The 71,347-nt window shown below is 50.1% G+C and overlaps 2 protein-coding genes across 3 annotated transcripts in view; both read right to left on the bottom strand.

The window, feature by feature from the left end:
- Window positions 1–12,374: 12,374 nt before the first annotated feature.
- On the bottom strand, window positions 12,375–42,517 carry SLC27A5 (solute carrier family 27 member 5). 2 transcript variants are annotated; one of them, XM_027829569.3, is made up of 10 exons: window positions 41,954–42,512; window positions 33,941–34,150; window positions 31,268–31,426; window positions 28,070–28,194; window positions 25,262–25,456; window positions 24,557–24,647; window positions 17,717–17,915; window positions 16,084–16,181; window positions 14,551–14,681; window positions 12,375–13,746 (listed from the first exon to the last, which is right to left on the bottom strand). In XM_027829569.3, the coding sequence occupies exons 1-10, from the start codon at window positions 42,429–42,431 to the stop codon at window positions 13,570–13,572; spliced, it is 1,863 nt and encodes a 620-aa protein (XP_027685370.2). In that variant the 5' UTR covers window positions 42,432–42,512; the 3' UTR covers window positions 12,375–13,569. The 2 variants fall into 2 exon arrangements, with proteins under 2 accessions (XP_027685370.2, XP_043390381.1); XM_043534446.1 differs by lacking the exon at window positions 12,375–13,746 and having other exon boundaries at window positions 14,626–14,683; window positions 16,014–16,181; window positions 41,954–42,517.
- A 27,905-nt stretch (window positions 42,518–70,422) lies between these two features.
- Window positions 70,423–71,347, bottom strand: part of LOC122463616 — a 16,430-nt gene continuing 15,505 nt past the window's right edge. The window contains exon 4 of the mRNA XM_043534452.1: window positions 70,423–71,347. This exon is cut by the window's right edge and continues 614 nt beyond it. Coding sequence (XP_043390387.1) covers window positions 71,280–71,347 — 68 coding nt within the window. The 3' untranslated portion in view covers window positions 70,423–71,279.

Here is a 71,347-nt window from a genome sequence, read left to right as displayed (position 1 = left end):
GGTCCTTTCTGGCCTTGGAATCTATGAATAACTGTGGGGCATCTGGCTCCTCTGCTTTGTACTTTGTATGATCATTTGCACTCGTGTAAAATGCCACCCCTTTGCACACATGTAAAGACTACAGAAAGTGAAAAGCAGGAAAAAAATGCAGTCCCTTAATTCCTTTTTTCCCCTTCTAAATTATGAGATTCATTTTACATGGTGTTAAATATCTGGACTGGACTGATGCTAATAATATACAGCTCTTTCATCCACAGATCTCAAAGCGCTTGACCAAGGAGGTGAGTATCATATTGCCCTTTATACAGATGGGAAACTGAGGCACAACTAGGGGAAGTGACTGTCCCAACAGCACCAGAATAGACCCCAGGTCTGCTGCGTCCCACTTCAGTACATTATCCACTAGTCCACACTGCTTCCCTGGACACTAACTCATCTGCATAGCTGACTTCAGTGCAGGGTGAACAGCCCTGGCCTGCTTTATGTGGGTTAGTGTGCGGGAGGCACGTAGTAGTGAGGGCCCAAACCAAGGGTTCTGGGTTTAAGTCACTGCTCTGACACAGACTTCGTGTATGACCGGTCACTTAAGGCTGGATTCACCAAAGGATTTAGGCACCTAGCTACCCACTTGAAACACCTAAATCCCAGACTCAGGCCCCAATGTAATTCACAAAGTCCCCCGCACAGTAGCCACTGAACTTCGCAGGTGCTAAAGCTTTCCTGCCACCAAAATTCTTGAAGTCAGACCTCCCTGCCCCTGCCTTCGAGCCTACGCATGGCAGCCCCATGCCAGGTGTCCAGCTGCCTGGGCCCCAGAGCGATTCACAAACTGGGGGCAGACGGGCATTCCTCCTCCTAACACACTGGAGGGGCACAACCCTGTAAGTGTGCGCTGAGCTCGCCTACTGGATCAGGTCCCCATGGGCGAGCCTACACAAAATGCAGGGCTGGGGAGGGGAGTCCCTGCCTCATAACTTGCAGCCCAGTGGTTAGGGCTGGCTCAAGTCCCCACTCCACCTGAGGAGAGAAGAAAGGGTTTGAATGCAAGGGGCTGGACTAGAGGACCTCTCGAGGTCCCTTCAAATCCTACACTTCTGTGATTCTGTGAAATGCCCTTTTATAACACTGTTGCATGGGCACCAGCTATATAGCACCCATGGGAAAAAAATAGTGGGTGCTCAGCATCCACCGGCAGCCAGCTCCCCGTCTTCCCACCCCAGCTCCTCCCATCTGCCAGCAGCCCTGCCAATCAGCTCCTCCCCGTCCCTCCCAGCGCCTCCCGCCTGCCGCGATCAGCTGTTCCCTGGCCTGCAGGAGGCGCGGGGGGGGGGGGGCAGGGAGAGGAGTGGGGACGCTCGGGGGACGGGGCAGAAATGGGCAGGAAGAGGTGGGGCAGGGGTGGGGGTTTGGGAGAAGCAGGGGTCTGGGGCCAAGATGGGGTGGGAAGAGGCGGGGGGAGCTTGGGGGAAGGGGGTGGGTGGGGAACAGGAAAATAGGATCTGGGGAAGGCAGAGGATAAGGTTCATTAATCATTATTGATAAATAAGCCAGTCACCTACCATCTAACACACACAAACTCCTCCCATCCCAGCTTCCTCCCCATCGCTTTCCTGAGGCAGATGGTATGCTGACGCTGCGTGTCCTGAGATGGTGTGTTGTGGTGCCAGCCGGCTTAAACAAAAGTCTCCTTGTCACGGATCCACAGGATTCAGGTTACCTCCCAGCTTTTCCAAAGTTCCTTCAGTGGGCCAGCCCCAATAGGGGTCCCACTCTTCCTTCAGGGCAGGACTCGTGGCCTCAAGGCCTCCGAGACTGAGCCCCATGGCTCCTACCCTCCAGCTCAGCAAATCCTCCTGAGATAGACGGCTGGTCAGAGACTTGTTCCCTCTTCAGGGCTCGTTGCACCTCCATAGGGTGACCAGATGTCCCAATTTTATAGGGACAGTCCTGATTTTGGCGTCTTTTTCTTATATAGGCTCCTATTACCTTCCACCCCCTGACCGGATTTTTCACATTTGCTGTCTGGTCACCCTACTCCATGAGTATTTGCAGAGACACCAGGCAGCTCTGCCAAGCAGAGCGGGCTTTGTTACTCCGCCAGGATCCAGCACTGGGAAGTCCGTAATTTAGCACAGAGGAGCTTAAGCTATCATCCATATCAGCCAAGGCAGGGCTCCCTTGAGCCGTGCCACTGATGAAACTGTCTTGGCTTCCTCCCTTTGTCGCCCAATCCCAGGGGAGCTCCCCAGTCTCTACAAAAGCCAGGTCTTATTCTAGCCTCCTGTCACCCTTTGGTCCATTGTCCTCCGCCTGCAGACCCCTGCTGAGTTCACACGCTCCGCCTGCATGGAGCATCCCATCGCTAGGTGTCAATTGTGCAGTCACTGGGGCTTCCATTGTCTTCATCGGACTTTTAGCCAGTCCTTTAATGACCCGCTCATTCCACCCCAGACAGTCTTGTGACCTGCACATCCTCAAACCTCCCACTCTGCCCCATGAGCGGCTCTTTAATCCTTTAGCACCCCATTTTGTAGCAATTCCTAGTCAAGTCCATCCCTGCCATGCATATCGCGCATTAAAATACTACAGAAAATTCCCACTTCCTCACCCGCCTTTCTTTATCTTCACCCTGGGGTGAGGTCCTCTTCTGACTCCAGCCAGGCTCACTGGTTCCCCCAATCTGGACTCCTCCTGGGGTCTCAGTGGGCTCTCAGTAGACGGTGCCGGTCGGATGCTGGATGCTGGTGACGGCGGTGCTGGAGCTGCCGGATCTGTGCATCTAGAATCTCAGAGCAGGGCAACCTCACTTCGGGGAGAAGGGGGAATTCAGCAGGGACTCGCCGAGCTGTGCTGTCACTCTCCCAGCATCCACACTCAACCCTTCGTGCTGGGAACTGGAATGAGTTGGGAAGGGGGGGCATCTGAATTGTCGTCCTTTTTTGGTGGGACCTCTTAGAAGCCCAGACCAGGGAAAGAGCAATGAGAGCTGAGACAGTGGAGACCTTGTTTGCTGACTATAGGGTCCCTGGGCTGGAACATAAAAGCAGCCAGACTGGGTCAGATCAATGGTCCCTCCAGCCCAGTTTCCTGTCTTCCGACAGTGGCCACTGTCAGGTGCTTCAGAGGGAATGAACAGAACAGGGCGACTATCGAGTGATCTATCCCCTGTCGTCCAGTCCCAGCCTCTGGCAGTCAGAGATTTAGGGACACCCAGAGCATGGGGTTGGTCCTAGATCATCTTGGCTAATATCTATTGATGGACCTATCCTCCAGGAACTTATCTCGTTCTTTTCTGAACCCAGTTATAGTTTTGGCCTTCCCATCGTCCCCTCGCAAGGAGTTCCACAGGTTGATTGGAACCTGGGGTAGTGGGAGGACCTGGGTTTCCCTACCAGCCGTTGGGAAGTGCTGCAGGACTCATGAAAGTCACCCAGAAAGCTGGTCCAGTGAGACTTTGATATTCCAGAAAGGGAAAACTACATAGTGACCAGGCCGGAGGGCTAAGTCACAAAGAGAGAACACCCTGAGTCCCAGAGAGCAAGAGGAGCCATGGGGGGGAGTGAGCAAAGGCAGGGGGTGCTAGACCAGGCAAGAGCTGATCCCCAGACCCAGCCACAAGGGGGCATCCCCAATGGTGAGTGAGTGAACCCTGTTACTGGTGGTCACAAGACATGTGGGCCCCGCCCCTGCTGCCTGCCACCACCTCACTGCACAGCATCTGCCATGCAGCGCTGTGACCTGTCAGCACGTTCTCACCACAGTACAGGAGAAAGGGGGCTGACCCAAGCCAAAACCAGCCCATGTACTCAGGTCCCACTGGGCTGCAGGGCTGTAGTACCCCCGGGGGTTGTGTGAACAGAGGTGAGCACAGCATGAAGGCATTTGGGAGCCGCTGGTTTACAAAAGAGGAAGTTCTTTGCCCTGGGGGCTGCAGAGAAAACCATGAAACTGTGACCTAAGCGAGCACCTGAAACTCAGAAACCAGGAAGGTGAAGAAATCTATTTATTTATTTATTTATTAATCTCACGATGGTTTTAGCCAGTCTTGTGGGGTTTTTTTGCCCGCCTCACACATTGTTGAGCTTACGCTCAAATAAATTGGTTAGTCTCTAAGGTGCCACAAGTCCTCCTTTTCACATTGTTTTTGAACATTCAGAGTTGGCAGTACTAGGGAGAGGGGAGACAGTGCAGCCTAGTGGCGAGCACAGCATCCCGGGACTCAGCAGACCTGGGACCTAGTCCCAGCTCTGCCTCTCAGTGCAAGTCAAGGCACTGCTCTGTGCCTCAGTTTACCCATCTGTAAAATGCGGCTAATGATACTGACCTCCTTGTTTGGGCTCTTCTGACAAAAAGTGGAGTTAGCGGTATTATCGTACCCCAGGGCAATGAACTTGGCTGGGGGTGCTCCTGCACTATAAATAACATCATCCAATCTAAGACGTGTGCAGCCAATTATTTCAGTCCCTAATAGGTTTTAAGTATACTTATGTTTTAAGTTACATTTGTATTGAATTATAATGTTAGCTGCGTATTAATGTATAATTAGTATGTGATGGGGGGTTCTTAATTTTCAATAGTGTTCACCCCATCAAAGCCAATAATTTCATTTAGTGGATTTATTGTTTTGGTTAGGTATAATCAATTAATGAGTGATGATATTAAGTATATAAACCAAGTAATGTTGTCGTTCAAGGCCTACAGGCTAAGGCCTGTAAGATTTCAGCTTAGCCACACTAGGCCTCAGGCCTACGGCGGGTTGACATAAGTAGGTGACCCAGGAATAACCCTGTATGAGTAAAGTTACAAAATGGCTGTAAAGAATGTGCCAATAGGTGATGTCTGGGAAGGTACGTCACAATGTATCCGTCTAGTCCACAAGACACCTGATTATACCATCATGGGAAATTCCGCTCTCACCGCAGATTACCATGGGGATGTGTGTACATAGATGCTAATGAGACTAAGGGGAACGAAGAGGACAACCTATGAAAAACGGGGCACCCTGAAGCTGATGGGTGTAGAAGTACAGAAGGGGGGGGGGGGTGGAACTGTCATGCATATGTATAAATAGGGCCCTACCAATTTCACAGCCGTGAAAAATGTGTCACAGACCGTGAAATAAGCCCTTCCCCATGAAATCTGATCTCCCCCATATTGCTGGGAGCACCCCAGTCAGGGGCTCCTAGCTGCGAGTCCCTGCCAAGATGGGGAGGGACAGGACTTGTCCTTCCCCTGCATGGTCGCTCTCAGAGGGAGATCAGACCCATCTCCAGGTGCCTCCCCCTGCTGCAGCAAGCTCTGAAGGCAGCACAGAAGTGATGGTGGCAATCCCATGACCCCCAAACAACAGATTTGCGGGGAAAAATCCCCACCCCGTCCCCTTTTGGGTCGGGACCCCCACAGTTACATCACCATGAAATTTCAGATTTAAACATCTGAAAACGTGAAATTTGCCAATTTTCAAATCCTCTGGCAGTGAAATTGACCAGAATGGACTGTGAATTTTGTAGGGCCCTATGTATAAGTATGGTAGAAGTAAAAAGAAAAGGAGTACTTGTGGCACCTTAGAGACTAACCAATTTATTTGAGCATAAGCTTTCGTGAGCTACAGCTCACTTCATCAGATGCATGCGCCGGATGAAGTGAGCTGTAGCTCACGAAAGCTTATGCTCAAATAAATTGGTTAGTCTCTAAGGTGCCACAAGTACTCCTTTTCTTTTTGCGAATACAGACTAATACGGCTGTTACACTGAAACCTATGGTAGGAGTGGGCATAACACAGGATAAAAACATTTCCCTGATCCAGATAGGGTAGGAAGACCCCATCAGGAGACTCACACACACACTTCCACTGATGACAACCTGTTGAGAGATCCACCTGACTCTATAATATCTTTGGGGATGTGAGTATGAATACACTGCTGGCTATTGTATGGGCCCTCTCAGGTTTTGTATATGTGTTTGTGATTGTAACCTGAATTATCTGCACAATGAAGCTTATAATACAGAGAAAATTCCCTAAATTCAATGTAAATAAAGGCCACATGTGAAACCTGTGCTAACAGCCCCAGGCTACTCATGATGGCTTGTTTCCATGGCTAGTAAAATCTCAGGCTCCACTCCTGGTGAAAAATTCTTCCATGCTAACCACACAGTCGGAAAACAGCATCCTTTTGGGTGGAGAGTGACCACCTTTCCTGAACGGAAAGAGGGGAAAGCCACATGAGAAACAAGGGACAATGCTTTATTTGAAGGGATGTCTTAGGGAAACACCGTTTCTCTTGGCATATCATATTTTTTCTCTCACACAGACATTTCTACTGTCCAATGCAATTAGCATAAGCTTCAATTTAATGTTTAAATGGTACTTCATCGTATTTAATACATTTTAATACATCTTATCATAAAGGACAGGTGGTGTCTCTAAGAGACAAATCAATTAAACCAGGGACGGTCCCTTAAAATAAAGGACATGTGGTCACCCTACTTGGGTGCATACTATTACCGGATATCACCGTTGCAGTTCATTTCTTACCATTAGCAAGGATTCATGTATTCCACGCCGAGCGGCATCCCGATTCTGCCGCATAGTCGCATGGCTTCTGTAGCCTGGCCGCCTGGATTCTGCAGCAATCCGGTGTGCCAGGCTGGAAATTTTACATCAGCTTTGCCGTTGTGCTGGAGGGAGCTAGTGGCTATCAATAGGTGGGTCTCCGGTCCAAGAACAATCACAGCCCATCAGAAGGCTCAATCTAGTCCCTTTATGTGGTTAAAAACAGCTGGGGTGGCAGGGGAAAGAGGTGGGTAGTGACCACCCAAGGCACCAGGCCGTATGGCCGGGCGGAGCTAGGTCGTGCAGATGGAGGGCTGTCCCTGCTTGCAGATATGGGGCCTGGGATATGGGGCACAGGCTGTGGGGCTTGGGGGCAGGAAGCCGGGAGGGGGAGTGTGACTCTGAGAGGAAGCAGGGACGGAGCTTCTTGGGGACAGAGCTTGCTGGAGGGGGCAGACATGGGGATTTCGCAGCCAGGAAGCTGCCTGCTGCAGTTTGTTTCTACTCTCTTCAAGGACACCGGACTTTTTTTTTCAGTAAATAGAGATTACACCAAGAATATCCCTGACTCGTCTCATCCATTTCTCTCCCTGATGGAAACAAGGCCTCAAGTTTTGGCTAACCGCTCCGGCCAACTGGGCAGCAATATTTAAATTCTTTTCAGTGGAGGAATGTCGCGAAATAAATAGGAGATTGGCACAGTGGGCTGCCTTATTTATTGTGATGTTCCATTCATTTCACATGGTCTTCACGTTTGCAGTGTTCTGCAGACCCCTGTATTGAGAAGGCATAACTAGAAGGCATGTGGTGGAAGCCGGGGAATGTGGCAGCTGGGCAGGTAACACATATGGCTTTTGTCACCTGGTGAGCAGGGCTGGATTAACTTTTTGTGGGCCTGGCACCAAACATAACTGTGGGCCCCCCAGGGAATGATTGTAAAAGGGGCCGGGGGCAAAAGCACAGCGGGGCGGGAGCTAGGGTTGGTCCCTGGAGCAAGGGAGGGGCCAGGGGTAAACTGCAAGCGCAGCAGGGCTGGGGAGGGGGTAAACAGGATCCCCCACGCGCCCCTGCCCACATAGAGCGGGTACCTACCTGGTTCTAGCCCAATCTCTTCGTCTCTCTCTGCACGGAGCTGCCCCCCTCCCGCAGCAGCAGGACCGGTTCTCTTCCAGTCCTCTGGGGTGGGTGTTGGGAGTGGGAGGAGCGGAGGCTAATGTGGTTACTCCTATAACCGGACTTTTAGTTTCCAGTCAGCGCTGCTAACCGGACACTCAGGTCCCGTTTTCTACTGGAGTTTCCAGTCTAAAACTGGATACCTGGCAACAGGGCTACCAGAAATGCCCGAGGGGGGGTGGGGGGGGAAGGGCAAGCAATCATTTTTAAGCGGCGTGGGGAAGCAAGTGGTGGGTGGGCTGGGGAGTGGAGAGGAGCTAGTGGGCAGGGCCATGTCTGCTGTACTGCCCAGGTAGGTTGGAGACTGTGCAGATCAGCTGACACAGTATCCCCAGCCCAGGTGACGTGACCGCCAGGGGTGGATTTAGAGTTAGTGGGGTCCCCTGGCCCTGAGCTCAGCTTCATCTTTGGGGCCCCTCCATGGGACCCAGCCAAGAAAAAAGAACATTCTCTCTTATCTCCCCCCCACCCCCGTTTTTCATTCTTTTTTTCTTCATCCTCCTCCTATAAGTAATAGCAAGTAAATGAAAATAAAGTCAGGCACCTTGGTTGTTCCTGTAATCTCACTTATTTTTCCACAGACCACTGGAAAATCGCTGGGGGTCTCAACGGACCATTTAATGATCTTTCCACATATTGTTTGTACCATTAGCTAACTACTGTAAAGCGCTTTGGAAGAGCGCTTTAGAAAAAAAATGTAAAAAACATTGGGGTGCGGGGTCTGGCCAGGAGCTAGGGCGAGGGAGGGGGCTCAGGGTTGGGGCAGGAGGTTGGGGTGTGGAGCGCTTACCTGGGGCTGGTGTGAGGGGTGCAGGTGGGAATGGGGTGTGCAGGAGCTCCCGTTTGGTGCTCGGGGGGGGGAGGGTGCAGGAGTCAGGGCATGGAGTGTGGGGGGGGGCTGGGTATGTGTGGGGGCTGCAGGAGTCAGGACAGGGGGCTGGGGAGGTGTGAGGAGGTGCAGGGGTCAGGGCAGGGGGCTGAGGGTGTGGGCTGGGGTCGTGGGGGTGCTCACAGCAAGGTCCCCAAGGTCCCACCCCCGCCTCTTCTCCACCTCCTCCTCCTCCCTGGAGCAGTGAGCATGCTGAGGCTCTGCTCTTCCTCCTCTCTTCTGCCAGCAAACAGCTGATCGGCGGCAGGGAGAGGGGGAGGGGAGGGAACACAGCACGCTAGGAGAAGAGGCGGGGGAGGAGCTTGGCTGCCCGTGGAGTCTGCCCTGCTGCAGCAGGAGCCGGCAGCATCAAGCTTCTGTCCCCACAGGAGAGAGCGGGGGGCAGAGAAGAGCGGGCCAGGCCGGGGCCCCTTTGGACTGTGGGCCCGGCGCCATGGTAAATCCAGTACTGCTGGTGGGACATAGGAGCTGATTGGGATAAGCATAGACACCGGCTGTTTCTTGAAAAGTGATCCGTAATGTCGTAGAACAGCACTGAAATTTAAATAATCATCATTAGGTTTCAGAGTTAACATCCATTTGAACTGCACAGAGACCACTCCTGTTCCTCAGAGTTATGCTTTCAGGCTGTCTGCGGATTCACTGCATTGGTTGTCTTAAAATTACTTTCACCTCCACAAAGGATGGAAATATATATTGATGACAGCTTGGATTCAAAAAGATAGTTTGAAGGCAAGTGGTGAGAGAAAAACAAATTCCACGGAAATTGTGATGAAATCACACAAAACAGAGCTCTGGCATTGTGTTCCCAATATGTCTGGCTAGAGCAGATTCAGAGATAGTAACAGATGCTGGCTTGATTGTCCTGGAAATTAACATGCTTTCATTTTTCAACACACACGATGCTGGGGAACCGTCAGTACTGATGGAAATAAACCTGAGGTTTACATTGCAGAGACACTCTCTAGGTGGGAGAGGTTAGTGCAGAGTGCGTGAAACTCTCCACTGAAACTTTTTGCTGGTGTTTTTGACTAAATGAAACATTTTATTTTGTTGAAAAAAACAAAAATTTTTGGCCACCCCTCCCCTCCAAAAAATGTAATTGGTCGATGAAAAATTGAAATTTTCCTTGCGGAAAAGTATAACCATCTTCTGAGCCACTCTAGTGCAGAGAACAAGGTCATTCTCTACATGTTTCAATTCAGTATTGTAACTCTCTTCCCAGAGATATAGATTTTTAAGGCCAGGAGAGACCTTTAGATGATCCAGTCTGACTGGTTGTACAGCACAGACCAGTGAATTTCACCCAATTACCCTGTATCGAGCCCAGTCACTTGTGTTTCACTGAAATATGTCTTCCCGAAAGGCATCCAGTACTGATCTATTGACATCAAGTAATGGCAAATCCACTTCCAAAGGTTAATCACCCTCACTGAGACAAACATGTACCTAATTTCTAATTTGGATTTGCCATCTTCTGCCCATTGGTTCTTGCTCTGCCTTTCTGCACCAGATTATACAGCCCTTTATTACCCATCGGGGTATGGAAATTGTATGGCGGGCCATGAATGCTCACAAAATTGGGGGTTGAGGGGTGGGAGGGCGCGAGGGCTTCGGCTGGGGGTGCGGGCTCTGGGTTGGGGCAAGAAATGAAGAGTTCAGGGTGCGGGAGGGGGCTCTGGGCTGGGGAAGGGAGTTGGGGCGGGGGGGCGGAGGGCTCTAGCTGGGGAGGCGGAGCTGCGCACGGGGTTGGGGTGTGGGAGGAGGTTGGGGTGCAGGAGGGTGCTCCGGGCTGGAACAAGGGGTTTGGAGGGCAGGAGGGGGATCAGGGCTGGGTCAGGGGGTTGGGGCATGGAAGGGGGTCAGAGATGCAGGCTCTGGGTGGTGCTTACCTCAAGCAGCTCCCAGAAGCAGCGGCATGTCCCCTCTCCGGCTCTTATGTGGAGGCACAGCCAGGCAGCTCTGCACACTGCCCTGTCCGTAGGCGCTATCCCTACAGCTCCCATTGGCTGTGGTTCCCAGCCAATGGGAGCTGTGGGGGCGGCACTTGGAGTGGGAGCAGAATGCAGAGCCTCCAGGCAGCTACTATAGGTAGGACCCAGAGGGGGGACATGCTGCTGCTTCTGGGAGCCATGCGGCGTGGGGCAAACCCACTACCCCACTCCCCAGCTGGAGCGCCAGAGCACCAGAGCGGGCAAAGCCCCAGACCCTCCTCCCCAGCGGGAGCTCAAGGGCCAGATTAAAACATCTGGAGGGCTGGATGTGGCTCCTGGGCCACAGTTTGCCCACCCCTGCCTTAACTCATTACTGTGATCCTTCTCTGCACCCTCTCCAGTTTCCACTAGGGGTCTCTGCTGGCATAGCTATACTGGCCAAGGCTCTGTAGTGTAGACAAGCCCTAAATCCACTTTGGAATGAGAGTGTCCACCCCTGCGGGAGCTTACTGTGCTTTAATTTATGCACATCAACTTCCCCTGTAGTTAATTCATCTTAACAAGCCCTGAGAACGGACTCACGCTCAGAGAAATGTCCCCAGGATCTGGCTCTTTGAAATGAAGTCCTCCATTTACCTACCCAAAGCAGAAAAGCAAATACTTAAGACCTTTTCCCCTTAACCAGGCTTGGGCATCCCTTTTAAAAAAGCCAGGAGCAGAAGCGACGGCTGGTGCGGGCGAAAGTTTTGCACAGAAGGAGACCTGCGGCTGGGCTTAAGAGCAGGTCTGCTGAGCCCCTCAGCCTCTCAGGTAGTCGAGCCCCAAGGCCTGGCTTGACTTGAGAAACTAGATAGGGGCGAGGCCACTTTTCTCAGGAAGCATGACTGGGCAGGTAAAGGGCTCAGCCGGCTGGAGACCGGACGTGTGTATTAGCTAAGAGGAGGGGGACAGTTTACAATGGAGAAGATAACAATGGACCACATACACACGCAACGTAAGGGGAGGTAAAGCGGAAGTAGTGTGTAGACAGAGCACGCTGTACAGGAACCGGCCCCGACAACGTAATGACCTGTGATGTAACGCAATAATTCTCAATCCGGGGTCCAGGGCCCCCTAGCAGGCCTCGAGCAGGTTTCACTGCAGCCTCCGAGGAGGGCCAGCGTTAGACTCGCTGGGGCCCAGGGCAGAAAGCTGAAGCCCACTGCATGGGGCTGAAGCCCGGGGCCCTGAGCCCCTCCACTGGGGGCTGACACTGAAGGCCGAGCACTGTAGCTTTGTGGGGGGACCCGGGGCATGGGGCCCCCAGGCAACCACCCTGCTTGCTGCCCCTTAATGCCGGCCCTGGCTTTTACATGCAGAAAAGACCAGTTACTGTGGCACAGGTGGGCCATGGAGTTTTTATAGCATGTTGGGGGGGGGGGGGGGGGGGGGCTCAGAGAGAAAAAGGTTGAGAGTCCCTGATGTAACATGCGCAATGCAACGTGTGAGCAAATGCATGTAAAGGAAGAAGGTTCCTGCATCACTTTGGATCTGCATCCGCCCACTGAGCGTGAGTCTGATCAACTCCGCACTGCTTTGCTGTAGGCCGCATAAAGGTACGTGAGCAACGACATCCAGAGTCGAACTGAATTTTTGGGAAGCCGAGGAGAAAAAGGGCTTGGAGGGAAGCCCAACAGGGTCAGTCAGGTGCCTAAATTGGCAGCCAGCTGCGCCATTACACTGTGAGGCGGTTAAGCTAGCAGGTAACCAGACTAGCTGTGGGTTCTCACTCCTGCCAGGTGCACAAACCGGAAAATTAAAAATAAACAAAACAAAACTGGGTTTGGTTCAAACTGAAACTGATGGTTTTTTTGGCTCATCGAAACAAACCTCCAAAAACTCCATTCAGGTCAGACAGAACATTTCAAATGAATTCAAAATGACATTAACTATCGATTCCGAATGGAGAGACCAGATGGGTGAGGTAATATCTTTTATGGGACCAGTTTCTGCCGGTGGGAGAGACACGCTTTCGAGCCACACAGAGTGCTTCTTCGGGTCTGGGAAAGGTCCTCCGGGTGGCACAGCTCAAAGTGAACCATTTTAACCGTTCTGAAATTTTGGTTTTCGGGGATTTTTTTTGGCCAAACCTATTCACTGAATTTGTGGACAAATCGGAGAGAGTCCCAAGGAGAGGAACAAAAATGACCAAAGGTTGAGAACACCTGACCTAGGAGGAAAGGTTGAAATAACTGGACATGTTTGGTCTTGAGAAAAGAAGCCTGAAGGGGGGACCTGATAACAGTCTCCAAATTTGCTAAGGACTGTTATAAAGAGGACGGGGATTGGTTGTTCTGCCTGTCCACTGAAGGTAGGATAAGAACTAATGGGCTTAATCTGCAGCAAGGGAGGTTTAGGTTAGTTATTAGGAGAAACTTGCTAACTGAAAGGGTAGTTAAGCTGTGAAACAGGTTGTAGCATCCCTGTCACTGGAGGTTATTAAGAACGGGTTGGACAAACAACTGTCAGGGGTGATCCAGGTTGACTTGATCCTACCTGAGCGTGGAGGGCCGGACCTGATGACCTCTTGGGGTCCTTCCTCCCCTACTTTTCTATGAACTTGACTGGAATTTGCAAATAGTTTCAGTGCCACGAAAAATGCATTGGGGGGGAGGGATTTACTATCCACCCCCCCCCACCCCACCCCCCGCAAATTCTCACTTCTATAATCACAAATCTTTTCCACATCATGGAGTTCGATATGAGCTACAACAGAGGGTGAGAGGTTTCAAGGGTGAAATTCACATGTAAAGAACCTCCCCACGCCAACCCCCCCCCCCTATATTTTCTGCAAGATTCTCAGAGAGCAGAATGATGCACAAAGCCATCATTACAAAATCATGAGATTATCACCAGATTAGAACAGAACTGGAGGCAATTACCCCTCCTTGGATGGATCCTGAGAAACCCAAATTGGGGGCATCCTGGCTTCACTGCTAGGACCGTTAACGCATTAGTTACAGAAGGCAGCAGCAAGACCCTTAGAGTTTCAGTTTCATGTCCAGGATGGAGCTGTAGATCTGAGGGCTCATGGGCACAAAACGCTTCTCTGATTCGTCCAGGAAGAACAGGGCGTCCTTGATGAGAGCTGGATTGAACCCCTCTTTCACCAGCTGCCCTTTGCACTGCTTGAACGTCCCCGTGACCTCCAGAGCGTCCTGTGTAACAAAACACACAAAGTGCTGCAGGAGCCGGCTCACTCTTTGCCACATAAGAGGATAAGAGTCTACTGCAGCTGCCTGCTAGTGGAGTCGCTGCTTTAGCTCAAAGAGGTGGAGGCTGATGCTTTTAGCTCTAGAATTTTAGCTTTGTCCCTGCTCATCCCCCATGGAGGAGGGGAACAGCATTACTCAGAGCACTGGCTGGTTTAGCTATGCCCGCACAGCTCCCAAGTGGAGATGCAACAGAAGAAGTTCTGCAGTGCTGGACCAGGTTACCTAGGTAGAAAGCTGACTGGTTAAATCTAGTCTCACATGACATACACAGCAGTACCTTTTACTTGTAAAGAGGCAGGGTGTACAAAGACAGCCTTACGCGGGTAACTCGGGAACACAATTTCTGTGTAAGGTGAATGTAAGAGGGAATGGATCACGCGATAAATTGCCCTGTTCTGTTCATTCCCTCTGAACCATCTGGCACTGGCCACTGTCGGAAGACAGGATACTGGGCTAGATGCACCATTGGTCCGACCCAGTGTGGCCGTTCTTATGTTTAGGTTCTAACAATGCCGCATGAGATGGTTTTCCGGAGACTGGTATCACACCGAACCTTTTCCTTGTACTGTGGTACTGTTGGCTTATAGCAATAAACCTGACTGACATTGGTTATTTGGCCTCTTGAGTACATTTCATAACGAACCACAGTTAAGCCTTTGGCCACACAATTTACCTACTGAGTCAGGGTCCTTCAGCCCCCCCCCACCTCCCCCCCGGCTTAAAGGGCCAGGCAAAAGGATCTCTTACCTGCAGGCGGACAAAGCGAGGAATGGCGTAGTTTGGCAAGAAATCCTTGGCATGTGTGTAGAGTTTTTCACCATCAAAAACCATCCCCTCCTTCAGTCGTATTGCTGCCATTCCAATCTTGCCTTCGTGTCCTGAAACACACACACAAAGTGTCGGGCTTTGTCCAGACTAGGCGTTTTAAGGCATTATGTGAAGCAGGCATTAGCTGGCCCAGGTTAACTTTGGCTCTGTCTACACTGCACAATTATCCCGGGTCTGAGCACCTGGGTTAGCCTAGCCTGGGTGAGAGCCTCTCTACGGCAAAGCCCTACTGGAGTTACTGTCTCTGCACTCACTCACGTCTGTGTCTGGGGGCACAGCCCACGGTTCTTTGCACTCAGACGCTCTAGGCTTCTTTTGCAGTCTATAGCATCAGTGGCAGGAGAGCTTGTCTGTCCTTCGGGGGGAATTGTGGGAAGGGCACTGGAGGATTTCCACATTCAAGTGATTTAGCCTCACTGTAAAGCAGGCAGGTTCCAGCCTGAGTTAAAGCAGAGCCCGGGCTCTAACCCGACCCTGCAGCTGCGTCAGTGGGCCCAGACTGAAAGCGCTTCCGGACCCAGGCCAGAGATTTGTTCTGTGTGAACTGGAGAGACTTTTGAGCTAAAACCAGGGTGGGAGCCCAGGTTAGCTGGGCAGTGTAGACATACCCTGTGAAGTGCTAACATAACACTTGGGTATCCTAGCCTAGGCGAGGTCGGGTGATCAATTTTAAACTCAGAATGAACATTATGACCATCTAGTCTGATCTCTTGAGAAACCCGGGCCAGAGAATTTTACCCACCATTCCTGCATGAAGTCTACAACTTCTGTTCAAGCTACAGCAGATCCTTTAGAAAGAGACATTTAGACTTCAAGTGATGGAGAATCTACCACGTCCCTAGACCAGTTGCTCCACTGGTAAATTCCCCTCACTCTTAAACACTCGCATCTTATCACCAGCCTGAGTTTGTCTAGCGTCCAGCCGTCGGAGGAGCCTTTTGGTGCTAGATGAAAGAGCCATAGGCTTTGTAGGCTTTGCTCATGGCACCTCATCTCTTGGATAAACTCAGCAGACAGAGTTGTTTTCATCTCTCACTATAAGGCTGGTTTTCCAGACCTCAGATCATTGGGTTTGACCAGAAACAATTTTTTTATTATATTTTTCAGAACTGCCAGTGAACTAAAATCTCCATGATTTGCACAGCTCTAATGACCATATGCTGAGACCTGGGCACAGATTTTTCATGGAAGGATCCGTAGATTTTTCAGGCCACTCTGAGCATCAGGCCTCACCTCCTGAATAACACAGGGATTTCTGCAGTGGAGAGAACTGTTCCTCCAGGCTTTGCATGGCTTTCTTCAATCCCAGGGTCCCTCCCCACCCAAAGAAAGACACAGACCCCGACACAGACACGCTATGCAACGGCTTTTAAAAGCCGTCTCAGGAGGGATGCTCCCGTGGTGAGCCACAGTGTCAAGGTGACATGAGATGTCCTGCTGCTGGGTACGCACCTGGGACCGGCACCCCGTAGACGTTGACTTCCTGAATGAACTGCACTGCCGCCAGCGTCGTCTCCACCTCCGTCGTGGCAACGTTCTCTCCTTTCCAGCTGACGAGAGAGAACAGAGGAATCTATTTTTCCATCCATCCATCCATCCATCCATCCACCCACATGGATTAATAGATTTCAAGGCCAGAAGGGACCACTGTGATCATCTAGGCTAGCCTCCTCTAGGCTTAGAAGGTAAATGATGGTACACAAACCGACGAAAAAATATTTCCATCAATAATAATCTAAATTTACAGATCGGCAAAGTAAGAAAAATGCTGCTCATTAGAATCACAATCCAGGGATGTAGCCTTTTGAAATGGATGCACAATAAAACCAGGTATTTTTTGTTGATTTAAGGATATTTACTTTGTCGATTTTGACATGCGATGTTGATCATTTGTTCTTTAGTGGTTTATAAAGCTTTTAACTTTTTGAACCTCAACATCTACTGACACTAAATAATTGTCAGACCTTCCCCCCTGCAGGATTTTGTGCAGCTGTGAAAATTTAAATGGATAAACATCTAAAAAAAAGTCTTTAAAAGAAACATCGCTATCATCCTTTGAAATAATAAAAAAATTAAGAATCGAATTCTGCCAGGCCCCACTATGGTTTAACGCCTTCTGTCGACATACACTGTGTCTCCAGCAGGGGGCTCTGCTGTCATGGGTATACCAGTAAAGCATGTGTAGTGTATTGTAGACAAGCCCTAGATCGCTTTTCCAAATAATACATAGGGTACGTCTACACAAGCACAAAGAGACCCACAGCAGCAAGTTTTGAAGCCCAGGTTAACTGATTCGGTTTCATGGGGCTAAACATAGCTGTGTAGCTATTTGCGCTTGGCTGGAATGGGGTGAGAGGCGAGGATCTTGGAGCCTGGGTTCCAGCCCGAGCCCGAATCTCTACACTGCTCATTTTAGCCTGGCAGCGTTAGCCCTGCAAGCCCAAACCAGTTGATCTGGGCTCTAAACTCAATGCCACGGGGTATGTATTTTATTTATTTATTCAATTATTTCTTTCTTTATTTTTCCTGTGCAGACATAAGTCCCTCCTAAGTTACTTTAGTGCTTTTGACAGTTTTTCCCATGGGCTTTATTTTATCTTCTATGGCTGATTCTTCCACCTCCTGCTTGCACTTGCCTATAGGGGTCAGGCACACAAGAGCAATCTGAGTTAGGCTCCTGAAAACCCAGCCAGACCCAGACAGTAAATTCTTTGGCTCCTGGACCATCTTTTTGTAGCTGAGGGGAGGCAATGTGGCCTAGCAGATGTAGCACCCTACTGGGACTGAGAAGACCTGGGTTTTGTTCCCAGGTCTGCTGCTGGGTGACATTGGACCTGTCACGCTCCCTCTCTGTGCCTCAGTTTCCCCATCTATAAAATGGAGGCAATGAGCCCTATCGCCCTTGTAAATTTCTCTGTGAGAACTAGTTACTGTTATATCTGTGTGTACAGCACATCACACAATAGGGTCCCAGCCACTTGTAGGGTTTTATAGGTGCTACCAGCATCGGGCTCCCCAGTTCATCCCACCCGTGAGGGGATAGCGGCTGGATCAAAGGAGGTTAATGGCTTGCCGCGGAACCTACCGGAACGTGTCTCCCACCCGGTCCTGGAAATATATGAAGCCCTCATGGTCTACCATGAGGAGGTCTCCGCTGTTGAAATAGAGGTCTCCCTTCTTCATCACATCCCTCAGGACCTTCTTCTCCGATTTCTGGCGGTTGCCCGCGTAGCCGTGGAATGGGGCGCTCTTCGTGATCTTCACCACCAGCAGCCCCGCCTCGCCTGGAAGGGAGAATGAGAATCCCAGTGGATATCCCCCTACGTAGCACAGCCCATCCCGGCCAGCTTTCAGAGTCTTCCAATTGGCATAGGTAATCCACCTCCATGAGAGGAGGTATCTAGCGTGATGGAAGGGTCTACACCGGCTTAACTATGTTGCTCGGGGGAGGGGGGGTGGCTTTTTCACACCACTGACCAATGTAGCTGGGTCAACCTAACTTTTTAGTGTAGGCCCGGACTAAGAAAGGAGGGAGTTTCACTGACTCTGAATAAACGTGAGTCATAATGCCAGTAGAAAGAAACAAAAAGGGGGGGACAGCTTGTGCCTAAGGTTTTTTTATCCAGAAACTGGGGGGCAGCCGAAGCGGGAAGCTGCTCATGAAACACTGGATCCCTTCAGTGATGACGTGGGTATGCTGGGAACCCAGTCAGAGGCAATAGGTAACGTCTGCTAGAAAAGAGAATTTAGCTAATATAGAGGCATAAAGCCTGAAGATGCATCCTGATGTTTATTTTTGGTGTAACTGTTACCCGGGGTCTCCCAGGAGTAACTAAACTGTCTTACTCCAGGAGGTGTCAGGAACAAATGAGTGGGGACACAGCAATTTCCGTCTGATAAATGATTGATACAAGTGAGCATGCTCTTATCTAAAACTACTATTTACTAGCTATTAAGCACACACACACACTCATAGGCAATAGGTATAGGACATCCCAGATATAGTTACCCACAGTCTGAGATGGTTTTGAGTAATCACCAGCCGGACTTCCAAGGGGCTGTCTTTCCCTCCATAGAATCAAAGAATCATAGGAGATTAGGGCTAGAATAGACCACAGGAGGTCATCAAGTCCAACCCCCTGCTCAAAGCAGGACCAACCCCAGCTAAATCATCCCAGCCAGGGCTTTGTCAAGCCGGGACTTAGAAACTTCTAAGGACGGAGATTCCCCCGCTTCCCTAGGTAACCCAGTCCAGTGCTTCACCACCCTCCTAGTGAAACAGTGTTTCCTAATATCCAACCTAGACCTCTCCCACTGCAACTTGAGACCATTACACCTTGTTCTGTCATCTGCCACCACTGAGAACAGCCGAGCTCCATCCTCTTTGGAGCCCCCCTTCAGGTAGTTGAAGGCTTCTATCAAATCCCCCCTCACTCTTCTCTTCTGCAGACTAAACAAGCCCAGTTCCCTCAGCCTCTCCTCATAAGTCATTTGCTCCAGCCCCCTGATCATTTTCAGTGCCCTCCACTGGACTCTCCAATTTGTCCACATCCTTTCTGTAGTGGGAGGCCCAAAACTGGATGCAATACTCCAGATGTGTCCTCACCAGTGCCGAATAGAGGGGAATAATCACTTCCCTTGATCTGCTGGCAATGCTCCTACTAATGCAGCCCAAAATGTCGTTAGCCTTCTTGGCAACAAGGGCACACTGCTGACTCATATCCAGCTTCTCATCCACTGTAATCCCCAGGTCCTTTTCTGCAGAACTGCTGCTTAGCCAGTTGGTCCCCAGCCTGTAGCAGTGCATGGGATACTTCTGTCCTAAGTGCAGGACTCTGCACTTGTCCTTGTTGAACCTTATCAGATTTCTTTTGGCCCAATCCTCCAACAATATGGACTAGGTCACTCTGGTCCATATCCCTACCCTCCAGCATATCTATCTCTCCTCCCAGCTTAGTATCATCCGCAAACTTGCTGAGGGTGCAGTCCATCCCATCATCCAGATCATTAATGAAGATGTTGAACAAAACTGGCCCCAGGACCGACCCCTGGGGCACTCTGCTTGATACCGGCTGCCAACTAGACATCGAGCCACTGATCACTATCCGTTGAGCCCGACAATCTAGCCAGCTTTCTATCTACCTTATAGTCCATTCATTCAATCCATACTTTTTTAACTTGCTGGCAAGAATACTGTGGGAGATCGTCCAGATATATCACGTCCACTGCTTTCCCCATAGCCACAGAGCCAGTTATCTCATCATAGAAGGCAATCAGGTTGGTCAGGCATAACTTGTCCTTGGTGAATCCATGTTGACTGTTCCTGATCATCTTCCTCTCCTCCAAGTGCTTCAAAATGGACTCCTTGAGGACCTGCTCCATGGTTTTTCCAGGGACTGAGGTGAGGCTGACTGGCCTGTAGTTCCCAGGATCCTCCTTCTTCCCTTTTTTAAAGATGAGCACTATATTGGCCTTTTTCCAATCGTCTGGGACCTCCCCTGATCGCCACGAGTTTTCAAAGATAATGGCCAATGGCTCTGTAATCACATCAGCCAACTCCCTCAGCACACTTGGATGCATTAGATCTGGTCCCATGGACTTGTGCATGTCCAGCTTTTCTAAATAGTCCTTAACCTGTTCTTTCACCACTGAGGGCTGCTCACCTCCTCCCCATACTGTGTTGCTCAGGACAGCTGACCTTGTCTGTGAGGACCGAGGCAAAAAAGCATTGAGTACTTCAGCTTTTTTCACATCATCTGTCACCCCCATTCAGTAAGGGTCCCACACTTTCCCTCACCTTTTTCTTGTTGCTACCATACCTGTAGAAACCCTTCCTGTTACCCTTCACATCCCTTGCTAGCTGCAACTCCAGTTGTGTTTTGGCCTTCCTGATTGCACCCCTGCATGCTTGAGCAATATTTTTATTTTCCTCTCTAGTCATCTGACCAAGTTTCCACTTCTTGTAAACTTCATTTTTGTGTTTAAGCTCACCGAAGATTTCTCTGTTAAGCCAAGCTGGTCGCCTGCCATATTTCCTGTTCTTTCTGCACATCGGGATGGTTTGTTCCTGCACCCTCAATAAGGCTTCTTTAAAATACAGTCAGCTTTCCTGGACTCCTTTCCCCCTCATATTAGCCTTCCAGGGGATCCTGCCCCTCAGTTCCTTAAGTGAGTCTAAGTCTGCTTTTCTGAAGTCCAGGGTCTGTATTTTGCTACTTTTCTTTCTTCCTTTTGTGAGGATCCTGAACTCAACCATCTCATGGTCACTGCTGCCCAGGTTGCCACCCACTTCTACTTCCCCTACCAATTCTTCCCTGTATGTTAGCAGCAGGTCAAGAGGAAAACGGCCCCTGGTTGGTTCCTCCAGCACTCGCACCAGGAAGTTGTCCCCAACACTCTCCAAAAACTTTCTGGATTGTCTTGCATTGCTGGATTGCTCCCCCAGCAAATGTCAGGGTGATTGAAGTCCCCCATGAGAACCAGGGCCCGTGTTCTGGAAACTTCAGTTAATTGTCCGAAGAAATACTCATCCTCCTGGTCCGGTGGTCTATAGCAGATGCCCACCACGACATCACCCTTGTTGCTCTCACCTCTAAAATTAACCCAAAATTAACACCCCACACGGTGTCCTGTTTTCCCTTGGGGAAATATGGTCACCCTAATAAGACTTCCCTACCTCACATGGGTTGCGTTTGGATAAATGCATCAAAGCCCATGAGTTGGTCAGATACAAGTAATGGGGACCAAAAGACCTTTGCTAGATGTTCTATCTTGCCCGTTAGCTGGGAAATTTGACTGAGTGGACACAGGCAGAATGAAATCCAATGTCTGGAAACTGAACCCAGACAAATTCAGGCTAGAACCAGGCATAAAATCTGAAGCAAGGTTAATTAGCCACTGGCAGCATAGCAAATATAGGGCAGTGTACCCCTTTCAATAGCATCTGAGTCTGCTAGGGGCACTCATGACAATGTGGTAATTTTCAGTCATGTTTTTATGATGCCCATGTATGCCTCAGTTTCCCCTCTATTTTGCACTGCTCTCTGGAGGGGCAAAAAGGTACTCTGGGGGAAGCGCAGGAGATGTAAGGTGTGTATGACCCCCTCGCTGCCCAGGATGCAATCAACGGGACCATTAAGGAAACCTATTGGCCAGAGGGAGATGGATTCCCACCCCCAGCAGGGAAGCTGAGCAGAAGTCCCAGCTTGAGAGCAAAGGACCAGTGGCAGGCCGGGGAGGAGGAGTCGGCTTTCGGGAGCGGCTGAGCACGGAGCCTGGAATGGAGCCCGTAGAAGCTTCGCTTGGCCAGAGGGACGATGTCTTAAACATTGTCTCCCTGTGCTGAATCAAGGACTGAGTTCCAGTTCGCCAATGAACCCAACGGTTTTGGAAACGCTGCCTGGTGTCACTGCAGATACTTGCTGAGGTGCTTAGACTCCAGCTGAGAGACTTTTCCCCTCTTCGTGCCTCAGTTGGACATGCTGGGCAGCGCTCATGATGTGAAGCAGGAGGGCCGAAGCGCAGAGACTCAGTCTAGAAGAGGGTGAGGCCTGGCCTGATGGAAGGAGCTACCCTGGGGCACTGAGGGGTTCCACCAAGGGACTGTTTAAAAGCGGGGACGCAGCCTTGGTCCTGTGGCTCCAGGACAGCACTCGCTGTGTTCTGTAGCAGTGTGGGAGTAACTAGGCCCAGCATGGTTGTGTACAGCTTGACAACACCATTGTGTGGGAGCTCAACTGTGCCAAGATCCTGTCTTCCTATTGCGTTGTCGTGTAAAGAACAACAGACACAACAGGAGCAACTTGCCATGGGAGGTAAAGTGGATTGTGTGTCACTGGATCAAAGCTAGCCCGGGGGTGTCTACACATACTGCGAACACCCCTGCAGCCTAGATCTTGGAGTCTCTTAATCAAGACTGGGGGTATGTCTACATGGCAACTAGACACCCATGGCTGGCCCGTTCCAGTTGACTCGGGCTGCAGGCTGTTTCATTGTTTTGACTTCTGGGCTCGGCCTGGAGCCTGGGCTCTGGGACCCGCCCTCCTCACAGCAATGAAACCGCCCCGCACCCCGAGCCCCACGAGCCGGAGTCAGCTGCCACGGGTCAGCAGCAGGTGTCTAGTTGCCGTGCAGACATACCCTGGATGATTGTCTATAATGTCACCCTGTAACTCAATCAGACGTTCTGGGCTTGATGAAGGAATTACTTGGTGATGATCTCTGGCCTGTGATATGGAAGAGGTCAGACTAGACTATGTTAATATTGTGTTCTTCTTCTCTATTTAACTCTCGTGATTCTTTGACCAAAAAATTCTGGAATCTTTTCTGTGTTAAACCAAAGTGCTGTCTAAACTCTAGCGTGGCCAGGTGCCTGGTTTTAGTCTGGAAAGTCAGATCTACTGACCGGACACCCAAAGTCTGGTTACTGCAAGCCAGGGAGGCAGGGAAGCACTGGGTCATCATCTGTGCCAGCCCATATTCAGCCAGGGCCGTCTCCTACCTTCATTAGGCAGCTGCAGCTCCCAGCCCCGGCTCCACAGGCAAATCCCTCCTGACCCAGGCAGGGGTAGGGAGTAGGAGGAGAAAAGGGACGAGCGACAGGGGGAGGGAGCAAGAGGAGTGGGCGAGGGTGGGGCCTCAGGAGAAGAAGTGGGGCAGGGGCAGGGCTTTGGGGGGAATAGGTGAGACGGGGGTGGGACCTCACAGGGGAAAAGGCAGGGCAGGGGAGGTTCCAGCACTCCTGCTGGAGTGTCCGGTTTTTAAATATTACCAACTGTAATGCCAAAGACTGTTTTGTTTTAGACTAATGGATGTCTCTAATTTAAAGTAGGACTGTATTTAACCATCTCATCTGCTTTTCCGCTGACCTTGCTGACCTAGTCCACATGCCTGTTAACTTCCATGTGAGTTGTAGTGGACAAGATGGCGTAATTGATGAAGGATGGCTATAAATGACAACATGTAATTGATAAATCGCACAGGGCACGTTTGGTACAGCAGATGTGTTCTATAATGAATGTCACAGCATTGAGTAACGTATTGACTGATGTCCGAGTCATTAAGAGCTAATTATGGAGACAGATGGTCTCAGTACAGATACAGTAGTTATACCTGTCATTGGCTTATTGATTCAGTAAATTGATAATTTTCCAAATAAGATCAGAGCATGAGAAAGAAAGATTTTGAAGGATTTTCTTTCTCTAAAATCAGTATATAAGGCATGACTTTGGGGGAGTTAGAAGCGAAGTGAAGTGAAACGCGATGCCTAATTTCTCCAGTTTTGGATTGGTATGTACGTTTCCTTTCTGTATTCTGTACAGTGCTGTATCAAGTATTTGATTGACTTTCTTAAATGACACTTCAACCAAATTAGCTATTTAACATCATGCCCTATTAAATTTGAACGTGCCAGGAAATCTGTGAAAACCTTGTCTATTTGATGTGTGCATGCAATGGCTTAAAACCCCCGAGGACAGGGCTGGTGACGTTGAACTAATTTTGCCATCCCCTCTCTGAAAAAAACAGGGCATGAGTTTTGCAGATTCTGCAGCTCCGTGGCTCTTATTCATCCCTGCTATCAACTATTCCACTCTCTAATTAGGGGACTTATATGGCTGCTGTGAGTACTGGAGTGTCTCACAGTCTTTTAATGCTCTGATTCTTACAATTCCCCCTGTAAGGTAGGGCTGGGCTACTAGCCGCATTTCACTAAAGAGCAACCAAGGCACAGATCCTCAATGGTATTTAGGCACCGAGTTTCCCTTATGCTCAATGGATCTGGGCCTAGGTGACTCACCTGAGGTTGGGAGTTGAATTCAGGTCTCTGAAGTGCCAGGCCAAGACTGTGACCGCTGCACCATGCTTCCTCCCCAAGAGGCCCGCTCCCCCCATCAGCGCCTCCTGATGGCCAGCTTTTAATTCTTACCTGGGGGGACTCGGATGCAGCACCCTCTCTCATCTCGCACGGGTTCATCCCGCTCCACGTTGTACCGGATGAACTCGAAGGGCGCGAGCATCTGGAGAGCAACGGGGCGACACAGACGGAAATCAGCTGGAAAAATGACACCAGCATCCCTCGTGTGCCCATTATCAGGATCTGCCACCTTCCCTCCCCACAGCCAGTGATTCCGTCTGGTCCTCGAGTGATTTTCACCTGCACGCAGCCCAACAGCTGTGAGACTGCAGCTATCAAAATGTTGTGTTTTGATTTGGGGCGTATTGTAAAACTTCCAAAGTGAATTAAACTAAACCTAATTAAGGCCACTTTCATTCTGAATAACAGCACCCACACAGGGATTTAATGTGGTTTAACTAATCCACATCAAATTCACACCTCTAGTTAGTTCGGATTAATTTTCCTGGATGTCCATGTGTAGGCGAGCCCTCAGTTTAGTTTAATTCCCTTCCAAAGCGAATAAAGGCAAGACAAATTAAGGCTACAGTACTTTAATTCTGAATGAAAAGTGTCTACACAGTGTCTTAATCTGGTTTAACTAATCCACTTTCATTCAGATTACATGCCTCCATGGAGATGAACACTAATACATCATTGACTATGGTCTATGGCCAATGAACCACACTGATTAGCGTGGGTTGACCATTGTAGGGGAGGCAGAATAGCATTCCTCACCTTTTGGACGAAGTTGACCCTTCCCACGGCTCCAATCTTCCCCGTGTAGTTAACAAACCCAGTGTTCCCCTCCGTGGCCCCATAGAACTCGCAGATGCGGATGGGCCCAAAGCGCTGGAGGAATTCCTTCCAGACCTCCACCCTCAGGCCATTACCCACAGCCAGCCGCACTTGGTGCTCTCGTTCGTTCTCCCTCTGCAAGGCAAACGGGGCGGGGTTCCAGGAGCAGCACAGAGAGGAGGCCAGGTCTCGCCCTGGGTCTCACGCTTGTTCAGGCAGCTACCAAGGGTCCCATGCACCATACATTCCCCCATGTAAGGGGCCAGTGGCAGCCATCCAGGGAGTGGGCGCTGAACATTCGCTTTCAATATCAAAAGAAGGAGAAACCCAGCCCCTTTATGTGGCAATAACAGCTGTGGGGCAACCACCCAAGGCAGCAGGCCACGTGGCAGGGCAGAGCTAGGATGTGGGGCAATGAGAGGGAGGTTCCCTGGTTGCAAACGTGGGGGTTGGGCTGTGGGAGCAAAAAGCCAGGAGGAAAAGAGCGAGTGTGACTCTTGGACGAAGCAGGGATGGAGCTTCTTGGGCACAGAGCTCGCTGGAGGGGCAGACATGGGGATCTTGCAGCCAGGAAGCTGCCTGCTGCTGTTTGTTCCCACAGTGCTCAGGGAAACAGGACTTGGCATGTTTGTTTGTTGTGGGGGGTGGGGTTGGTGAATAAACAAGATCACACCGAGAATATCCCTGACTCGACTCATTGATTTATCATCCTCGCGGAAACACCCCTGTAAGACCCCGGACTGGGGCTAAAGTAGCAACGGTGCCACAGAAACCCTATTTTGAGGCCAACACAAGCCAGAGCTCCACCGTGCTGCATAGGACAAGGGACCTTAGCTAGGAACCTAGAGGGCCTTACAGGTGAAATCTCCCCGTGCACATTTGACAGCTACCCTCTTGGCTGACACACCAGAGACTGAACCAGCAACCTCGGCACTAAAAGCAGGAGCTGCTACAGCTTAAGACTGTAACAGACTCATAGCCATTGTAGGTTGGCATGGGGGGCGGGACTTGTAACATACACTCACCAGTGGTTACACAGAGAACTGCCACCATAAGGCATCGATACCCCTTAAACCACTATTTTGACCATTCAGGTGGGACATACATGGCCCGATCTACATTGATGTCTGATTCACAGAGGGTCTATTACAGCTTCCAGAGTCTGGCCCCTTTCGCTCAAGCTCTAGGGCATTCTGATTTTTAGCTCTGAAAAATCCCAGTGGAGTTGCTTGAAAAATGTTTGTTCGTTTGTTTACTGTTGGAAAAATGGCAAAAAATGTGACTACTGAAAAATTTCAGCGCAAGCCCAAATACTTCAGTTCTGAAATTTTGCTGTGGTGTTCATAGGACAGCTGCCTCTAGCTGGACTACATCTCCCATAATGCACCATGATGACAGAGAAGAGACAGTAGGTGCATCATGGGAGTCCCTGGTTGTTGTGCATCATGAGAAACATAGTCCAGGTGCCTGATACTCCCATTCTCCTCCACAGGTTGGGCTCCTTGGTTAGACTACATCTCCGATGATGCATCATGATACCCCTCTTGAAGAGGGGAGGCAGTAGTTGCATCATGGGAGTTCCTGGTTGTAATGCATCAAGGGAGATGTAGTCCACTGGGGAGCCTGACCTATAGAGGAAAATTGGAACAAGAAGCAACTAAACTATAACTCCCATGTGGCACCGTGGAAGCATTTCAGAATCAAAATATTTCAGTTTTCAGCTGAAATTTTTCGATTTTTGGGCTTGGTTTTTTTGACAAAAAATCCCAGTTTTCCACAGAAAGTAGATACTTTCTGTTAAAAAATTTGCTTAGTCAAAAAAACAAATTTTTTCCATCTAAAAACAGTTTAGAGAGAACATTTTGGACCAGGCCTAACAATGGTTCATTCTCTGTAGTTGGTCAAGATGGTGGTCATCATAGGCCTTGAACTCATCTCTGAATTTTACCCTCAGGTGACGGATTGGATAGGTATATAAAGGGTTAAATTAGCTTGGCTAATGACTATATCACCCTTGCCAATTTGTGTCAAGAAGTTCTGGGAAGGCCTGGAGAAATCGTGTTGGAAATACTGAACTTAAAAAGCCCCAATTACCAGGCATGGTCCTAACCAGTTTTAGCAAAGAACGGAATTCAAGGAGCAGTGACAATAGTCACGTAGGTTCCAGTCAGGAGCGGTGGAAGCTCCCTACAAGTGGGGGACCCACTGGCGCCTGAACCATGGCCCCGCCTCCACACCACCTTTTCCCCCCTGAGGTCTCACCCCCTGCTCACTCCTCTTCGCCCCCTCCACCCCATCACTTGCCCTTGTGGCCAGTGGGAAGGATGGGGCCATGGCTCCTGGCCCCCCCTGTTCCAGCACCCCTGGTTCCAGTAGACAAGGCATAAAAAGGTGAACTCTTAAAACATTTGTTGCTGGTATCTGTCTGACCAGTTGGCACCAGCCAACTTGGGTTTAAACTAATTCTGTTATAAGTTGCCGATCAAAACTTATCACTGCACGTTATTGTATGGAGGTGATGACTGCCTAGGCATTTAAGGCTAGTTTGGAGCAGTTGTGGCCTTGGCCTTCTGGATTTAATAAAAGATTCTGTGGTTAAATTGGTGCCGTGTTGGTATCCTGTATTAATAATAATAATAACAATACGACGTAGCGGACTCCATACTGCTTCATCCCACCTCCCCCATTGGGATTAGCAACCAAGGACAATCTAGCATCCCCCGATCCCGGAGAAAGGCGTTGGGTTACCTTGGGCGCGTTGCACAGATAGCGCATCACCTCCCCTACGTACTGGATCACAGAGACATGGTATCGCCGGCAGTCATCCCAGAACTGGGAGACGGAGAACTTGGGACGCAAGATGCAGATGGCTCCTAGGGGAGAGGGAAGGAAAGGTGATGGGGGGCATGTGAGCCCCACTGAATACAGCCTTTCCAGTCTACCCTAACCCAATAATGGCACTGAAGAGGCAACTGGTACATTGCTTATCCCACTGATTTGAATCGTCCAGCTATTGCCTTATGTTCTGCCTGACAATTTGTTAAATCCACTTGTTGTATCTCCTCTTATACTCCTTGGGGCCGGGACCATCTCTTTGTTCTGTGTTTGTACAGCGCCTAGCACAACAGAGCTACAACACCTAGGTGACATCATAAAACAAACAATAATAATAATATGGCAGGAGTCACCAGGTGGCACTGCTGCATATAGGCGTTTTCTTGGTGTTAGAGCAAATGGTTAGTCTTTGGAGACATGTCTGAATTATGGTTAGTTTTGTGAAGCAGTTTCTTTTTAGGGGGAGCTGTGAGTTTCTTTCTGACTAAAGCTGATTTTTGAGGCATAGTTAGTTGCTCCCAGTACACCGATCATTGGTGGCAGACTGAGATTTCTGAAAGAAAGGATTTCCCCTGCATGCTGACCACTGTTGTAATAATTGGGACTATAAATTTGTCCTATTTTTAAGCCCAACTATAAAAAGTATGTAGAAGTTCATAAAATGTCACAATAACCTACAATAACAAATGTCAGTGGGAAAAGGAAAACTGAGGTAGTCTAAACAAAAAGTCCCATGGAGATAACTCAAGGACTGTCTTAAAGTCATGCTTGGTAAACCCAGAAGACGTGGAACTGTCAATTAATGAACCAAAATTGTGTGTCAGAAACTAGGCCTAACTGGTGGTCAGAATAATGAGGGGACTGGCTGTTCCACTCATGACTCCCTTTGTGCATCCTTAAAGAAAGAGATTTGCGGTGGGGGAATAGAAAAAGAACGGATGGAGGCTATGTAGAAAGCTTCACCATCATGGCTGCCACCCCCACCATCTCCTGGGACATCTGGCCTCTGCCCTAATCCTCACAGGTGTCCGGGTCAGAGAGAGGAACCCAGATGATATCACCACCCATACTGGCTCCAGCTGAACCCCACACACAATCTGAGATGAAACGGGATCAGATTCGAACATCAGCGGCAACAGCCACAGCTCCAGCCCACCTCAGCTAACGTGATCTCTTTTCCCCAGAAGGATACTTACCATTTTTGGTACCATCGGAGAGACTGTCAGGCAAGCGGTGCTCTCCTTTAAAACTCTCCAGATAAAGGGAAAGGGGACAGGACGTGTTCACGTGAAAGCCCTACTCAATACTTTACATTTCAAAGGCGTTAGCTGGTTTTCCTTCCTTTCTGTATCTTTAATAGCAGGTTAAAAAAAAATTGACTGTGCGTTTGCCGTGGCCCTAAGCAGGCTGAGCTCTCTGGATGCCAAACCCTGAATCTTGTTTAGCACTGTTTAATGTTGGACAGGGACTGGGTTGTGTTAACACCTTTGGCCCACATATTCCATCTAAATTAATACAACACCATCTCTGTGCAAGGCCTGGCATATATAATGTAAAAATAAACAACATGCCTTTAAGAATGTATCTCCTCCAGTGGAAAGCCAAGTTGTGAGGCTCTACAGCTTAAGAAACTTAAGGAACATAAGTATGGCCATCCTGGGTCAAACTATTGGTCCGTCAAGCCCAGTATCCTGTCCTCAGTGGCCAGTGCCAGATGCTTCGGGGGAATAAACAGAACAGGGCAATTATTGACTGATCCATCCCTTGTTGTCCAGTCCCAGCATCTGGCCGTAACAGTCTTAGCCATCCTGGCTAATAGCCACTGATGGACCTCTCCTCCGTGAACTTATCTAATTCTTTTTTAATCCATTTATGCCTTTGGCCATCCCTTGGCAGTGAGTTCCACAGGTTGACAACTGCGTTGTGTGAAGGAGTACTTGGCAAAGGGGTGACAATAACCTGAACAAATGGGTTTCACAGGAGCTAAATTCCACGTGGTTTAAACTTCACGCTCAGAGAAGAGTTTTAGAGTCCAGCTCGGCAGAATTAGCAATAACTTAGGTGGGAAGGGAAGGGCCCATCTCTTTGTTCCATGACTGTACAGCGCCTAGCCCAGCGGGATTCTGGGCCACGGCTGGGGCTCAGGGTCATAGAGTTTTAAGCTAGAAAGGACCATCTGATCACCTCTCTGAGCTCCTGTATGTCACAGGGCCACCCACTCCACCAAGCACCTGCCCGCTAAACCCAACAACTGAAATGGGACCAGTATATTACAGCCCACAGGAGACATGGTGTGTGCCACAGGCAGAGAATAGGAGGGACCCTATGCAAGGCCCCGCAATGGCAGTGAAATGGTTAAGTGAGATACACCCAGATAATTCTGGCATGTGAGCCACAAGCTGCAGTGGAAGGTGAAAAACCCCTAAGGTCCCTGCCAATCTGAGCTGGGGAAAAACTCCTTCCCCACCCCACCTAATGCAATCAGTTTAACCCTGCGCACGTGAGCAAGAACCATCCAGCCAAGCACCTGAGAGAGAGAATACTCAGTGCCACCTCAGAGCCCTGTCCTGTGTCCCATCTCCAGCTGCAGCCATCCCTGCTGCTTCAGAGGAAGGCGATAAAAACAAAACAACAGCAACAAAAAACAGAATACACTTGGGGGGGGGCAGCAAGGGGGTATCCTTTCCTGACCCCTGCCGCTGGTCGGTTGAGACCCTGAAGCATAACCTTTCAGGAGCATAAAACATAAACCGGCAGTGAGCCTCAACTCCTTCTGGGCAGCTGTCCCAGAACCTCACCCCTCTGATGGTTAGAAACCATCTTCTAATTTCCAGCCCAAATTTGTTCAAGGCCAGTTTATATCCATATCTAGATAATAATAATAAAAATTAAGAATTAAGAATGATGTTTCCTTAAAGATGACCTGACATGGGAAAAATGCACTTTTTTGCATATTTATCTATCTACCTAGCTATCTATCTATCCCCATCCACCCCATCTATCTATCTATCTATCTCCATCCCCAACCACCTCTCCATCCATCCACCTCTCCCAGTGACGCACCCCTGCACTGTCTGTGTCTTTAGACCCGTGCCGACACTCTGTACATACCAACCTCCAAGCATCCTCCAAGTCCGATGAGCAGCGCAGCCGAGTGGTACAGCGGCAGAGGGGTGTAGATCACGTCCTTGGCTGTGACGCCACTTATGTATAACATGGTCACCATGTTGCACAGCTTCAAGTGGGTGATGATGGCAGCTTTCGGGAGTCCTTGTAGGACAAAGGGATTGTGTTTAGTGATTCCTCGTGGGTTTTGTAGTGCAGTTACCTCATGGACCCCTTCTCCTTTATGACCCAGGCTCCTTGGTTGAACTACATCTCCCATGATGCACCACAGCCAGGCATTCCCATGGTGCACCACTTCCCCTGTCCAAGAGGGCATAGGTGCTGACTTTTATTTTTCCCTGTGGGTGCTCCACCCCTGCTCCGCCCTGAGGCCCCACCCCCTTTCCACCTCTTCCCCTGAGGCCCTACCTTCTCTCTACTTTGTCCTTCCCCTGCTCCACCCCCTCCCCTAAGGTGCCCCGCCCACTCACTGCTCTCCACCCTCCCCCAAGCACCTCCTGCTAGCCACCAAGCAGCTGATTGGCGGCACCACCAGACAGCTGTGGCTGGTGGGTGCTGAGCACCCGCTATGTTTTTTCTGTGGGTGCTTGAGCCCCCGAGCACCCATGGAGTCAGCGCCTATGCAAGTGGAGGCCTGAACTACAACTCCCATGAGGCACCATGCTGGTATTTCAGAATAAAAATATTTGGTGCTTTGGCCAAAATATTTCAGTATTTGAATTTTCATTGGTCAAAATCAAAATTTGACTTTTTTTTTTTTTGCCAAAAATCATGAACAATTTAGAGGAAAACATTTTTTTTTTGTTTTCATCCCAAAAAAATTCCATTTTCCAATCCTCTCTAGTGCTGATCCATATTTTGAAACTGGAAATGGATGCCATTTCCCAAAATGCCAGCACTTATTCCTATTAAAGCATCTCCTGGTCCCTTAGGTAGCATGCAAAGTTTACAGATGCAGAAGACTCCTGTTTAGGGCTGAGGGGAAACACGTTTTTTCCTCCCATGAAAACTGTCAGCAATTTGAAAAGTATTCCTGTCCCAAACTTTCAAAATATCAACAAAAAATTATGAACCAAAATTTTTAAAAAATTGGTTCTAAGCAAATCAAAATTCCATCTTGATCAGTTCAAAACGTTTCATTCTGATGTTGACCTTTTCTTAACCTTTTGTGTGTGTGCAAAGTAAGGAATGTACCGGGAAAAAAGCCATTCCTGTGGCATATTGAAAATTGTGTTAAAATTGCAAACTCTCTCTTTAAGTGTTACGGGGTTTCCTGCTTGCAGCGTAGGGGGGTCTGTAGGGAAGCGTGCAATTTGGAGCTTGAGCAAGCAGCCTGCAGAAAGCCAGACTAGAGCCAGGTGAGATGAGCTGGGCCTGTCTTCCTCTGTCTCTCTCTGCTTTTGGTTCTTGCGTGTTCTCGGTCTGCATTCTACGAAATAACGTTGTGTGATGCTGCACATTTCCCAACCATCTCGAGTGCCGATCAATATTTTACATCCAGGGACGGCCACCCTCTTCCAAGATGGCTGCGCTTTTCCTATTATGAGAATCTTGAATGCCATCTCTTGGCCCCTTCCCTATTAATAGGCTTGGCAAAATTTGGGGGGTTTTTTAATCATGTTGACAGAGATTTATTTTTAAGCATTTTTAAATTTTTTTTATTGATTTAAATTTTCACAGTTGCACAAAAATTATGGGTTTTAAGCATCTTCATTTGATTTTTTTATCGATTTAAATTTTCACAGTTGTGGGAAATTAGGGGCTGACTTTTGTTTTTGCCAGTGTGTGCTCCTCTCCGCCCCACTGTGAGAGCAGTGGGCAGGGACTCGGGGGGAAGAAGCCGAGCAGGGGTGGGGCTTCGGAGCTGAGCGCAGGAGGAGCAGTGGGCGGGGCCCCACGCTGAGGCCCACAAAAGATTAATCCAGCTCTGGAGGTGCTGAGCACCCCCTATTTTCTTAGATGGGTGCTTGAGCCCAGAAGCACCCACAGAGTCAGCACCTATGGGCGGTCAGACAAAAGGCAGGTCAGACCACAATTATTTATTGGCAACAGATGCTAAGATTCAAAAACTTTAAAGCTTTATTACCATTCAAAGACAAACTGTCAGCATCACATGTCAACATGCACAAAGGAAATATCCTTAAATCAAACTCGACTGCATTTTCAAGCAGCATTTTTCATACTTTGTCAATCTGACAATTATCAATGGAAATATTGTTTCCTCGGCTTGGGCCTGTATGATGAAATTGACGTTTGTCGACATTTACCAATAAACATCTAATCATAGAAATGATTGATTGGAAGGGACCTCAATAGTCCAGTCCCCTCTGCTGAGGAAGGACTAAGTATTATCTAGACCATCCCTGAGAGGTGTTTGTCCAACCTGTCCTTAAAAACCTCCAACGATGGATATTCGGATACCACAACCTCCCTAGGTAATTTATTCCAGTGTGTAACTACCCTGACAGTTAGGAAGATTTCCCTAATGTCCAACCTAAACCTCCCTTGCTGCAATTTAAGCCCATTGCTTCTGGTCCTATCCTCAGAGGATAAAGGTAAAAAAGGTATCACACTCCTCTTTATAACAACAATCTTTCCAAGCCTACTTAACAGCCAGGTACAGCTCCTCAGCACTCCCATCACAACTCCCCTCCTCACCTGTGGTGCCCGAGGTGTAAATGTAGAGTGCGGTGGATTTGCCGGTGACATTGGCTCGGAAAGCGACGGGGATCGGCTCCTCGGATGCGGCATCTATCTGGCCCTGGAGAGGCTCCACGCCAGTGGTGGGGGACTCGGCGCTCAGGTAGAAAACCCGGAGCCCTTTCTGTTGCAGGCTGGGCAGGATGTCCTCAATAGCGGCTTTGAGGTCTGAAGCGGGGGTGAGAAAGGCGTTTTTCCCCACTGAGGAACGCGAATCCCTGCATCACGTGCACCCAGAGGCATATGGAGACACAGACACAGCTGTGCACGCCAGGCAGGCACACACAGATACACACACAAACGCGGAGCAGGCAGACGGACACAGCACACGCATGCCGAGGCGCCCTGTGACACACTGTACCCCACGTTCCCCCCTGTACCCCCGTGTTCACCACCGTGAGATGGCTGGGGGATGGTCTGTACACAGCAGGCCTCGTGAGGTATCATGGGCAAAGCCTGAATGGAATGAACCTCGTTATCCTGTTGAAAGGCATGTGTGTCATCCTTGGGCATGAAGCTGTGAGAAACGCCCACGGGCCAGCCCCTCGGAGAGGACAGAGAAACGACAAACACAGAGGCCGTACGTGCCAAAGCTCATGTCGATCAGGAGTGGAGGAAGCTCCCTAAAAGTGGGGAGCCACCGTCGCCCTGAACCCCGTCTCCACCCTCATGCCACCCCATCTCCCTGAGTCCTGCCCCCCACACCACCCCTCCCCCCAAGGCCCCACCCCACCCCTCCTCCCCCAAGGCCTGCTCCTGCACTGCCCCTTCTCCCTGAGCCCTGTCCCCCGCACCACCCCTCTACCTGAGGCCTCACCCTCACACTTCCCATTCCCCCCCCGAGCCCCCACCCGCACCCCACCCCTCCCCCCAAGGCCCCACCCCACCCCTCCTCCCCCAAGGCCTGCTCCTGCACTGTCCCTTCTCCCTGAGCCCTGCCCCCCGCACCACCCCTCTACCTGAGGCCTCACCCTCACACTTCCCATTCCCCCCCGAGCCCCCACCCGCACCCCACCCCTCCCCCCAAGGCCCCACCCTACCCCTCCTCCCCCAAGGCCTGCTCCTGCACTGCCCCTTCTCCCTGAGCCCTGTCCGCTGCACCACCCCTCTCCCCGCCCCTGTTCGCTCCTGTCCAACCCTCCCCATCCCGTCGCTCACCCTTACGGCCCCATAAAAAGTGATGGGGCCCTGCCCCCCCTCACCCCCCTCCCCGCATTCTGGTGCCCCTGAGTAGACAAAAGGCGCAAGCAACAAAGTGCAATTCATAATGAAGAAAATGGTCAGCAGCTCACGTCCCCCACGAGGCTTGCCCAACCCCATGACACCGCATGGATTTTTCCAGCACCCGGAGAAAAGCATAAATGAGGGACAGCGACATCACCGTGGCCTGCCTCTTCCCCCATCTCTACACAGGGAAGCAAGATCGCCTGGAAAACAAAGAGCTCCCCATTGAGACTTTGGTAGGGGCAGGACCTACCTGGAAGGCGTTCCACTTAGCATGGACTGCTGTGACGTTTTGGGGGAGAGAAATCTCTTGCTTTTAGAATGATAAGCCTGGTAAAGTTTAGGCTTTAAGTTGTGGTTTTGCCATTTTATTTCCTTTTGTAACCAATTCTAATCTTCTGTGCCACTGCCCCTTAAAAACTTAAAATCCCTGTTTCTCTAGTTAATTCACTTCTTCTGATGGCGAATGTAAACCAGTGAGTTTTTCTAAGTGTTTGGGGGATTTGCTCATGTCCACTACCCTTTGAAGAAGCAGCGAACTAATGAACGCGCTTGCATTGATCAAGGAAGTCTTGAGCCGTGTAAGACACACATTTCCGGGGGGCAAGGCTGGGGGAACTTGCTCCATGTAGTGCAGTTGATGAGTGGCTGGACGCGTGTTCATGTAACTTTGCTAGGTGTGCGTCTGCATGCTGCTCTCTGAGTGAACAGAGCCTGATGGGATTTGCTGTTCAGCAGCGTAGCAGACACCCTGGCCAGGAGAGTTAAAGGGGGCGCAGGGGTTCCACAGTCCAGGGACATGTCACACACACGCAGATACAAAGTTCAACACACATCTATACCTAACTCAGACACAGACACATACACATGGGCACCAGAAAAATACACCAAGTCAACCACGTTGACTCCAAGGGAGCAGGGCCGATTCACTCCAATGGAGTGACAATGATTTACACCACCTAGGGATCTAGCTCATTTTATTGATGGGGAAACTGAGGCACAGAGCAGGGACATGAGTCATCCCAAACCACACAGCAAGTCAGGGCTAGAACTGTGATAGAGTCCAGAGCTCCTGGCCCTGTGTAGGCATCTATAGATAGATGTAAAGGCCTAAATTGAGACCTTCGGGGTTGAAAATTATGGCTCTAAATTATTGAGCCAATGGTTACAGGTTCTGCATCCAGGATCAGTTCGTGATAAGGGGGAAGAAGGGGTCCATTTGCATCCATCCCGGGTGCACCTGTTTTTTGGTTCTTGTGAGTTATCATTCTGGCTTCTAAGAAATAAAAGTTGTGTTACATTGCAGCCTTCCAGCAAAAGAATTTTATACTTTTATCTAACTTCTCAGTGTCTGTGCTGTGAACATAACAATGTTCCCTCTCTGGGCCTCATCTTCCCCTCCCACCTCTTGTCTATGTAGAGTGTCAGCTGTTTGGGGCGGGGACTGTCTCTGTGGAGTCTCCATCACTGACAATTTTTAAATCAAGCTGGGATGTTTTTCTGAAAGATCTGCTCCAGGAGTACTGTGGGGACGTCCTCTGGCCCGTGCTAGACAAGAGGCCAGACTAGAGGCTCACAATGGTCCCGCCTGGCCTTGCAATCCGTGCATGCAGGCTTGATCTCATCTGGAGTCTCTCTGGGGGCTCCTGAGATAACAACCATGGGAGGAAGAAAAAGCAGCTTTTTCCCAGATCAAAGCCAGCATTAGATTTGCCCTCTGCCTTTTACTGTTGATTCTAACTACACCAGGAAGATTCTGGCAGGGGAGTGTCCTAAGCCCCCGGTAGCTAGGGAAGGGGGTGTCTGCTTATTGCTTTATGATCCTTTTATAGTTGTCCCATTATCCTGATCCTTATCAGCACCACCTCTCATCTGAGCCTGAGGATGATTAACTAGGGGTCATTTCTCCCTGCTGATCTTGCAAACACACAAAGAAATCTTTCACAGAACTTGTCCTTAGGCATTTATATGGCGCTAATTCTCTAGGGGCCTATTATAGGTCTCCCACTGACTTCAGATGGGGCAAAGATAGCTGTCGGGGACCTACAGATCATGGGGAGATTTGAACCCTCATTGCTGGTGCCAGAGAGCCAAGGATTAAAAACGCAGGGGAACAGACTTACAGCCTGCCTGGGTGTATGATTAATTGTATTCCACCAAGGTTAGGAGAGCCTGGGGTGGGGGTTACTTGGAAAGTGCTGGATTATTCTCTGGCCCCGTGTTGTGTAAGAGGTCAGGGTCGATCTAGTGGCTCCTTCAGGCCAAGGGGGTTGTAAACCAGGCTGGAGATTCAGCAGCAGTTTCACTGCAATGAGGCTTTCACCAAATTCAATAGGAATTTAAAACTATCAGTCCAGGGGCCCTGGAGTTTGACAGCAAATCCCATTTTATGCTGCCTTGGCCATGTGCTGGAATTCTGGCGAACTTCAGGCATCCAGTGGCCACCTCCCTATCTCTGCAAGCAGGATCCCAGCATGCTGGGTGGAGAGCGCATCTGTTTAGCTTGGTACTTGGAGCCCACCCGTCAGGCAGGGAAATGGCTTTTCATTGCTGTTTTGCAGCAGGGAAACTGAGGCACGCTGCAAGATCAAGGCCAGAATTTCCAGACCAGCTCCCCTCCCATCTATGAACAGCACACTGCACCGGGCAGGGGGAGGAGGGGTCAGGACACCTGGGTTCTATCCCCCAACTTTGCCCTGGACCTGCTGCATGAAGCTGGACTAATGTGGATGAGCTGTTTCCCCTTCCGCCCTTTGTCTCTCTAGACTAGGAGCTCTTTCAGACAGGAGCTGCCTCTAATTATGTACCCGTGCAGTGCCCAGCATAATAAAATATACTATCTAGGTCCGTTCACCAAGCAGTCTGAAAGCACTTCACAAAGATATCTTTATTCCCATTCCACACTTCGGGAAACTGAGGCACAGGGTGTGGAAGCCCAGGATCAACCACCAAGCCAGTGTAGACCCCAGATCCCAGATCAGAGTTCAGGCCACTAGGCCACATAACCCAACAGGACCCTGATCTGACGAGACCCTCTACCTGCTACCATAACAATTGTAATTTAGGCCTCAAAGATAAGAGGCCAGATTTTCAATTGTGGGACTAGTGTAAAAATCTGCTCATGAGTCTCACAACTGGGAGCTCTGCTGGATGCATACGAGAAAAAACACCCTTGCTGAGATGCCAAAGCTCAGATCCCCAAAGATATTTCAGACACCTAACTCACTTCATCGGATGCATGCAAGCTTATGCTCAAATAAATTGGTTAGCCTCTAAGGTGCCACAAGTACTCCTGTTCTTTTTGCAGATACAGACTAACACGGCTGCTACTCTGAAACCAATAATTTTTTTGTTGCTCTTCTCTGGACTTTCTCCAATTTGTCCACATCTGCCCTGAAACGTGGTGCCCAGAACGGGACACAATACTCTAGTTGAGGCCTAATCAGCGAAGAGTAGAGCAGAAATGTTTGGGCAAAGTTGAAACTAGACAAAATCAGGCTGGAAAGAAGGCTTCTGCACCTTTACCAGTGAGGGTGATTAAGCATTGGAGTAACTTACCGAGGGTAGGGGGGAAATGCTCCGTCACTGGCAGTTTTTAAATCAGGATTGGATGTTTTTTTAAAAGATACTCTCTAGTTCACGCAGGGATTAGATCAGGGGAGTTCTAGGCCTGTGTTCTTGGACCTGTGTTATACAGAGCTAAAACCAGATAATTACAATGGTCCCTTCTGGCTGGAACCCATGAATTTATAAAACAGCCATCGCACGTGAGTATGGTTAAAAGCGTTCAAAGCTACAGGGCCCAATTAGGACAAGCAACTGGAGCCAGGAGAGGCAGGATTTAATGGCTGTGCAGCCTTGGGCAGGTCGCTGACCCACTTTGTGCCCCAGTTTCCCCCTGTCAATGCCCTCCCGGTAGCCTGGGATTAGTCTTAATAGCTGTGGAGTTTTATTGCCTCTATTAGGTGCCAAAGGTGGGCATGTATGTGTATGCAGGGGTGTGGCTGTCATCATAACCTCTGTCCTCGAACTCTGAGAGAGGCATTATACTCCGAGGGGACTTTAGCATGAGTAGATCAGGGGTTCTCAAACTGGGGGTCGGGACCCCTCAGGGGGTAACGAAGTTATTACATGGGGGAGTCGCGAGCTGTCAGCCTCCACCCCAAACCTTCCTTTGCCTCCAGCATTTATAATGGTGTTAAATATATAAAAAAGTGTTTTTAATGTATAAGGGAGGGTCGCACTCAGAGGCTTGCTGTGTGAGAGGGATCACCAGTACAAAAGTCTGAGAACCCCTGAGCTAGATAGTCCCCGCCAAACACACGCACACACAGACACACACACAGATATATACACAGGTGCACACAAATACACACGCAAGAGACACACACAAATACAGACACACAAACTAATGTATACACATGCATGCACAAAAACACATGTGGACGAGACACACAACAATAGACACACACAGGCATACACACAAATACATACCCATGCAGGTGCACTTGCAGATAGACCCACAAAAACATTCAGGTGCACACACCCATGAAAAAATGCACACACACCAATGCCTACACACACACAGAAGAACACACACATTCAAACACACACAGGCACCCAATGACGCACACAAACGCACGCTTACTTTCTCACACATACACAAAACAAATAGATGCATCCATACACACGCACAGAACAATAATAGGAATCCCTGGTGAACCACTTTTCATCTGTAGAAACAGACACTGGACGGGACTGGCCAAATATCACCCATCAGGCACACACAGGCATTAAAAAAGAACACACACACAAATGCATGCACACAGGCACATACACAAACACCAGCACACACCTCTAGACCAGCACACATGCATATAAATCCCCACAAACGCACACACAAATGCACTCGCGCACACATACACAAACACACACTAAACACGCACACCTAAACCAGCGCGCATGCACATAAACAACCACACACAAATGCATGCACACACACATGCAAACACACACTAACACGCACCTCTAGACCAGCACACATGTACATAAATACCCACAAACACCCACACACAAACCCACACACACACAAACGCACACTACCATGCACACCTAGACCAGCACACAAACACACAAAGATACACATCCATGCTTCCAGGCACATGCTCCCAGACAAATGTGCACACACCCCTGCCCATGTGCTTCCAGGCACATGCTCCCAGACAAATGTGCACACACACATGCAGGGAACAGCCACACATACAAACCACACGCACACACCACTGCAAACAGCCACACACAAACACGTGCGTGCGCACACACAAAAGCACCGCGGCAAGTGCTTTGAACTGCTAAACCTTTTCCTTGTCCTCTTAACCCTTGTTGCCTGAGCCTTTGCCTTGACTCAGTCTGGGCGTGATCTCTCTGCACTATCCCCTAGAAACTGAATAAACACGCAACTTAACTCCTTCGCTGGCAAGCTGGGACGGGGGATTCGCGAGAATGGTCACAGGCCTGAGAAAATTACCGTATGGAGAGAGACTGGAACTGGGGACCTGGCACTGACCTAGAGCAGTGGGGGATGCTGGGAGCCAGGACTCCTGGATTCTATCCCTGGCTCTGGGAGGGAAGTGGGGGCTAGTGGTTAGAGCAGGGGGGCTGGGAGCCAGGACTCCTGGGTTCTATCCCTGGCTCTGGGGGTCTAGCAGTTTAGAGCAGGAGGCAGAGGAGGGCTGCCCCCAAATCCCTGCCAGGTTTCCCACGGAGCACAGTGCCTGCTCTTGGTTTGGTTGGCTCCAAAGTGCTGGTACCCGTGCCATGCAGCTGTGATCCAGGCACACCCACAGTTGGGTGCCTCCCGCTCCCTCAACTGGCAGGGCTTTGATGTAAGGAGCAGGACAAATGCCCTGTGTGCAGCCGGGGCCCTGCTCACCACCCTCACTCTGCAGTCGTTGACCGCTGTGCGAACAATCCAGGAATCCTGGCTCCCAGCCCCACTCTGCTCTAACCACTAGATCCCTCTCTCCTCCCAGAGCTGGGGACAAAACCCAAGAGTCCTGGCTCCCAACCCCCCTGCTGTAATCACTGCAGCCTACCCCAGAGGTGAGAGTAAGCTGGTATGGTATGACGTACCAGTAAGAGCCGGTACACAGCCAACCATATCGGCAGGGCCGCTGATGCGGGGGGGGGGCCAAAAGGGGCAGCTTCCCAGGGGCCTGGCAATTTAAAGGGGCTGGGGCTCCTGGCAGTGGCCCGAGCCCTTTAAATCACCGCCGGGCCACGATGAAGGGCAGGCTGGCTGGGGAAGTCTGCCCCCAACCCCACCCCTTCTGCCCAAGGTCCCACTCAGTTGAGCCCCCCGCCCTGTTCAGGACCAAAGCAGCCCTGCATACTGGTAAGTCCCTTAAGTTATTTTCACCCCTGCCCCACTCCCCTTCCAGAGCCAAGATAGAACCCAGGTGTCCTGGTTCCTAGCGCACTGGGCTCTAATCACTTCACCCAGCTGAGATGAGAGGTCAGACCCCCTAAGGCAGTGAAGTTGTGAATTGCCCCTAAGCCGGTAGAGGTCGCATGCCTCTGCCCCTGGGGTGGATCAGAGACCCAGCCAGCATGGGCGGTCCCCTGCCCCCTTGCTGCAGGAACACCTTGCACTGCGATGGAGCTCACTGTGGAGCGCATCCCTGGGATGCAGCTGGTCCCAGCTCACCAGGAGACGAGATCCAAGGTGGTAGCAGCCTCCCCACTCACCTGGGGTGGTCAGCAGCACCGTGGCCCCGCAGGCGCCGAGCGAATGCAGCAGGGAGTTGGCGCGTATGTTGGTGTTCAGGCAAGCCATGGCACAGCCGATCTTCGCCAGCCCCAGCCAAACCCAGAGGTAGGCAGGGGTGTTCAGCAGGAAGACGGCCACCGAGTCCCCTTCCCGCAGCCCCACGCCGTCCCGCAGGACCCGAGCTGCCTGGCTGCTGCGCCGGTCTATGTCCCGGTAGGTGTAGACCTGCTCCCCGAAAACCAGCAGGGCTTTCTCCGGGTGGCTCTGCACCTTCTCCAAGAAGGTATCGAGCAGGGTGAGGGGAGGGCGGCATTGGAGCCGACGCAGACATCTGTATCCCCTGTGGACGATGGACAGCGATATGGCCAGGTCCTGCCACCAGTAGGGGAAAAGCAGGTTCCCCAGCAGGGGCAGCAGGAGCAGCAGCCCGGCTAGGGCTGTGCACAGAGCAAGCATGGCTCGGCTGGCCTCTGGGACCCAGGGCTCCACCGCAACCTCCCAAAAGCTCTGCTGTGCGTGTGCATAAAACTGACAAAGTGCTGGGAGTTGCCAGCTTTCCACTCCCCCCCTTCACATGAGGCTGATTCGAGGATGGCCTGGCTGGGAGTCAAGGCCTTGGGTTATTCACAGCGGACGGGGCGGGAGAGCTACCAAAGTCCCTCCCGCTGACTGCTCCTTGCACCCAGGTCAGGCTGTGAGCGGGGTGGGGCATTCCAGAGGTGGTGTCGGGCCGAGGGGCACCTTGTGGGTCGCTCTCCCGCCAGCAGGGGATATCTAGGCTGCCGCAGAGGGGAGAATTTTTTCCAAGCCGTCTAGTGAATGAGGATGTGCAGTCCTCAAAAATTCAAATAGGAATTGGTAGTTTGGAAAGTCTCAAGCTCAATTTCACCCCCTTCTCCCCCCCCGCCCCCAAATATACAACCTTCTGCAAATGTGTGTGTCTCCTTTGCACACACACACACACAACCTCCTGCAATTCTCCTTTGCACAGACACACACAGCCGCCTGCAAATTCTCCTTTGTACAGCAGATACACACACACACACACACACACACACAAAACCTCCTGCAAATTCTCCTTTGCACAGCCACACACACACATCCTGTACACTCTCTCTCTTGCAGTGACTCACACACACACAAAATGTCCTGCACATTCTCTCTCTCTCTCATACACACACGTACACAGTCTCCTACAAGTTCTCTTTTGCAAAGACACTCACACACGATCTTGCAAACTCTCTCTTTCTCTGGCAGTCCACCACATTATCTCGCTACTGTTCTCTCTCTGCCTCTTTTTTGTCTCACGCAGTTTCCTGAAGATTCTCTTTCTCTTACATGCAACACACTCCCTCTACTTTGACATACACATTCTCGGGCAGACTTTTGCCCTTTCTGCACTGGCTGGGCATGGAGCAGTAAGGCAGCTGCTACACCACCAAAAAGGGAGGTTGGGGGTGGCATGGACTTCCTGGGAGGGAATTCTGGCTGAATCTTCCTGAACTCCCCCGGAACAAGGCTAACGTGCTCCTCCTAGTGTCCAGCTAGCTCTCCTGTGTCTAAGGGGTAGTCAGTGGCTCTCAACCTTTCCCCACTACTGTACCCCTTTCAGGAGGCTGGTATGTCTTGCATATCCCCAAGTTTCACCTCCCTTAAAAGCAACATGCTTACAAAATCAGACATAAAAATACAAAAGTGTCACAGCCACACTAGTACTGATAAATGGCTGACTTTCTCATTTTTAACGTATCATTAGCAAATAAATCAAACGGAATATATATATTGTATTTACATTTCAGTGTGTCGTATACAGAGCAGTATAAACAAGTCATTGGCTGTATGAAATTTTAGTTTGTACTAACTTGCCAATGCTTTTTATGTAGCCTGTTGTAAAACTAGGCAAATAGCTGGATGAGTTGATGTACTCCCTGGAAGACCTCTGCATGCCCCAGGGGGTACGCGTACTCCTAGCTGAGAACCACTGTTTAGATAGTCTGTGAGCCCTCTGGTGCTCATGGTGTTCTGTGCTGAAGACGCTGCTGGAAACCAGGCAGAGGAACAGCGTGTGTGTAGCTAGCTAGGGAGGTCACGTTGTTAGTAGATACAATGGATACACAACTTTCTTTCCATCCATCCATCCCTCCACCCAACCCTTCTGTCCATTCTTCCATCCATCCATCCAACACCTCCATCCCTCCACCCAACCCCTCTATCCATCCATCCCTTTATCCAGCCATCCAAATATACACCCCTCTATCCATCCCTCCATCCCTCCACCTTACTCCTCCATCCATCCATCCATCCATCCATCCATCCATCCATCCAAATACACAAGCCTTTATCCATCCACCCACCCATCCATCCATCCTTCCACCCAACCCCTATCCATCCATCCATCCAAATACACAACCCTTTATCCATCCATCCATACATATATACATCCAAATACATACCCCTCTATCCATCCATCCATCCCTCTGCTCAACCCCTCCATCCATCCACATACACACCCCGTATCCATCCACACATCTACACATCTAAACCCATACACACCCCTTTCCATCCATCCATCCATCCTACATATCTAACTCCATACACATCCCTCTACTTCCATCCATCTAAATACACACCCCTCTCTATCCATCCATCCCCCAAAATACCTATATATTTATCTGTCTATTTCCATACACACCCCTCTATCCATCCGTCTTTCCCCTTACACTCCTGTGTCTATCTATCCATCTATCTGACTATCTGTCTGTCTGTCTGTCTATCCCCATATACCCATCCATCTAGCTAGCTAGCTAGGATTTCTATATTGCCCATCACTGTGGTATCTCTGTACATGCCAGTAGATTAGCTCAGCCTGGGAAGGCGTCTACTGTAGATCACTTCCTTGGTCTAGGAAGGTCATTTGGAGAGCATCCAGCAGCTGCATCCTGGCGCAGTTGTTAAGTTGGGGGTGTTGCTGACGTACACCTCACCACTAGCACCCCAGAGCTGGGCGTTCTGCATTCTTCCCCACGGGGCCACTGGGGTTGCCAAAGCTGATTGTTCTCGGTGAACCCTACTTGCCTGGCCCTGGCCCTGGGGTAATTTTGAAGGCATGTATGTGTTGTTGTGGGGGTGAGAGAGGAAGCAGGTTATTGTTGTTTTAATAATGGGGGACACTTTGTGGCTGCTCCACCATTTGGAGGGTTGGAATATGGGCCGGGGGGTGACACTGGGGGGCTGTGGGTGGGTGAAATAGACCTTGGGGCCAGATGAATTCATTGAAGTGTGGGCATTGTCACAGCCACCCATGGTGTGTCTCTACACAGAGCCAGTTGTGCTCTCCCACGGCAGAATATTCATGTCTTCATGCCATCGAGGCTGGGGTAGGTGGGGGGGCTCTTCTCTGTTGACTTCACGTCCTCCTGTCGGTTCTGTATGCAGATGGGGCTTCTATTGTATTAACCCATGGTGCTTAATTTACACTGGGGAGAGGGCTAGATGAATAGAAAAGCTTTGTCTGGCGGAAAACCAGCTTGTCACCTCTGTGTTGTTACAGACATTACAATCTATTTTTCAGTGAATGCACATAACTCCTTGTAGAGGGTCAGTACACACGTTGCACTAGGACGTGAACGACCTGGGCATCACCGGCTTTCATCTGACACCTCACACGACGCCATTCACGGATAAAGACCGTGAAAGTGGGGTGTTAGGTGCAGTGAGGAGTTTGTCAGGCCTGTGAGGAGCTGCTGATCTACAACCGGGACCCCAGTTGGCTTTGGGGGGTTCTCAGGGTCATGTTAACATCTTGCTTCATGAAAGCTTATGCCCAAATAAATCTGCTAGTCTTTAACTTGCCACCAGACTCCTCGTTGTTGTTGTTTTTTGCTTTGCATGGGGGCATTGAGGTCATGCCGGGGCAACGGGAATGCCAAGCTCTTATCTGGAGATTTTAATCTGTAGATCTCAAAGTGCTTCACACCAGAGGTCAGTGTCATTATTCCCATTTTACAGATAGGAAAGCTGGAGCACAGGGGTGAGGGGGGAGTGGCCAACATCACCCACAGGGCAGACCTGGGAATAGAAACTGGATCTTCTGGCACAGTTCTCCAGCCATAAGGCTCCCCTCTGTCTATCGCTCATAGCCAGACAGATCTTAGCTCTGGTTTTATGCTGAGCTATTTGGCACATGGCCCAGCATGTTACTATATGCTTGTACGACATCTCCCCTGGGTGCTGCCATGTTTTTGGTAGTAATTATAATAATTAGATTAAGGATCATCTTCAAGCTCAGCCTCTCTTTTTTGATCACAGGGAGTAGGAACACAGCCAAGCTCTGTTATTATATTGCCACCCCGCAGGCCCGAGCAGAGAGCCAATATTTGGGCTTTGCCAGGGTCTTGCCATTCAGAGGAGAAATTGACGATGTGAGAGTGACCATCAGGGTGTAGACGTCCCAAGGGGAGGACAGCAGGTTTAACCCCCCCGAGGAGCAGTTTAACTGGTTGCCTGTGTTATACTATAAAACTATATGGGGTGAAGTCCTATTTGAAAGCTTGTCATGCTCTGCATTTGATGGTCCGTATGAGCTATGTTGGGGCTATGAATCTATGTCTTCGTGCATATAGAAAATTGGGCTCAGAATCTGTGAGCTTTGCTGCTCACCGGGGCAAGCAGACACAGGTACTTCCCAAACCTGTCGTTTACAGAAAAGCGGTTTTGAGTTTCTCTCCATCACCCAGTCCCAGGGTAAGACAATGGTGGGCCATTAGACCAAACAGAAACCATGGGAGAAAACCTCGAAATTGCAAAGCGCACCGAGTCAGGAGAGAGTTTCTCCGTTTTGATTAACCAGGCATCACCGTGGGTAGAGCTAATAAAAAAAAAACCCTAAGACTTTTTAAAACAGCCTTGGGATGGAGGGTTTGGATCCAGAGCTTGAGGGACAGTCTCGAGATGGGAGGGCGCCCGTGAATGCTGAATCCTTTCGGGGTAAGCTGGGAAACTCATTTCAGGCCATAGATATCACGAGAAATGGGATTTCATCTAATAGGAAAGTGTCGTGCCTGAGGCTGCAGCTTTTAGTTTATGTTCTATGTCACCTGTATGTGGTTGCTTTCCTGTCTCTGAATCTGGGAGTTCTCTATTCAATAAATGTTGTGTTTATTTTCATCCCAAGCGGATCTCTGAGGGGAAAACGGCGCGGCCTGGGTGCGCCAAAGTAAGCTCGTGGCTGGGGGAGTAGTTTCACATCTTCAGAAGTGACAAACAGTAGAGGAACAGTCTGAATGTCTGGTAAGTAAGACCTCAGGGAGGACGAATTTGGGGAGACTCAGCACGGTTGTCCCCCTACAAAGATTAACAGGGCTGGTGAGAGACAGGGGGAGACCTTGGCTTGTGGGCTGGCTACTGGTGTTGGACATCTGCAGCAGAGCCCCATGGCACAAAGGCTTACAGCTCAGGCAGTGACAGACCCCCTTACTGGTCTGGAAACTCCCCAGAATGTCACAGCTGGTCAGGTGTTTCCTTGTTTGTTTATAGATGGTAAACACAAGGGCCTTGTTTCCCCAAATACAGTAGGAACAAAGAACAGGCAGCTTTCTTGCTCAGAAATCCACGTCTGCCTCGCCAGCCAGTCCTGTATGCCGGAAGATCTCTGTCCAGGCTTCCTTCCAGGGCCATGTTCACAACGGCTTCTCTGGCTGTCTGCTGGCTTTCTGCCTCTCTCTCACAGAAACACAATCAACTGGTCCCCACGCTCCTGCTTTTGTAATCAGGGAAATCCCTCAGACCAAGTGTCTCACCTCTGTGGCCCAGTGCCTTGGGCGGTAGCTTCCAATGGTTCTAGCTATCACTACATACAGGGGCATTTAATTGCTCCTTCCTTTTAGCCTGAAAGAAGGGTGCATAGCTTGGGCTTTAACAAGGTTTGTGGTTGCCTGTAAATCAAAGACCCACTTGATGGCAGGCATGAACACCCTCCAGCAACAATGTTCTACAACGATAAATCTCGTTGTTTAAAGTGCTGTCATTTTAAGGGAATGTCTACACTGCAATCTGACATGCGACCGCAGCACAGCTAGACTGGACAAGCATCCTGGAATCTTATTAGAGAGATACAAGGCCTGGCTACGTACACCCGCTGCTGATTGGTTGGGTCGGGAGGCTTCTGCCCCCCTCCTCCCCACCCCCGAGGAGAGGAATGGCCCCGAAGGGAGCTCAAACTACTTAGAGAGATCCTGCCCCAATTCTGGTACACTACAACCCCCAAATGCACCCACGCCGAACCTCCAGCCAACAACTTCTGCGGAAGCAGAACAAAAGCTGAAAACCTAGTGGCAGTGTCATAGGTGCTGACTCTGTGGGTGCTCTGGGGCTCAAGCACCCAAGGGAAAAAAAATACAGGGTGCTCAGCACCCACTGGCAACAGTGGTTCCGCCGCTGGCCCGCGGCTGGCCTCAGACCAGCTGTTAGGAGGCCCCACCTGCTGATCAGCTGTTCTGCGACCCCACCCAGCAGCTGTTTGGCAGCTCCCGCCACTCAGTCCTCTCCACCCCCTCCCCTCATCACCCACCCTTAAGGCAGGAGGGGGCAGAAAGGAGCAAGCAGCGGGCGAGCGGGCAGGGTGGCCTCTGGGGAGGGGGCAGAGAGGAGCAGGCGGGAGGCACTCAGGGCAGGCGCTCTTGGGGGAGGGGGCAGGAAGAGGTGGAGAGGGGGCGGAGCATTGGGGGGAGGGGGCGGGGCAGAGATGGGACACCCACCGGCAAAACCAAAAGTCAGCACCTGTGGGCAGCGTGGTGTCGACCAAGATGAATATCAAAATGAAAAATTTGGAAGGGGACTGTGTTTGTATTTGCTTTACAAGCCCAGGCGCCTTCATCTTTGAAGCATTTCAGAGTCGGAGGTGCAAAGCACCAGGTTTTCCAAAGAGCTCAGCTCCCATTAAGGGGCCTAAATGAAGTAGCCGGCTTTTCAAAAGTACTCAGGACTAGGTTGGGGTGGCATTCCTGGCCCGTGAAAACGTTGGACATTTTGAAAAATGTTCCCATCCCCAATCAGGATGAAAACGCAGGCATTGCAGTGTCTAACTTTCGGCCAGCGCCTACACTCCCTATATAATGAAAAGGGAGAGACGGGCCCCTGAGAATGGGCTCCACAAAAGCCAGCATGCTGGGCAGGCAGGGGTCTGTCTACCCTGCAGTGTAAGCCCAGGGTTAGTAGAACTCGAGTTAGCAGACCGGGGTTTGTTAACCTAGGGCTTGAGCATCTACACTGCATTCCGTGGGCCCGAGTCCAACCACCCGTATCCCAGACTTCCTACCGCCCTCCCAAAATGTGGCTATTCCAGCCCTTTGCTCATGGTGCAGTGTGGGAGACCCTGACTGTCCACCAAATTTCACTGTCCAGAGGACAAAGAAAGTCAGCCCACGGATTGTGGAATACTTTTGATGGACTCGCAGAGCAGGAGTCTGGTGGGGCTGTGTCTACACTGCAAAGCAATAGGGCTTGAAACCTGGCTGGATTCCTGGCTTGACTAAGGCTCAGATCCTCCACCCTCTTGGGGTCCTAGGAGCCTAGGATCAAGCCACGGGTTAGCATGATTTGCATGTAGACAGAAGAGAGGGTGAGGCTTGAGTTTGAGTTCCAACCCTGGGCTTACACTGTAGTGTAGACATCCCCTCAGGGAATTAGGTGCCTAAAATCTGGGCTTCATGGGAGGCACCTATCTCAGGAGTTAGGTGTGAGGCAGGCAAGGATGGGTCTTTTATAACCCATAGCCAAGTGGGTAGGATCCTCCCCTGGCCTGTGGAAAACCCCAGTTCAATTCTCCCCTCTGGTTGATGAAGAATGGGGGCTTCCCACATCTTCAGTGAGAACCATGGAGTCATTCTCATTCTTCCTCCACACCCCTATTCATATGCAACGTGAAACAGCTCAATCAAGAGAGACCTGTTGGGGTAACGGGGCCTACAAGTCTACCCTATTTGTGAGCTCAAATGTAAGTAGGCAAGCGACTAGTTTGGTTTTAAGTCACACAGTCCTGGTTTCAGAAAGGTTTGTCCCTGTGGTTCTGTCCAGGATCATTGTGGTGTAGACTATAGGGTGGTTTAGGTTAAGACACAAGTAGAAGTTAGGTTTGAGGCCCAAGTTAGCTTAAGTGTAGAGGAGTATGGGAAACTGAAGGTGCTCGTATGAGAAAAGTCCAAGTTACGTTGGAGACTGTGTTATGGGAAAGGGAGAGTTGAATTTCAGAAAAATAATTTTATTTCTTATTAGCATACAGTTAACTCCTATCAAGTATTCTATACACAATTGAGTTGAACAACTACTGTTGTGATGTACAAAGATACATATTAAGACACGTGAAGCTGCTCTTTTACAAAATGATTGCTTTTATTTCTCCACATGTCTTTGGTACATCATGAACATGCCACATCATTGGTAGATATGCAATTCTGTGATAATAAGTTATCTATAAGACAAGACTATTCATTCCTCTGGAACTGTAAGCTAGTATTTAGCAAGGACATGCTAACGGTTTATGCAAGGGGCCCCCATGCTAAAGCGTTATGTCACGATTACGTTTTGCTTATAATGGGTTTTAAACAAGGTTTTAATCAGTGTTTTTGAGAATTGTGATCATAGGCGCTGCCTTTTTGTTTTTGCCGGTGGGTGCTTTCGAAGAGGGGTGTGTGTTTGGGAGGGGGGAGGGGGCACTCTGCCAGTTTAGAGAGGAAGCTATTTTTAGCATATTTATACACTTCTTTCACATTCTAGCTATTGAATGTGTCTATCATTGGTATCTTTACTATTTTAATAATGATTCAATTGTTATGACTACATAATTACACTATCAAGAATTACAGTGTATTGAGATCATTGCCATCACCTACAAGCTGTCTTCACTAACGCCCCAGTTTAAAGACGGTAAGTCTCACTGTAGCTTTCTGGATGAAACGGTCAGCAATCTTATTCCCATCATTGCAGTGCAGTCAAATTTACCACTTTGACTGCAGTTAGCACCAGGGAAGGGTGCACCCCACAGTCTATCAGGGGTGCATTTCCTCATGGGCAACAAGAGCTGGTTTTTCATGCTGCCCATGCCAAAAGTTTGTGTTGACTGCACATTGCCACCTGCAATAGCCTTGTATGGACACTAGATGGCAGAAAGAAAAGGAGGACTTGTGGCACCTTAGAGACTAACAAATTTATTTGAGCATCAGCTTTCGTGAGCTACAGCTCACTTCATCGGATGCATTCAGTGGAAAATACAGTGGGGAGATTTATATCCATAGAGAACATGAAACAATGGGTGTTACTATACACACTGTAACCAGAGTGATCACTTAAGGTGAGCTATTACCAGCAGGAGAGTGGGGGTGTGTCAAGGTTCCTTCCCCACTTTGAACTCTAGGGTACAAATGTGGGGACCTGCATGAAAACCTCCTAAGCTTATTTTTACCAGCTTAGGTTAAAACTTCCCCAAGGTACAAACTATTTTACCCTTTGCCATTGGTTTTCCACTGCCACCACCAAATGTTTCTCTGGGCTCCTGAGAAAGCGTTGTTTGCAAACGTCTTTCCCCCCCAAAATCCTCCCAACCCTTGCACCCTACTTCTTGGGGAAGGTTTGGTAAAAATCCTCACCAATTTGCATAGGTGACCACAGACCCAAGCCCTTGGATCTTAGAACAATGAAAAAAACATTCATTTCTTGAAAAGAAACATTTTAATAGAAGAAACAGTAAAAAGAAAAGGATCACCTCTGTAAGATCAGGATGGTAAATACCTTACAGGGTAATTAGATTCAAAACATAGAGAATCCCTCTAGGCAAAACCTTAGGTTACAAAAAGACACACAGACAAGAATATTCATTCTATTCAGCACAGCTTATTTTCTCAGCCATTTAAAGAAATCATAATCTAACGCATATCTAGCTAGATTATTTACTAAATTCTAAGACTCCATTCCTGTTCTGTCCCCGGCAAAAGCCTCACCCAGATGGACACAGACCCTTTGATGTTCTCACTCTTCCTAGATTTTGAAAGTATCTTGTCTCCTCATTGGTCATTTTGGTCAGGTGCCACTGAGGTTATCCCAGATTCTTAACCCTTTACAGGTGAAAGGGTTTTTTCCTCTGGCCAGGAGGAATTTAAAGGTGGTTAGCCTTCCCTTTATATTTATGATAGGGTGAAAAAACCTTTTGTAGTGATTCTTGGTGTAAAGAACCTTCTGTCCCCAAGACAGGCTGACCTGGGTGGCAGATCGGAGGACCCGGGGGAATATCGGTGGCTTCATGTTAAGGCTGCTACATGCCTGAAGAGGTTACACGGGGTAATTGGTTGGGGACAGCTAATTATAGAGCTCCCAGCCAACTCAGGGTTTGTGTCCTGCTTCCTGACAGTCTGTCCGGAGATCGGCACGCACGCTCTTCAGCCAGGGCTGGCAGCCTTACAGACCAACACGGCCACAACACTGCAGAAGCTGGTGTTAGGGGGGAGCTGTATCTGGGGAACCCCTTCGTGAAATGGCTCCAAATTAGGGTTACTCACCTGACCCCAGGCCCCCATGTATCACAACAAATTTCAAGGTCATCCAAGGAAACATGGAGATTTCAGAGCACTTTTAGACGTGAAGTGGTGTCTCAATCTTGCCCTGCAATAATGGTCCCTTCTGGGAACCAAGGAGTTTGCAATGGGAGCTGCCTTCTAGGGCTGTAACCCTGGTGTTTGGTTCCCAGGTGCGGCTCCTGCCAGCTGGGGGAGCAGAGAGTGGGGCTGGGAGCTCTGTCCCCCCTCATGCACCAGGTGCCCCCTATCCCCAGGGGATCGGGGCTGTCTTCTCAGGGGATCCCCGCCCAGGGAGCAGGGGATGGGGGTTCTAGGGATGGGGAGGGGAACACTCAGGGGCTCTCGCTCCAGTTAAACCCAAGCTGCCTCCCAGCCTGCCTGTTTGGAACCAGGCTCGACGAGGGGCTGCCCATGGGGACCCAGCACCTCCAGGGGATGACGCATGGACGGAGATGGGAGACTTGGATGCATGGACAGAGACGTGAGGCCCCAGGATGCTCAGAAGCTTTATTGGCAGCAATCACACATCAGAGAATCAGCAAAAAGCGTCACCCGCAGACTGGAACAACCCCAAAGCAGCCCCCACTGACGGAGCCCCAGGGTCCGAGAGCCCCACTGCCCCACCGTGGCTGTGGTCCATGCCCAGGAATCCCACCACCACCATCTGAGTAAGGAGCTCCCCCCGCGATCCAGCCCCATCACAATATGCCCTGCTCCCATCCACTGCCCCCTCCCCCTGGCTTCATGCAGAGATGGAGGTTGGGTTCTAGATCGGAGTTCTGAGCTCACTGGGTGGTTGTGGGTTCTCGACTTCAGCTCAGAGACGCCCCCAGGGATGGGGGTCATGTTCTCGATTGGAGCTTCACACGCACTGCGGGGGGTGAAGGTTTAGCACGGAGCTTGAGATGCACTGTGGGGGTGGCAATTCTGGATTGGTGCACACTTGGGGAAAGGGACAGGCTTCTAGAGCACAGATTGGAGCACACCCAGGGATGGGGTTCTAGGCTGGCGTACAGCCAGAGATGGGGATGGGGTTTTACACTGCAGCACACCTAGCAGTGGGGCTCTAGAATGGAGATTTTAGCACATCCAGGGATGGGGTTTTAGATGGGAACACACACTGGAAGGGGTTCTAGCTTGGCACATACCCATGTATCGGGTTCTAGATTGGTGCATGCCCATGAATGGGGTTCTAGATTGGAGCATACCCATGGATTAGGGCTCTACATTGGGGTACACATCAGAATGGGGTTCTGGATTGGAGCTTGGTGCCTGGTTGGGACGTGTTTCTTTTACACTCAGGGAGCCAGAAGCACATGGGCAGCGAGAGAGGCCAGTGGCAGAAAGAGCCGCACGCGATTCCTGGCCCTGCTCCACTGTCTATATCTTCCCAGCCAGGCAGGGGTTGTTTTCGGGGTCCGTCGCAGCGCAGTCCTGGCAGCCGTTGTTGTCGCAGCGCAGCAGGGGCACATCGTGCAGCCGGTGCCAGGCCTCCAGCAGCTCCTGGCGGGTCACCAGGGGCCACGTATCGTTGCGGAAGATGCGCTGGAAGACGAAGGCCTGGTAGTTGTTGTCGATGTCCGAGAAGGCAGCGCGGGTCATGCTGAGGATGTTGTAGGGCCCGTTTTCTGCCAGGCACATGCTCGTGCAGGGCGAGTTGAGGGTGAATAAGATCAGACAGCAGGTCGGTCTGCAGGTCCTGGCCTTGAGCTGGGCCACCCAGCTGTTCTCATCCCCATGGAGCAGACGCCACTCGCTGTGCTACCAGTGAGTCTTCCAATGCCGAGGCCGGGCAGCTACGATAGGCCCGTCATTCGGGGTGTACTGGCCACCTTGCCTAGCGAGCGCCTGATTCATGGCATTCAGCACTTCCTCGGGCAGCTGCTCCTGCAGGCTGGTGGGTTGGTTACACGTCTCACGGGGCAGGCTCACGACGAAGGCGTATTGAGATCCATCTAGTGTGAGGGGCCTGAGAGGGATCAGAGCACAGCAGGGTCAGGGACCCAGGACTCAGCCAGGAGATGCCAATTAAAGGGAGAGAAATGGGAATAGGCCCCCCAGATACCCTCCTACCTCAAGGCTCCATCTCCCCCGTGCACCCCAAATCACCCCTCCAGACTCTGGGCCCCATCTCTGCCTGGATTCTCAGAATCACCCCTCCAAGCTCTTTTCCATATCTCCCCCTGAACCCCCAGAATCACCCCTCCCAGGTCTGGGCCCCATCTCCCCCTTGTAAACCAATAATCACCCCCTCTATGTCCAGGCTACAGCTCTCTCTGTACCCTTAGAATCATCTCTCCCATCTCCTTCCAGATCCCCCACAATCAGCAACTCCCAGATGTGGGCCCAATCTCCCTCTGCTACCCCATAATCTCCCCGCCCCACCACAGGCTCCATCTCCCCACTGAACCCCCAGAATCACCGTTCCTCATATCTGAGCCCCATCTCCTACACCCTGAGAATCACCCCTCCCAGGTGTGGGCTCAGTCTTCCCCCTGCAACCCCATTTTCACCCCCTCCTAGCTATGGGCTCCATCTCCCTCCGCAGCCCAGAAACACCCCACCTCTGAGCTTCATCTCCCCTTGCACCCCCATTACCAGCCCCTCCCAGTTTTGGTCTCCGTCTCCCCCTGGACCTCCAGAATCATCCCTCTCCCAGCTCTGGGCTCAATTTCCCCTCTGCACCCCCAGAGTCGCCTCTCTCCAAGACTAATCTAGTCATCCAAGTCAGGAGCGAATTCATCACCCAGCATGCTGGGTGCTCTCCAACTACGGTCAGTGTCTGGGCAGAGCCGGGCACAATGGGACCCCCTGACCTTCCTGGGCATCCCTACAAGCTAGTGGGATCCAACCAGGGCCATTCTGTGCTGCTCTTTGCAGCTGGGCTACAGGGGCAGGGAAGGACAGAGACAAATGGGTCACTCACCAGTTCACATAATCCACGATCACTCTGAGCGCAGCTGGGTTGATGCTCGTGGAGGTCTCTGGCCCAAAGCAGAGGAGAAGGGGCAGCAGCAGGAGTCCAGCCGTGGGCATCCATCCCAGTACCTGCACAGAACTCCACAGACTCAGAGCCCCCCAACCCACATCTCCTAGCCCTGCTATGCTACCAACAGGAGAGGGGGCAGTGGGACCCTGTGGGGCTACATGGGGGAGGAGGAGGAGGGGGAAATGGGGGAGTCATCAGGGTTTCCATGGGTAGGAGGAAGTGGGGGGCAGAAAGCACTACCCTGGTGCTCCATGGGGTATTGGAGGTGGGGGTCATGGGGGACTTCCCTTGGGCTCCATGGGGCAGAGAAGGTGGGGGGCAGAGGGGACTCATAAGAATGACCATACTGGGTCAGACTAATGGTCCATCTAGCCAAGTATCCTGTCTTCCAACAGTGGCCAATGCCAGGTGCCCCAGAGGGAATGAACACAAGTGATCATCAAGTGATCCATCCCTTGTCACCCATTTCCAGGTTCTGGCAAACAGAGGCTAGGGACACCATCCCTGCTCATCCTGGCTAATAGTCATTGATGGACCTATCCTCCATGAATTTATCTAGTTCTTTTTCGAACTCTGTTATAGTCTTGGCCTTCCACATCCTCTGGCAAGGAGTTCCACAGGTTGACTATGCGTTGGGTGAAGAAATACTTCCTTTTGTTTGTTTTAAACCTGCTGCCTATTAATTTCATTGGGTGACCCCTAGTTGGTGTTGTGACATTACACCCCATATTCTTCATAAAAATATGGTATAACTAAGATATACTTTATGCAAGATGGCTCATGTAAGATATCATTGGAAAGATTATGATTTACTGCATGTGATTATCCAATTTGTATGCATGTATCGTTTCTGTATCTGAAGTTAGGAATATTGACTATGTAACAATTACAACTGTGTGTGTACTTTGGAAAATGCCCACCAGACAGTAAAGTAAGTAATCATCCTGAATGAGTCATTTAAGAAGGATAATAGAACTGTGAAGATACTAATCTCTCTCCTTTCTGAGAGGCTTCCTGGGACCCAGCTGTGACACTACCAGGGCAGGTGGTCCTGTCACCTGATACAAAATACCACCTTGGACACTGCTGGTATTTTTCCTCTGTAGGGGGATGGAGATCAGACAATGGATTCCCGCTTTAGGTCAATCCTTTTAAAGGGCTGGGGTGGGGATTGATCTGGACTCTCCTCCATTGCCTACCCAAGAAGAAGGACTGCTGGAAGAACCTGAAGGGATAAAGGAACTAACCTGAAAGGAAAGGCTGGGGTGAGTCCAGACTGAGACAGGGGTCCAGTCTGTAAGAAGAAATAACTGGAACTCTGAGCTACAGAAACTCTGAATCCTGCCTAATTCAACATTTAGGGTGAGAAATTACATTTTGTAACCTGTTTCTTTAGTGAATCAAGCTTAGTTTGAATGTTTTATTTTATTTGCTTAGTAATCTGCTTTGTTCTGTTTGCTATCACTTATAATCACTTAAAATCTGCCTTTTATAGTTAATACATTTGTTTTGTTTCTTATTAAACCACTTTGTGCAATTTCTAACTGGGGGGGGGGGGGGGCAAAAAATTGTGCATATCTCTCTTCACATTGAGGAAGAGGGTGAATTTTTATGAGCTTGCACTGTGCAGATCTTTCCATACAGAGCAAGACACTATACCTTTGGGTCTGCACTCCAGGTAGATGGGAACCTGAGTGCGGGGAAAGTCCCTTCAGCTGAGTCTTCCCATAGCCCATCTCAGTGTCTGTGTCTTTCTGCAGCTGGGTGTGGCCCTGCCTGTGTGTGTGCTAGAGGAGGTTTACGAGCCTGGCTCACCAAGACAGTGTAAAGGGGGCCCATGCTGGCAGAACAGGCAGGCTCAGTGGTCTCTCAATACATCAGGTGGCACCTTCAGGGGGACCAAACCATCATATGCATGTTATGAGAAGGAGTAAATAACACTTCCTTATTTACTTTCTCCACAGAGTCATGATTTTATAGCCCTCTATCATATTCCCCCTTAGTCGTCTCTTTTCCAAGATGAAAAGTCCCAGTCTGATTAATCTCTCCTCACAGAGAAGCTGTTCTATACCTCGATCATTTTTTTTGCCCTTTTCAGAACCTTTTCCAATTCCAATGTATCTTTTTTGAGATGGGGCGACCAGATCTGCACTCAGCATTCATGATCATAGAATCATAGACTACAGGACTGGAGGGGACCTGGAGAGGGCATCTAGTCCAGTCCCCTGCACTCATGACAGGACTATTTTTTTATCTAGACCATCCCTGGCGGGTGTTTGTCTAACCTGCTCTTAAAAATCCCCAATGATGGAGATTCCACAGCCTCCATTGGCAATTTATTCTGATGTTTATTTTGATGATGTGGGTGGACCATGGATTTATAGAGAGGCAATATGATATTTTCTGTCTCATTAGCTATCCCTTTCTTAATGATTCCCAACACTGTTTGCTTTTTTGACTGTGGCTGCACTTAGAGTGGATATTTTCATCCAGATGACTCCAAGATCTCTTTCTTGGGTGGTAACAGCTAATTTAGGCCGCCTGGTTTTGTAGGTATAGTTGGGATTTTATTTCCCAATGTGCATTACTTTTCATTTATCAACATCGCATTTCATCTGCTGTTTTATTGCCCAGACACCCAGTTTGTTGAGATCCCTTTGTAGCTCTTCACAGTCTGCTTTGGACTTAACTCTCTTGAGCAGTTCTGTATCATCTGAAAATTTTGCCACCGCACAGTTTACCCCTTTTAACAGATCGTTTATGAATATCTTGGATAGCACTGGACCCAGTACCGATCCCTGGCTGGGGGACGCTGCTATTTACCTCTCTCCCCTGGGGCTGCATGGGGCAGGGGTGGTGGGGGCGGGGGGCTCACCTGGGGCTCCATGGTAGGTGGTGAAGGGTCCGTGTCTCTGCTGGCAGATGCTCACACCCGCTCCTGGTGCGAGGGGCTCCCAGCCCTGCTCTGTTTGGCCCCAGGCAGACCGGCGAGCGCGGGTGGGGGCTGCTGGCCACAGGCACCGGAACCTGCGGGCAGGTGACAGGACGGGAGCGAACAGGGGCTCTGAGAACTTCCTCCTCATCGCAGCTCGACGGCAGCGCGGGGCGGTCGCTGCGGTGTGGGGCTTGCGGCGACGCCCCGGGGCCAGAACCGCTCCCATCCGTAGGGCGAGCCCGGGGGGCGCTGGGGCTGGGGCAGGGCGGCTCGGAGAAGCGGGACCGTGGGACTGGTGCTGCTCTGCCGGGCCCCGCGTTCCGCTCTCCGGCAGGGGCGCGGCTCCCTCCTCCGCGGCTCAGCCCTGGCGGGACGGTCATCTCCCCCCTGCCCCCCGGCTCTGGGTCCCCTCTGCCCCGGCGGGGAGCCCCCGCTGCTGGGGTGAGCGCTCCGCCCGGACACTCGCCCCGACGCTCCCCGCTGCGCTGCCCCTGCCAGCCCCGGGCCGCTCTGGAGGCGAAGGGGGAGCAGCCCGGGCGCCTGCCCCCCAGTTACAAGGCAGCCCCGGGCGCCAGCTCCCCCACGCCACTCAGCCCGCAGCCACTCACTCCTCACTCTGGGGATGGGGAGGGGAACACTCGGGGGCTCCGGACCCAGTAAAACTCAAGCTGCCGCTCAGGCTGCCCGCTGGGAGCCAGGCTCGACGAGGGGCTGCCCGTGGGGACCCAGCACCTCCAGGGGACGACGTGAGACCCCCGACACACGGACGGAGATGGGAGTCCCGGACGCACGGACAGAGACGCCCCCAGGATGCTCAGAAGCTTTATTGGCGGCAATCGCAGGGCAGAGAATCAGCAAAAAGCGTCACCCGCAGACTGGAACAACCCCAAAGCAGCCCCCACTGACAGAGCCCCGCGCTCCGAGATCCCCACTGCCCCACCGTGGCTATGGTCCATGCCCAGGAATCCCCCCACCATCATTATCTGAGTAAAGGGCTTCCCCCTCTGATCCAGCCCCATCATACAGTCACCGGGCCCAATGTGCCCTGCTCCCATCCACTGCCCCCGCCCTCCGGCCTCATGCAGGGATGGGGGCTGGGTTCTAGGTCTGAGTTCTGAGCTCACTGGGTGGCCAGGAGGGATAGCTCAGTGGTTTGAGCATTGGCCTGCTAAACCCAGGGTTGTGAGTTCAATCCTTGAGGGGGCCATTTACGGATCTGGGGCGGGGATTGGGGATTGTTGAGCAGGGGGTTGGACTAGATGACCTCCTGAGGTCCCATCCAACCTTGATATTCTATGATTCTATGACTCAGACACCCCCAGGGTCATGCCCTCGATTGGAGCTTGACATGCACTGCAGGGGGTGAAGGTTTAGAAGGGAGCTTGAGGTGCACTGTGGGGGGTGGCAATTCTGGATTGGTGCACAATGGGGAGATGGGCTTGTAGATTAGAGCACACCTAGGGATGGAGTTCTAGGCTGGAGCACAAACAGAGATGGGGAGGGGGTTTTACACTGGAGCACACCCAGCAATGGGGTTCTAGAATGGGGCACACATCAGAGGGCTTCTGGATTGGAGCTTGGTGCCTGGTTGGGATGTGTTTCTTTTACACTCAGCGAGCCAGAAGCGCATGGGCAGCAAGGGAGGCCAGTGGCAGAAAAAGCCCCACGCGGTTCCTGGCCCTGCTCCATTGTCTATATCTTCCCAGTCAGGCAAGGGTTGGGCATACCATCCACGGCACAGTCCTGGCAGCTGCTGGTGTCGCAGCGCAGCAGGGGCACATCGCACAGCTGGTGCCAGGCCTCCAGCAGGTCCTGGAGGGTCACGACAGGCCTCAAGTCATAATCAAAGATCTTCTGGAACACGAAGGCCTTGTAGTTGTTGTCGATGGCCGAGAAGGCAGCACTGGTCATCCGCACGATGTTGGAGCGCCCGGCCTCACTCAGACACTTGGTGGAGCAGGGCGAGTTGAAGGTGAATAAGATCAGGCAGCTGTTGTGGCCGTAGGTCCTGGCCATGAGCTGGGCCACAAGGCTGTCTGGGCCGGAGATCAGACGCCTCTGATAATTATCCCCCCATGTAACCTCTTCAGACGCCACTCGCTGTGCTCCGTGTATTTCCTATTCGGTGTAATCACTTCCTTTGGCCGGGCGGCCACGATGTTCCCAAGGGGAGGGTTGTACAGGGCACCAAATGGGCGAATCGTCTCTCTCATCACTTTTAGCTGGCTCATGGGCAGATAGCTGGCCACATCCTGGGGGTTGCTGCAGGTGGCATGGGGCAGAGTGGCGGCAAAGGCGTATTGCTTGGTAACTCCGCCGATAATGAAAGAGGGCAGGAGACAGAGGGGTCAGGGGGCACCAGGCTCCTGGGACTGAGACACGAGTTGCCAAGTAAAAGGGAGAGAAAGGGGGCATGGTGTATTTTATATGTAATTTATAACTTAATGTATAAGTATAATTATATATCATCACAGCTAATGTCCTTTATGAAAGAATAGACTATAAAATAAACTGGAAAACAAAGTCTTTTCAGAAGGAAAAATGAAACGACACAAAATTTCATCCAAATCAACACAAACCCAGTTTCCATTTCAGGGAAACTGCATTTTCCAATTGAAAACTGTGCAATCAGAAATTTTTTGAGCAGCCCTATTGTTTATTATTAATCTTCTGGTAGCGCTTAGGAGCCCCAGGGATGGACAAGTACCTCATAGTGCTAGGTGCTGTATATTATTGATTAGGTGTGTTTTGACAGCCCCTGGGAACCCCAGGCATGGACCAATGCCCCATTGTTCTAGGTGCTGTACTAGATTTATTAGGTGCATTACGGTAGTCCTAGGAGTCCCAGTCATGCCCCGGGAGCCCATTGTGTTAGGTGCTGTACAAACTCAGAACAGCTCCATCTCACCCCAGGATCTCCGTTCCCCCAGCCCTGAGAATGTCCAATGCAGCAGAGCAACCTGCCAAGACATGGCAGATGATTCCTCCGTAGCAGGTGTGACGCTGGCAGACCAGGTCCCGGGTCGTGCCAAGGGCCGCGTGTCTCAGCTGAACTGTGACGAATACCGAGCTGGGCTCAGTCTGGCTCACCTGTGCATCGGTGCTGGTCACGTAGGTATTAGAACTCACCCCCATCCCTCTGTTGTTTTCTTTGAACTGGTTAAAATAAGTGTGGAAAATGGTTTGGGGTGTTATTTTCTGTTAGTTTCTGTGAAGGGACATCTTCAGTTCAAAGTTAAAAACAGCAAAGTGTTCAATATACAGTTTATCATATAGGCTAGCCAATAGTGAAGTCAAGTTCTTTATTTTAGAACCTGACTTACAAATCTTTCTGGATTACAATGTTCAGAGATCATTTTGCAATTTCTTAGTTGTACAAAGCCTCCTTCATGTTTGTGAATGTATTTTCTGGCAAAGTTTTTTCAAGCCAAACTGCGAGCAACTCTTGCCCTTGTTTTACTTATCTTAACACTTTGAATAGAATTTACTTAGGTTCTAAAATAAAGAATTTGACTTCACCATTGGCTAGCCTATATGATAAACTGCATAATGAACACTTTGCTGTTTTTAACTTTGAAACTGAAGATGTCCCTTCACAGAAACTAACAGGAAATAATACCCCAAACTATTTCCCACACTTATTTTAACAAGAAAACAACAGAGGGGTGGGGGAGAGTTCCCCTCTCTTCCCTCCGTGGCTAATGTACTTGTAGCTGATTGAGAAGTCTCTTTCCCTTGTTGGGAGCTGCCAAACAGCTGGGGGAAACTGAGACAGATGGCTCAGGGGTGTAGCCCGGGAGAACTAAGGGGACTGAACAACTGCGGCCTTTCTGGCAGCTTAAACCTTTCTGTTTAACAAAAACCTTAAGCCATTTTGGCTTAACAAAAACATATATCAGTTACTCCTGCCACCATGAATGCCCAATGCTGCTGCTAATATCTGACCGGTACCACATATTATAAGGTTAACCCTTCAAGAACAAAGCCCCTTAAATGCATGTATCACATTAAATAATACCATTACTCTTTAGTATTCTTTATCTTGCAAGATTAAACTGCAAAACCTCTGGCCAGTAAAGAAAAACCACCTGTAGGATAACATTCTAAGTCAAACCACTCTACAAAACATCAAATACTGGGACCACTGCCAAGAAGCAGTCACAGTCAATCAGATTTCCTGTGCTTTAAGACAGTCAGTTAGACAACTGAGTTAGACACACTTTTGCTCCGTAACTTTAACTTTTTACTTTTTGCCTTAGATGAGACACCCAGGGGTCTAAAGATGCCTGAAATTCCTACAAATTTCTGTTACACACTCCTTGAGTCTCCTGGCTGGCTCACCAGTTCTGTTGCCTGATTTTAGGAGGTTAATATTATTAGTTTGGATACTATGGATTATAGGCTTACCAATCAATTTGATCAGAAGATAATAAGGTTCTTGTCCCAGAATTAGGCTACACAGAGTTTGCAAAGGACCCTTGGGGGTATGGCAGGATGCTTACACTGAGACAAATATAGCCTTAAAGACTTTTATTGAGATAAATGGAATTATATTTAAATAGTAATTAAATGGTAAAATAATTAGAATTACAAATGAAGTACTATTATTTTAAAGATACATATGGTATTATATACTATAAAGCTTTTGATTAATATGCTTACACCCTTTCTTAATAACCTGGTGGTAAAAGACAAAGAACCAGCCAAGCGTTTGGCATACCAAGAAAGTTCAGGTCCAGGTTCCTTAATTTTTAAGTGAAAGGTGCAAAGCTTAGAAGAAGTTAAAGCTAAGAGATATTAAAGCTAACTTAGAGTTTTACTTAACTAACTAACTAACTAACTAAAAACTTACTTATGAACTAATAAAGTAAAACCAAAAAAGCTTGAAGCTTAAAAAAACTTAGAAAAAATTTTTGTGGCATACCACTTTTATAGGGCATGGGTGCTTAAGCTCTCCTACTATGTTTCAACTTAGCTTCCTTACCCATGAAAAAATTGGGGTACACTTACTTCATAGGCTGGTATGTTATTATGTATTAATAACTTATACATACATATTAATAACATTCAATATTTTTACAATAATAATTTTACAATATTTTGGTTATTTTTATTTTTTAAGTTATTTTGGTTTTTTCCTTCTGATGTACCTGTTAAGTTTACAAAGGGTATAAAATTAAAAAACACCTATGCCAACCTGCTTTAACCCATTTTTTATCTATTTATGTTAAAGGCTGCAGCCAAATAGAAAACTCATGCTTTAACTTGTTACTGTTTATTTCGGTAAAAGGTCCCAAACATATGTATGCTAACTTTGCCTTAGCTCAACATACAAAATGTGGCCTGTAGGTCCCTTGTATTATAGCCAAACTACTTTAATATAAACCTATTATAACCTATTATAATAAAACAAATGATTAAAACCATAAAAAAATAAAATACAAAACCCATAAAACATACATAGGCAAGCAAACAGGCTAGCCCTATAGGCTACAGGAGCCACTGACAGTCCCTCTTGGTACTCCGTTGTGTCTGCCACCCAGGTGAACCTGCCTTGGTGACAGATGGTCCTTTACACTAAGAATCACACTTACACTTACTTCATAGGCTGGTATAAGTTTAATGTAAAAACGCAGAAGAAAAGAAAGGCTAAGAGGGTGAAAGGAATAGCTATTGAATGTCTGCTTGTGGCTTGTAGCTCACTGGGGGGAAATTAAATAAAAAATTTAAGTTACTCAAAAAACCCAGCAAACTTTGAAGGAAAAAGAAAAGGCTATTAAGGAGTTAACAAATCGGTCACCGCCTCATTCGCTCTGTGGCAACACTCCTCATACCTAAGCTAAAGATCCCTGCAGCACCCAAAAATCCTCTGCGGTTTGCTCATCAAGTGGGTTACTACCAGAACAATTGAAATGTGAAAGTGAGGAGAGAGACGTGCTGAGTCCAGAGGCATATGAGGGTGGCAGATTGAAAGGGCTGCTCGACCCAGCCTGCTCAGGCATGCTCTATTCCGGTGCAGTGCTCTTGGAGCCAGCCTTGCCCTGCTCTGCTGTGAGAACCCCCACTCCTGGGCTGTTCATGCACAGCCTCTGGCATGTAAGCTCCTCCTTGGATTGTGCAATCGAGTGACACTAGCCAATATCTCTGGTCCCAGACACGACCCTAGGAACCTCCATCTTGCAGTGTCCAGTTATGCCTGCGGGAGGCTGCAAGCTTATATGAGTTCGTTAATTTAACAAATAAATTGATATGTATCAGGCTTGTTATCCCAAGGGGAGTCTCTGACATGCTTCAAACCAAAAGCACTGCTTCAGGTAGAATAAACAAACAGATTTACTAACTATAAAGACAGATTTTAAGTGATTATAAGTCAAAGCACAACAAGTCAGATTTGGTCAAATGAAATAAAAGCAAAACACCTTCTAAGCTGATCTTAACACTTTCAATGCCCTTCCAAACTTAGATGCTTCTCACCACAGGCTGGCTGGTTGCCCTTCAGCCAGGCTCTCCCCTTTGATCAGCACTTCAATCGCTTGGTGGTGATGTCTGTAGATGGAGGTGGAAGAGAGAGGAAGAACATGACAAACATCTCTCTCTTTTATCATGTCCTTTCTTCCCTCTTGGCTTTGCCCCCACCTCCACCGTACTTCAGAGTCAGGTGAGCATTATCTCATCGCAGTCCCAAACTGACCAAAGGAAGGGGGTGACTCACTCAAGAGCCCAACAGATCCTTTGTTGTTGCCTAGGCCAGTGTCCTCTGTTCCTGTGAGGCTGGGCTGGGTTTGTCCCATACATGCCCTGGTGAGGTGTGAACTGCCCCTCTGCTCTTGGAGAGTTTTTTCCTGGGCTTGCTTTAAGCCATGAGGACACATTTTCAGCCTCATAACTATATACATGAAATTACAACCTATAACATTACTGTAACAATGATTACTATACCATCACCATAACAACCATGCTCAGTGCATCATGAGCCTTCTGAAGACATCCAACATGACAAACTTTGCATTGGATACCACACAATCATTTTACAAGGACATGGGTGTGCCGGGTGTTCCCCCGAGGTACAGAGCATCACAGGGACATACAAGGGGTCAGCTTGAGAGTGCTGATGAACCCGGTCCTCTCAGACACACTCTGTTATTGGGGGGGTGTGTGTGTTTGTCTGATTCTGGGGCTGGAAGAACCCAGCCCTGGGGAACCTAGATCCTGCAGGATAGCTCCATCGGGAGGAAACCTAGATCCTGCAGGATAGCTCCATTGACAGGGAACCTGCAGCAGGGAGAAGTAGAGCTCCGTATGAGAACACAAGTGACACAAGCAGTACATTGATAGAAGTACAGAACCCCCGCTCCCTAGAAGAGTAACCCTAATAAATGAGCATACCCCAAAGTCACAGGCAAAGCTGGTAACACCCTATCAAAGTAGGCTGCTTTGGAGTAAAACCAAAATTGGGGTTTGTGACAGGACACTCCAAGGGACCATACTGGTACCTTTTTTGATTGGTTACCATGCAAAATTGGCTATTTTTAGCATAGGTTACCCTTCTCATTGGAGTTTTTTACTTGGTTAGCCTTACCAGCATAACAATGATGATGATTTATTTTGTAACTTCTTTTCCTCTATTTCACTCAGAACAGTGCCTGTTTTAACCACATTACATCTACAGATGTCCTGAGGCCCTTTTTTAGAGCAACAGGCCATCTGTGGCACTTTCCAGGTTTGAGTTGGAATGTGATAGACACCAAGGGAGGCACATTGACGCGTTTTCTGTAGATGTCATCTTTGAGGTGACATATAGCATGGACAGCCACCAATTGCCTGTACACATTCTTGTCTGGGTCAAACACTGGTAACGAGATTGTGAATGAGACATACAAGGATCGTGCCATTGTACAATCTTTAGAAAAAGAATAACTGTCTGGGTTGGGGTGAGGTGTTACAGCTTCCATCTTTTTTATTGTACCTACCGATAAATGCTAGCATGACTTCACACATGTGGATTGCTTCTTTTTCCGCCTTTGAAAACATTTGGGACAATACCAACTTAATAATTGCTTATCTTTGACTAGGTTAGGAATCTTTTCCAATCTTAGAGATTGTAATGCGTTAGTGATTGTATTTACAACATACTTTTCATGCGCAAAGCAGATAATTTTCTTTCCTAAATATTCATTCTCATGCTCGTCACTGTTTAAAATGACCAGCCTATTCATTTTAAGTTGGGTTTTATTAAATGGTTGGGTTACATTATGCATGTTGTAAACAGTAAATTGCTTTTCCTGTGACGATTTTCTTATTTCCTGTAACATCGGGTTGACCACCCAGTTTACTTTTTCTTGTAACACATAATCTATATCTTTGCAAATCTTTTTCTAGCCACTGGATGGCAGTGAGACTACTCCATCCAATTTATATTTAAAGGTGACATCTTCCCCTCTACTTCCCTTAACCTACTGAATAAGACTGTGGATAAGTTCTGGATTGAGTAGAATAGTCCTTTTCATCCCTTTCGTTGGTGCGTTCTGCTTCAGATGGTCAAACAACTGAGCGTGTTCGTGCCATCGGGTTTCATGGGTCTGCATCTTTTGTAACCATTTCGTCCCAAATTCTTGATTTTTGGCTCAGTCTTTCCCTTAGAGCAACAATAAGTGTGTAGTAAATCAGACATACCAGTGTCCATTTCATGGTTGTGATCTGCTGGACTTCAGCCGTCGCGATTCCTCTGGGTGTTCGTTACCTAGGTCCTGAGGAGGAAGTTGCTTCTGTGCCCTGGATGATCGATACAGCTTTAACTGATTAGCCTGGTAGATTTTGTTTCTATTACACTTGCCTTCTGTTCTTTTAATTTTGTACACTGCTGAGCTGAGTTTATTCATGATTTGGAAGGGTCCAATTTATCCATTACACAGCCTAGGCTCTGGTGCTTTGTAAGATAGCAGCATTACTTGGTTTTTAACCTTCCAAATATTTTTGTTTGTTTGTTTTTGTTAAAGTAGGCCTTTGCCTTTTGTTTGGCTTTTTTTCAATTTAGCCGCTACCTGCAGGTGGACCTGATTTAAACGTTTTTGCAGGTAGGTGATTTTTAATTTTTTTAATTCAGTGCCACTGGTGTGCCAGATTCAGTGTTTTGGTAGTTGCATGGTTCAGCCTGTTATTACCTTAAAGGGTGTGTAGCAAAGCAAAGATCCACTGGGGCAGCTCCTCCTGCTGGTTGTCTAGGGAATTAGCTCTTGTCCAGCCCAGAGTGCCTTCTGCAGGCCAGTGTCTTGCCTTTCCCTCCCGTACCCCGGTGCCCCGTACCTTGGTGTGCTGCCCTCCACAGTACCCCACACGCTGGGTTTCCCCTCTCAGGGGAACCCCCAACCCTCTAAGCTCACCTTGCCTCAGTGGCTACTGCCAGTCATCATCTAGCCCCCTCTCCCTGGGGCAGACTGCAGTCTGTAATGGCCACTCATCATTGGCAAGGGGGTAGGACCTGCTGCCTTTGCCTATCCCGGGGCTTCCCCAGTACCTTTCTAGGCCTTCAACAAGGCCTGCAACCTGGGAGTTTACCAGGCTGGAGCTCCCCAGCTCCTCTTGCCCTTTTTCCCAGCACTGCTCTGCTTCGGTACCTTGCTCCCAGGCAGCTAACCCTTCCCACTCCAGGGCTAGAGTGAGACTCCTCCAGCTCCTGGCTCCCAGACTTCTTATCAGGGCCAGCTGGGCTCTAATTGAGCTGGCCACAGCTGTGGCTGCTTCCCCAATCAGCCTAGCTTGGCTGCTTTTAACCCCTGTTTTACTGGAGTGGGGCAGACGCCCCACACACCCTCCCTCTTAAGACTGCTCGGGCGGGGAGGCCCTCCATATCCCCAACTTCCCTCTCAGCTGGGCCCACAGGAGGTCTCTCTCCTGCCACTCGTTTTCTATTAAAAGGAGCAACCTGCTTCCCCCTTCTACCATCTGGGCCCCCACCGTAGCCGGTCCCGTTCCTTCGTGGGTTCCCCTGTCTGTCTGGGTCCCCACCATAGATCATCCTGCTCCCGCATGGGTTCCCGGGTTTAGCTGGGGCCTCTCTGCCCCAGCCCCCCGTCTCTTTGGGGGTCTCGGTCCGCACTCCCACTTCCCTTTGGCCAGTCTCAGACCGAGCCTGATCCTCCGGCCTCCCCCTCCTTCTCTGGGGGCAAGGCCATCTTACCTGGCCCCCCTTGTGCCACAGGAAGTATCTCCAGTGCCTTCCTTTGGCCACCTCAGGACTAGCCTGGGCCCTGAGGGTCCCGTGGGGCACCCCCTCTTCCTGTGCCCCGGCTTTCCACAGGCCCAACACATTTGGAGCCCCCCTGTTGACTTCTCAGGGGGCGCTCTCCCAGTTCCCCATTTCCCCGGGTGGAGCCTCTTTGCCCCATTCCGGTAGGGGCACTCCCGTCTGTAGTGTCCTTTTCGACCACATGCGTGGCAGTTTTTGTGCCTTGGCGCCGGCTTCCCACCCCAGGTGCCTGGCTTATAAGGTACATGGGGTCTATGAGCCCGCTCCGTCAGCGGCGTACACGGACACCAATGCTGCTCAGCAAGCCAGGCCACACAGGCCCTCCAATAATAGTCCATCTTCGGTCTCTCAAGTCTCCGATCCGGGCAATAGTCCCACAGTCCTTGCCCTGCCCCTTGTATCAGGGGTGGACCGCACGTGCCCACATTCTCCACCATGTGTAGCAAAGCGAAGACCCACCGGTGTGATGCCTCCTGCTGGTTGTCTTGGGAATTAGCTCTTGTCCAGCCCAGAGCGCCCTCTGCAGGCCGGTGTCTCACCTGATTTAGGGCCCCCGTGTCCCTCCTGGACCCTGGTGCCCTTTACCCTGGGGTTCTGCCCACCGCAGTACCCCACATGCTGGGTCTCCCCTCCCAGGGGAACCTTCAACCCTCTAAGCCCACCTTGCCTCAGTGGCTACTGCCAGTCATTATCCATCCCCCTTTCCCTGGCAGTCTTTAAGGCTATATTTGTCTCAGTGTAAGCAACCTGCCATACCCCCAAGGGTCCTTTGCAAACTCTGTGTAGTCTGATTCTGGGGCAAGAATCTTATTATCTTCTGATCAAATTAATTGGTAACCTATAATTCATATTATCCAAATTAATAATATTAACCTCCTAAAATCAGGCAACACTCCACGATAAGGCTGATACAGCACCTAAAGAGGGTATGTGGGATAACTGATTGGGAACAGCTAATTACAGAGCTCCCAGCCAACTCAGGGTTTGCGCCCTGCTTCCTGACAGCCTGTCCGGAGATCGGCACTCACGCTCTTCAGCCAGGGCAGGCACCGATACAGAGCAGCCCCGCTACAACAGCACTGCAAACTATCTTCAGAGAAGCTGGTGTTTTGGGGGAGCTGTATCTTGTGACCCCTTTGGTTAAATGGCTCCAAATTTGGGTCACTCACCTGACCCCAGACCACTGAGTAACACAGCAAATTTCAAGCTAATTCGAGGAAGCCTGGAGATTTCAGAGCACTTACAACGGAAGCGTCATCTCAGTCTTGTCCTGCTATAACTGTCCCTTCTGGGAACCAAGGAGTCTGCAATGGGAGCTGCCTTCGGGGGATGTAATCCTGGAGTTCGGTTCCCAGGTGCAGCTCCTGTCAGCCGGGGGAGCAGAGAGCGGGGCTGGGAGCTCTGTCCCCCATTGTGTGCCAGGTGCCCCCCAACCCCGGGGGATCGGGGCTGTCTGCTCAGGAGATCCCCGCCCAGGGAGCAGGGGGGGTTCTAGGGATGGGGAGGGGAACATTCAGGGGTTCTGGACTCAGTAAAACCCAAGCTTCCACGCAGCCTGCCAGCTGGGAACCAGGCGCGACAAGGTGCTGCCCTTGGGACCCAGCACCTCCAGGGGACAACGTGAGACCCCAACGCATGGACGGAGATGGGAGACCCGGACGCTTGGACAGAGATGTGAGGCCTCAGGATGCTCAAAAGCTTTATTGGCGGCAATCACACATCAGAGAATCAGCAAAAAGCGTCACCTACAGACTGGAACAACCCCAAAGCAGCCCCCACTGACAGAGCCCCGCGCTCCGAGATCCCCACTGCCCCACCGTGGCTATGGTCCACGCCCAGGAATCCTCCCAACCACCAGCATCTGAGTAAGGGGCTCCCCCAACCCGATCCAGCCCCATCATACAGTCACCGGGCCCAATGTGCCCTGCTCCCATCCACTGCCCCCTCCCCCTGGCCTTATGCAGGGTTGGAGGCTGGGTTCTAGATCTGAGCTCAATGGGTGGATGTGGGATCTGGACTGCAACTGAAAGACAACCCAGGGATAGGGGCCATGTTCTCGATTGGCACTTGACGCACTGCGGGGGATGAAGGTTTAGAACACAGCTTTTAGGTGCACTGGGGGGATGGCAATTCTAGATTGGTACACACTTGGGGAGTGGGACAGGCTTCTAGATCACAGATTGGAGCACACCCAGGGATGGGCTTGTAGGCTGGAGCACAACCAGAGATGGTGATGGGGTTTTACATTGGAGCACTCCCAGCGATGGGGCTCTAGATTGCAGATGTCAGCATACAGAGATGGGGTTCTAGATGGGAACACACTCTGGAAGGGGTTCTAAATCAGTGCCTGCCCAGGAATGGGGTTCTGGATTGGAGTGCATCCGTGGATTGGGGTTCTAGATTGGGGCACACATTGGAATGGGGTTCTAGATTGGAGCTTGGTGCTTGGTTCGGATGTGTTTCTGTTACACTCAGCGAGCCAGAAGCGCATGGGCAGTGAGGGAGGCCAGTGGCACAAAGAGCCATGCACGATTCCCAGCTCCACTCCATCATCTACCTCTTGGGATGATTAGTTGGGGATTGGTCCTGCTTTGAGCAGCGGATTGGACTTGATGACCTCCTGAGGTCCCTTCCAAT

This window comes from Chelonia mydas, chromosome 23, assembly GCF_015237465.2.
Source record: "Chelonia mydas isolate rCheMyd1 chromosome 23, rCheMyd1.pri.v2, whole genome shotgun sequence".
NCBI lineage: Eukaryota > Metazoa > Chordata > Testudines > Cheloniidae > Chelonia > Chelonia mydas.
This window is presented reverse-complemented; position numbering and strand designations above follow the sequence as displayed.

Excerpts from the sequence above, each read along its gene's own strand:
- SLC27A5 (XM_027829569.3), bottom strand. The coding sequence starts at position 42,431 with ATGCTTGCTCTGTGCACAGCCCTAGCCGGGCTGCTGCTCCTGCTGCCC. Across the intron at positions 31,427-33,940 it reads TTACACCTCGGGCACCACAG|GACTCCCGAAAGCTGCCATC; the intron begins GTGAGGAGGGGA and ends TTGTCCTACAAG. Across the intron at positions 13,747-14,550 it reads CTCGCTTTGTCCGCCTGCAG|GACGCTCTGGAGGTCACGGG; the intron begins GTAAGAGATCCT and ends TTTGTTACACAG.